The 51,091-nt window shown below is 39.0% G+C and overlaps 2 protein-coding genes and 2 long non-coding RNA genes across 9 annotated transcripts; 1 reads left to right on the top strand and 3 right to left on the bottom strand.

Annotated features, from left to right (window-relative positions):
- Window positions 1-512: 512 nt before the first annotated feature.
- Window positions 513-1,775, top strand: LOC117750073 (gap junction alpha-8 protein-like). Its single transcript, XM_034560960.1, has one exon. It carries the CDS (start codon window positions 513-515, stop codon window positions 1,773-1,775), a length of 1,263 nt encoding a protein of 420 aa, XP_034416851.1.
- Window positions 1,776-11,383: 9,608 nt separating this feature from the next.
- Window positions 11,384-20,885, bottom strand: LOC117750071 (nectin-4-like). 5 transcript variants are annotated; one of them, XM_034560956.1, is made up of 8 exons: window positions 20,723-20,885; window positions 19,475-19,804; window positions 19,072-19,374; window positions 16,888-16,981; window positions 15,658-15,809; window positions 13,823-13,925; window positions 13,599-13,704; window positions 11,384-13,430 (listed from the first exon to the last, which is right to left on the bottom strand). In XM_034560956.1, the coding sequence occupies exons 1-8, from the start codon at window positions 20,838-20,840 to the stop codon at window positions 13,419-13,421; spliced, it is 1,218 nt and encodes a 405-aa protein (XP_034416847.1). In that variant the 5' UTR covers window positions 20,841-20,885; the 3' UTR covers window positions 11,384-13,418. The 5 variants fall into 5 exon arrangements, 4 of the variants coding, with proteins under 4 accessions (XP_034416847.1, XP_034416848.1, XP_034416849.1 ...); XM_034560957.1 differs by having other exon boundaries at window positions 13,093-13,430; window positions 20,719-20,883; XM_034560958.1 differs by lacking the exon at window positions 13,823-13,925 and having other exon boundaries at window positions 13,093-13,430.
- Window positions 20,886-25,229: 4,344 nt separating this feature from the next.
- Window positions 25,230-29,283, bottom strand: LOC117750391. Of its 2 annotated transcripts, XR_004611805.1 has the most exons (6): window positions 29,226-29,283; window positions 28,818-29,132; window positions 28,691-28,739; window positions 27,567-27,860; window positions 26,459-26,537; window positions 25,230-26,349 (listed from the first exon to the last, which is right to left on the bottom strand). It is a non-coding gene; the product is annotated as an uncharacterized LOC117750391 (long non-coding RNA). The 2 variants fall into 2 exon arrangements; XR_004611804.1 differs by lacking the exon at window positions 27,567-27,860.
- An 8,853-nt stretch (window positions 29,284-38,136) lies between these two features.
- On the bottom strand, window positions 38,137-40,882 carry LOC117750392. The gene is made up of 3 exons (XR_004611806.1): window positions 40,824-40,882; window positions 38,593-38,671; window positions 38,137-38,483 (listed from the first exon to the last, which is right to left on the bottom strand). It is a non-coding gene; the product is annotated as an uncharacterized LOC117750392 (long non-coding RNA).
- Window positions 40,883-51,091: the final 10,209 nt, after the last annotated feature.

Genomic DNA, 51,091 nt, shown 5'->3' with positions numbered 1-51,091 from the left:
TTAACCTATATCATGCATTACAGAAGAAGGGGCTATTTGTTATTTATCGATCTCTTTTTCTAAATTTTTAATTGGACATTTTTTTATAATTTTTTTAAAAAAGTGCCAGAGCAAGATATTTTTGTTGGGGTTTGCTCGACATAGTTTATATTTCGTTGACATCTAGAGCAAGCAGCCATTTAACCGACTAAATTAATACCTTGCTAAAAATGTTTTATTTAATATATTGATCCGAACATGTTTTATCTAATTCAATTGGGAAAGAAATGGACTCCGTCACCACTCTTTAGAAGTTTCTGATTCTTCAGCTTTCTAATAGAAATGCGTGTGGCGGCATGAAATTATGGCTTCAATTAGATTTTTGACAAGTTTGATTTTCCTACATTTCTTACTTTTGGCCCTCTCTAATCTCCTCCCCCTGTCTGTCCTGCCTACCCCTCCCTCCCTGTCTATCTGCCCCCTCTGTGTCTCTTCCTACCCCACCCTTCATTCCACAGTGCTACGGACCGATCATGGGTGACTGGAGCTTTCTGGGTAATATTTTAGAGGAAGTTAACGAGCACTCTACGGTGATCGGCCGGGTGTGGCTCACGGTGCTCTTCATCTTCCGTATCCTCATTCTGGGCACGGCGGCGGAGTTTGTGTGGGGCGATGAGCAGTCCGACTATGTCTGCAACACACAGCAGCCGGGATGTGAAAACGTGTGCTACGATGAGGCCTTCCCCATCTCCCACATCCGCCTGTGGGTGCTGCAGATCATCTTCGTGTCCACACCGTCTCTGGTGTACGTGGGTCACGCTGTTCACCATGTCCACATGGAGGAGAAACGCAAGGAGCGCGAGGAGGCCGAGCTCAGCCGGCAGCAGGAGCTGAGTGAGGAGCGTCTCCCCCTGTCACCCGACCAGGGAAGTGTCCGCACCACTAAGGAGACCAGCACAAAGGGGAGCAAGAAGTTCAGGCTGGAGGGTACCCTGCTGAGGACCTACATCTGCCACATCATCTTCAAAACACTGTTTGAGGTGGGTTTCGTGGTGGGACAGTACTTCCTGTATGGCTTCCGCATCCTGCCGCTGTACAAATGCAGCCGCTGGCCCTGCCCCAACACGGTGGACTGTTTTGTGTCTCGCCCCACGGAGAAGACCGTCTTCATCATCTTTATGTTGGCTGTGGCCTGCGTCTCACTCTTCCTCAACTTTGTGGAGATCAGTCACCTGGGCCTGAAGAAGATTCGCTTTGTCTTTCGTAAGCCGGTCCCCGCCCCAGCACCAGGTGAGGGCTCGGCCCCCCTGCCGCCACAAGGAAAGAGCCTGCCCCCCCTGGCTTTGCCCTCCCTGCAAAGAGCGAAAGGTTACAGGCTGCTGGAGGAGGAGAAAGCTCCCATGACTCAGCTCTACCCGCTTGCTGAGGTGGGCATTGAGGCTGGCAGAGGGGCCCCACCCTTCCCGAGGCTGGAAGAGAAGGTGGAGGAGGTGTTGCCTATGGGGGACATCTCAAAGGTGTATGACGAGACTCTGCCCTCCTACGCCCAGACCACTGAGACAGCGGGGGTGACATTACACGAGGAGGCCGAGGAGGTGCAGCCGGCACAGGTGGAAGCGGAGAGGGCGGAGAAGGTTGTGGATGATGATCTGGAGGTAGAGGAGGCGGTGAACGGGGAGGGGGTAACTCCGGCAGAGGCGAGGATGGAGGCCACGGATACGATAGAAGACACCAGACCGCTGAGCCGACTGAGCAAAGCCAGCAGCAGGGCCAGGTCAGACGATCTCAACGTATGAACCTGTGAGAGAGAGAGAGAGAGAGAGAGAGAGAGAGAGAGAGAGAGAGAGAGAGAGAGAGAGAGAGCATATGTACACCTGCACACACCAAATGTTCAAATCAAGAGAGAGCACACACACACACCTAACTCAAGACAACGCACACTCTTGAACAGGCAGGTCAAAAACCAATGGATGAAAAACTAAATCAACAGGGATAGATTTAAACATTTAGGACACAGGCTACAATTCTACAAAGAGGCAACAATCTGCGTGTTTGTGATAAAATGAAATATAAAATAGAGGTTAAAGAGGGGAGGAGTAGGTTTTTTGTATTAAGCGTGTTCTTATATTTAAAAAAAAAAAGTGGAAAGGACACATGCAGGGGGGGGGGGGGGATGTTTTTACTTGATGAAAATCCATGTTCAATTTTTAAAAACATCTTTTTCTATTGAAAGAGTTTTAATCATATACAATGGAGGATTAGACATTTTTACATGGGGTTTGAGTAGATAGGGGAAAGAGTTACACTCGTGTGTCTTCAAATCAGTATTTCCGCTGTCGTTAGGCAGTGACTTTCATTCCCATTCACACAGCGACATACTGCAAATGCAGCATGTGGCTGCACACGGCATGGGTGAGTGTGCTCTCGCATACACAAATCACACGATAAAGTGCCGGTACATTTAGAGGTATACAGCTCTTTGAAGAACATACCTTTTCTTTATTCTTTATTTTTCTTCTTTTGCACATTCAGAGGTGTAGACTCTGTGCAAAGCCTTCAACCCTCATAACACCTCATCTACGCATCCATTTAAATAGGATTCTTTCAAGTGAAGAGAGATGTGCATACATTTCAGAGCACATCTCTCCTTTTCATGTTTATATATACCAGGCAGCACAGCCAGAACTGAGTTAGTGAGGAAAAAACAAAACAAAAAAAAGACCACATGTCGAATGTCTTTTTCAATGTGATTGTACATCTCTTCATTTTAGATGCGTGTTTTGTCGCCTTTAAGTAGAACTGTGTACTTTGGCAGAGAGCAGGGCTCATTTTGCCCCATCAGAGAATGAACTATAGTAGCGACCTCAGGCCAAATCCTCTCTTTTCGTGCGGTACAAACAGGCGTCCGGGCGATAAAGATCATGCACCATCAGCACAAAGTATTGTTGGAGGCCAGACAATAAAAGAAACCATGCTCATCAATGAAAACAAGCATCCTTGACCTGGCTGTGAAAAAAAAAACCCTGTTCTACTTGATTTCATGTGACCATAGCAGGTCTCTACCCCGCAAGAAAATAACAATATTCATGGAAAAGGCTTTTAAATTCAAACAGAAACAAACAACTAAGGGGGGACTCCCGCTGTACATAACGCCCCAACTCATATCTGATAATGTACATAATGTGCAGAGCAGCTGTTTTCAGTTATTTCACTGGCTAGAGGAATCACACAAGTTTTAATTGTGATTACAGAATTGATTTAATCTCACAAACTGAAAAGAAGACAAAATTCCCACGCTGCGGAATTGTGCATTTATCGGAGTAAAGATGAATTTCTTTGCGAATAATTAGCAAGAATTTGAATACGAAGCACGTTAAGCCTTAAGCCTTCGGTTTCTCACAAATCCCCCCTCTCGCATTCTCTGGCTTTGTTTATTGAAACAGCTGCCACTGTATGGTTTCCTGTGCTTTATCTGTCATTGTAAATTCTCGACTGTTGTAAGATTGTAGCAAGTACTCATATTGCTCTGGGACCGATGTGAATTTGATGTTCTATTTGATATTATTATTTTTTTGAGTTTCATTTTGTATGCGTACCCTCAGCACACTGACTATGCCCAAACACCTGACATAAAGGTCTCTATTATGCAGCGCAGATGGTTAAGTAATACATTTTTTTAAAGTATAAACCTGATAATTTCATGATGCTAAGGAGATATGAGGGTATAGAGTTGCCTGTTTGTGGACATGAACACTGCTCGTACATGTGCCTTTACGTGTGCACAGACACGCGTACACTCACCTCACAGTGTTGTTTTTTGGTGGTATGATCAAATGGCTCTAGGGAAACTCAGAGAGAAAGGCAGCTTCTGACCCCTTTGTGACCCCCAGCCATCCCATAATCCAATGCTGTGGAATCTGAATAAAAAAAGATCCTTCCCTAAATCACTAAATTGTTGAACACATTTTAAGCATTTAACAGTTTTCACAGTTTAAGTATGACGCTGGTCCTTGTGTGCATTGATATGACTGGTAATGTATGATTTTTGTATTTTAAGACTGTTGCATTGCCTGTATGTTTGTAAGAAGACATGATTAATCTTTGGAAAGAACAAAAAAAAAAACAGCAACATTTTTACTAACTTGTAGTCTTCTTTGCTGATAGATGTGTGGCGGTATCTTCTTTTGGAATGTGAACCAACGCAATAAAAAGTCGCACGTGGTCAAGAAGTGTTGTCTCAGTGTTTCTCTGCTCAGCACACGCACACAGGGATAGCACAACTGTAGCGCTCAACTTTACTATTGTTACTATTATTACAAAGTTAAAAAGTTAAATCCTTAAGGTTCACAATGCTGTATGTTTCAATAACTGACAGAAAGGTTAATACATCATTAAAAAGGGGTCTTGAACTGTGGATAAACTGAGAGTGGTGGGAATTTATTGTTGACATTTTCATTTACATACAACTCTGTTACATTTGATTTAACACAGACATCTCTGACACACACACACACAAACACACACACACACACACACAAAACACACACGCACACAAAACACACGCGCACACAATCCAAAAACAGGTGTTGCTGCTATTTTCTCCTCCTGATCTACTTGAGTATACTTTACTTTACTGATTTGTTATGCTACTTTACAGATGCAGCTATATCTTTTAGTTAATAATTACAATATTACATATTAGAAATAATCTGTTACAGGGAAAAGCACAAAAATAAAAAATAAATACTCAAGTAAAAGTACAACAGTTATCTCCAAGATGTACGTACAGTATCAAAAGTAAAAGTAAAATGGCCCATTTCTAAATAAGGTATATTATATTACAGGATCATAAGAATGATGCATTAATGTGTAACCATCACTAATGTTGCAGGTAAACTAGGGCAAATTACTTTTTATACTTTTGAGAAAATTGTGAATTTCACCCCAAGAACCAATAAAGGGTTTAATCACCATTTTTATAAAGGGTTTAATAAAGGGTTTAATCACCATTTTTATAAAGGGTTTAATAAAGGGTTTAATCACCATTTTTTAATCTGCAAAACAACAAGTAACTAGAGCCTTCAGATAAATGTAGTGGAGTGTAAAACACAATATGTTATTCTGACAAACAGAATGTACAGGAAATAAGACATTTTGATTTGACTTAAGAACAGTACTTGAGTAGTTGTACTGATTTTATTCCTATAAATACATTGCTATAAACATATTTTGCCATCATATTCACGTCTAAGGGCAATAGATTTACATTTGACCTAATCTGCATGTTTTTGGACAATGGGAGTAAACTAATGTTAACTCACTTTGGAAGTATTACAGTTATGCATGCTCCATCGGGACTGAACATCTTACTTATTTGACAAGCCGAGATATAGAAAACAGGAAATATTTGAGTTAAGATTGATCCTTGAGGACTGATGAAAGGGGGAGAGGATTATACATAAATCACCACTAAGGGGCAGTATTGTACAAGGTATTTTGTTTTATTCCTGGACCCCTTTGTTCTCTCTTCTATCAAATGTTGGTTTGAACGAGGTTAAAAAAGTGCAGATCACAGGGACAAAATGAGAAACTGAGTTTATATTAATTTGCGAAGCTGGATGAGTTTATTATTTTCAATTTGGTCACGTGGAAAAAGTTAGTGATCCTGCCTCCATGCCAACAGTCAAGCCAAACCAAGAACTGGCAGCAGCAAGCCATCTACTTTTACACATAAACGGGACACTAAAGTATGTCTGAACACATTTGATAAGAGAACGAGGCAAAGCTGTAACAAAGCTGTTGCTTTTCTTTGGGCGTGGTGCACACGTGGTGCGTGCGCACTAAACCCGCCTCAAATAGCAAGTGGTAGACACACGTGGCAGAAATTATTCATCCGCACACATGTTCGTAATCAAGAATAATATAAACCTCTGTATTATTGTTAATGCACTAATCATACTTAAGATACGTCTCATTTAGACTTTATACCTGATAATAATCTTGTTTGTGTGTGTTTCAAGGAGCTCTGAGTTTAAGTGCTTCCTCCTCAGCATATACAGCTGCTCCAAGCTGCTTGCTGTGGGCGTGACGTCACAACTGAAGGCAACTTTCTTCTCAATTCCCATATTATCTCAGCAGGATTTTTGTTTGCAGCTAGACAGGATTTTAAAAAGTGAGGGACATATATATATATATTTTTAATGGCTCTAAAGTACATTTCATGTGAGTCGAATGCCATCGGACACAGTAAGACTGTCATCAGTGACTCATTTGAAAGACATGCTTTAAGTTTTAAGGATTTGTGGTAAACAAGGATTGCCATCAGGCCCACTGAGTGCAGCTGTTGCAATATACTTATGGAAGTGGGTTTGTCTGCTATTTATTCCATCTGCCTTTTGCCCCCGCCCCCATCCCACCACATCCGTGGGGGGATTTCTATTTTTCTGACGCCCCTCGATTGCAAATCTGAGTCCGACAGTTTCTTCTTAAATGAAGATGCAAAGGCTATTTTACATGACATTTCAGAATTATACTTGGAATCAGTTGTCAGTGTTTTTTTTGGTGCACTTTAAAACCTGAAAAATAAAAATATACTGTGCAATTTAATCCTAGGCCTCTCACAATCAGGGGGTCATGCAGAGCAGTGCAATACATGGTGAGTTACATTTCTGCAATATACTGTATTCAACAAAGATATTGATCAAAAGCTCACGACACGCTCTGCATCCTCATTGACACATTTAAAAATTGCACAATACTCATATGGCCACAGAGCATCATCGCATGAATCACTTCCTGTATGGAAACAATTGTTGAGACTGTGTGGGAGAGCTGGCCAGGTTTAATCTTCACACTTCACATACGTGCCATCTACACTAGTGTCATGTGCATACTTGCATATTTGCTTTTACAGCTTTTTGGTACCTTAGTAACATTAAATGAAAGCTGTAGTTTAGACTTAAGGAACTTAGAGTGCAACAAAACAACAGATGCAGGTACTCACTACCAGTAAGTAAGTGTAGTTACTATATTTATCAAACTGTATCTGGGTTTGGAAAGGATCTGGTTAAACAATATACAAAATGTAATATTAGGCAAAATACCAATTATCAATACCATGTTTACATTAAAATAATCTTTTCTGAATGTACCACATTGTATACCCATGCAGATAAACATGACGTTAACAATATAATTATCTTTGTGTCTAGGTGGGATGGATGCTTTTCGTAATTATTTGGGCATCAACTGGATGTTTCTTGTGATATGTTGCATGTTCTGGATTGTTTCACCAGCAGGTAAAATTATTCTTCCTCTGACAATAAATATGAGGTTATAGTTCGATAATTTAGGGAATAAGTTTATTTTTCTTTCTTGCAGAGAGTTAGATGAGAAGATTTGACAGTAAACGTGAAGCTTCCTTTTTTATTTATTTATTTCTTAAAACAATCAGGATGTGAGTTTAAGGAGTGCTTTGATTCAGTCACCTTCAGACAGAGTTATGCTAGCAGTTAACCCCGTTTCCTGTCCTAACGCTAAGCTAAGCTAAGCGCGTGCTGGCTGTAGCTTCATATTTAACACATAATATGAGAGTGAGGCATCGATCTTCTCATCTAAATCTCAGCGGGAAAACAAAGAAACATTTTTCCTAAAAACTATTGCGTCAACTGTAGTAAGAAGTGAAATGGTGTCAACGTGGTTACAGTGAACACTTCATTTAAAATGTATGTTTACAACACAGAAGGAAACACCATCTCAGAGCTGCTCAGCAGTAGAGTGATCCTGCACTGTAAGAACGAGTCAAACGGCACGCTCGTTCAGCTGACATGGAAAATGAACGAGGTCTCCCTGTTCAGCTTCAGGCCAGGTGTGCCCTTATACAACAGTGGCGAAGCTCACCGCCTGCACATACACGTGGCGGAAAGCCAACCGGACACACTGGTCATTGAGAGTGTCCAGAAGTCTCATACAGGAAATTACACCTGTGAGATCAACACGGACCAAAGTACTCAGGAACTGAAGTGGGAGCTCACAATTAAAGGTGAGCTAATTAGTCCTGAAATAAATTGGATGAAACACAAGTAATCCCTGTGCCAAGGAAAAAGGAACAGAGATGAATGTGAGGTTATGAAAGAGAACTGAGCCATCTGTTACCGTGATACTGTTTATGATACCTGCATGAACAACACACACGCTGGATAATCTACAGAGTAAAGACAGATGGCCACACCATTATTACTTCCTTCCCTGAAACCTCACAGTTGTGTTTAGCTCATGCATAATGTTGGTGGAACAAATACCTTCTCAAAGTCTCGAGCTTGGACACTGTTGTATAACTACATCATGGCACACACAGTTTGGAGAATTTTGAGAGGCGTGCATTACCTCAACTTCCTTTATGAAACAATGATCTCACATATGCAACATCTTTAGATGACGTTGAGGTTAATTTAACTGCATATTACACTTATGGTGAGTTTATTTCTGTTTTTGTTGTTGTTGTTTTTTGCCCCAGAGAGCAAGAAAGCTGGAAACATGCTCGTGATCGTCGTGGCATCTGTTGTTCCTTGTGCGTGTTTCCTGGTCTTTATATTAACGTTGATCATTCTGCATAGAGTCCGCAAACAACCTGCAGAGTAAGTTGTATCCAGTCATACTTTAACCCGTGATTCTATGCTCATGAAGACGCATGGCTGGTGGCATCATACTGCTTGAGTATAACAAAAATGTCACTCTCTTTCAGGGATCACTCTCCCACTGCAGAAATGGTAAATATAATAATCATCAGCTTGTCATTTGAGAGGTTCACAGTGAAATCTTACAACAATATGTTCTGCAGAGATACTGAGATCAACCTGAGCTACAGTTATACTGAAAGCCAAAGTGGACATTTTTTTATTTGGGTTCTTTCCTTTTTTTTCTTTCTTAACAGCAAGAGAAAGAAGAAGATGTGTATGAAAACTATCTGTAAATTGATGTTCGTCAACAACTTGGCAACAATCAGCCTCACCATTAAAAACACGGGACTCGCTGATCAAGCATATCCAAAATGGAAAGGGACAACAAAAGGGAAGGGAGCATTGGAAGTACATGTGTAAAAAGTCAGATTTCTTATTAATCATCTTTTCTGGACTAGCAACAAATCTAAAACTAGGATTTTTCACATCCTGTGTCCAAGTTACTTTCAATCTCTTTCATTACTTTAGTCTTTTTTTGTTTTACGGTTGTACGTCTGTCTGTCTGTAACATCTATCTCACAATATCTCTGAATGTCAAGAGGGAATTTCAAGGATGCACTGATTATAGTTTAGAGGGCACAGTAACCCTACAAAGAGTATGATTATGGTCTGTCATCAGTGACTCATTAGAAATACATGCGTTGAGTTTCCACAACAAAGACACAAGCCAGACTTTTAAGGGGGTTGTGGGTGAGTTGAGTAAATGTGCATCCATAGCAATTATGTGCATATTGCACACTTTGGTGTGTCTGCTTGTGCATGTTGTGATCCGGCTGTGCAGCTGTTTGGACTCGGGATGACTAGTCGGCCACACCTGCTTAAGATAAGCCAGTCAGAACCGGTGCATTTCAGCTGTTATGAAATGTTCTCGGCTCGTGATGAATGACAGACACAAAACAACCTTGAGAGCAAGCTGCCACTGTCTAAAAGAAAATCTAAACTGTCATGTCATTTTCATTTATTATGAGCTGACATGATGATATCTCAAATTCAAATGCTCACGTTGCATTTTTCAAGGTGTACAGTTTCTGCCAAGATAAAGTTGCAAAGTCCATTACACATTACATTTTAGGATTGTACTTGAAATAATTTCCCGTTGGATTTAAAAAAAAAAATATTTAAATATGAAAAAGAAAAAAAATGTGATACAAGGCCTCTCACACTCAGGAGGTCTATAGAACAGTACACTTCATGGTGAGCTACATGTAAGCAATACATTGGTTTATTTTGTTTTCAGTTTTATTTTATTTAGCTATCTGCCTCTTGTGTCCTGTGTTGACTTTCTTTTTGTTTTGTGTTACTTACCACTCCTCTCATTTCAGGTCACTTCACTTCCTGCCTTTGTGTGATATGTATATTATCTTTACATACAAGTTAACTGTATGTGACGAAGGGGGCAACAGAACAATCTGAAATGTTATAACCTCGTAAAGTTATTTGTTTCACAGAAATCCATATTTCTTTTTTGATGACAATCACCTGCAGAGCTGAGGGGAACTAGAGTAGCGTGAGACTTATCTGTATGGATTTGAGTAATAGAGAAGTAACCGCTGGACAACTAAACCCTGGCAGCTTCTTCCACAACAATACTGAATGGTGCATTGAAATATAGCACTTTATGGTGTATATTGTCACAGATTATGGACTAAAAATAACCATATGAATTCCATTTAGTGTGGGATATGGCCCTTTGATTAAAGTGACGCAACAATGATGGGGGGGGGGGGGGGGGGGGGGGGGGGGTAAATGTAAGTAGTTATAAGATTATAGGATTACTGGTTTAGGATATAACCAAAAGGGAAAAGGGCTATGTTTGTGTTCAAAGTCAGTCATTCAAATTTGAAATGCTGAACTCATTCAGTCCATCTGTGAATACAAACAACGGAAACTATACTGACAAGATTACTGATAAAGATGCAACAAAGATGGAGAGAACTTGGGACCAGCTAACATCCAGTCAAGTGGTATTGCACTCACAAGAGACAGATGATTTAAAATTCCATGACTCAGGGTGTATTTATAAGTATGGGCGCAGCTCCAAAATGGATCCACCCACGAAGACACACTTTTCCGATGTTCAGCTGTTTGACAGGTGCTGGTTGCAATGTGCCAAGAAAAAAAAGAAAAGAGGAAGACTGCTAGCAAGTAAACGTGGTAGAAATTATGGTGTAGACAATAAAGGAATTAAAATCAAGATAGAAGTGTTCAAAGTGTAGTGACTACAGTTAAGTCTTTCAATGTATGCATGGGTATGGGAGTATTGTATTAAGACAAACTTGAAAAAACCTGCATCTATCTTTTAATAGGTTGTGTAATTAATGTATTTTTTTTAAATCACTGTGCACGTTGCATCGCTCTGCTCACAAGCCTTAACAAAAATAAATCAAAACTCAACTGTGTATAAATTATATTTTTCAATAAGTCAGATTCACAAGACTCACACAGAGTAAGAGCTAAGTAAAGTCATTATTTCCTGTCACCACATGGCATGTTTTCGTTTCCATGGGACTGGCCTTGTGACGTCCATCCACACGGTCGTAACACTGTCGTCTGTTCTACTGCTTTGTTTTTACTGCGACATCCTGATAACGGTGTGTGTACTGTGCTGGAACTGTTTAACTTAACAACATTGTATGTATGTGTACACACTGCAACTATAGAAATAGTCAAGGCTTCTTTAATGTTTATTTAGCGTTTATTACAGCGCAAAGCAAAGAATGAACAAGCTGCACCTCACTAGTAAAAAAGCAAACTGAGAAAACAAAGCATTTTACATTAGTGTGGGAAACAATGCACCAACTACAACAGTAAAAAAAAAGAGATTCGCAACTGTTTATGGGGATGTCCAATCAGCGTTGATGGTAAATGTCGATTGAACTAATAAGTTCCTCAGTACAACATATTGAGATAGCCGACTTCCCGTGCTCCAAAATATGTTCTACTTCCTAGATGCTAGTGGCAAAGCGTGAGGAATTAATAACTACAAACTTCCGCGTGTACTTCTGTGTAGCCACCATGGGGCGCTATCCTCTAAACCTGCTGTGAAAAAAACAATCAATAGAACGTCCTTCTCTTTAGGTTTATATCGCTAGTTATATTTCCGACAGTTGAACAGGCATCCCAAAGTACAGAGGATGCTAAGGATACATTTCCAGATATTCAACCTTCTTTATTCTAGCCGTTTATCGTCGGAGAAATGCTGCAGGGCCATCCAAAAAGGCACATATGGGAAGGAGTGTCACTGTTGACAATATGGACAATATGAAAAGAGTTGGGTGGTTCACGCTGGTTCGGACTAAGCAGCATCCATGTTTTTATTACCTGCAAAAATATAGGCACAACTCGGCTCTTCAATCTTGTGCGCAATGCATTTTCTGGTACAGGTAGCTTCCTTGGTTAATATAGCACGCACCGAGGAATGTATTGCTTCAAGGGACTACATTTAAAATTAACACAAATTGGATATCCACAAAAAAAAAAAGTTGCAGAATTTTCCCTTTAAAGAAAGAAATGTTCGCCATAAACTAACGAAAATGGCAACATGTTGCCCAAAAGCTACTACTACGCACACACACACACACACAACAAAATAATCCCCCCTAATATTTCTTCTAGTAAAATAAATAGGGTAAAGTTCCACAACAGCAGCATATTAACATTGTAACATGTAGCATTAGCATACTTTCATTAGCATTAAGTACAGAGTAACAGAGTAGTAACTATCCGTAAAGGATTCAAGGAAAGATTTATCTGCCAGCAGTAACATTTTAGCTGCCTAACAAAGTCTTCCTCAGTGACGGACTGATGGACTGTACCAAAACAAGATGTCGACAGACAAAATGCAGAAGTAGAGGTTTCAAAACCGCAGCGCTCAAACCAATGGGTGATGTCAGGGTGACTACATCCACTTGTCCCATACTGCCAATAATGGCAAGAGGTTCAGGAAATTATTCATGAGAAAATGTAATGGGAAGCTGATAATGGAATGACTTGATGAATGATGATTATGGACTTAAATCTTAAAGTATCATGTGGAAACACGACATTTAGACCGACACCATAGCTCGTCTCAGATATGTAAGCTCACCTCACACACGGCTACGATGCACGTGAATATGAGTCAAAGACAAATCTCTAACAATATCTAATAAAACAACCAAAAGCAGCAGGCTCCTCCAGGAGACAGTAATATAAGCGAAAAGGTTATTTCTCCCAATTGTTTAACAAGGTGGGTCATTTCTCACCATTTCGAGATAACTTACAGACCCATCATGACGTTTACATTCAAAGACAACATCATTATACAAACTGTACTTTCAATTTTATACTATATTATATGGTGGCAGAGAGATCTTCGCCATTTAAAAAAAAAAAAAAAAAAAAAAAAAAAAAAACACTTCAGTACCGAAATAAAATAAATATAAATAAATCATAAAAAAAGAGTGCTTAGTTGATCGGTGTTTTGTCTATTTTGCGCATGTTCTTTGTCCAATACTCTCAGGTTTTCTCATGAATCATTTCTTGGTCAGTCAGCTAGTTTCTTGTGTGCATGAAAACATGCTTCGTAGTCCCCTTGTTATCATCATAAATTAATGTTGTTGGTGGGAAAACATGAACCGTGCCAGTTAATGGCAACGCAGCGACAAACAGTTAAAGCCACTCCCTGCAAACCGTCTTCGAGTTTTTTTGCTTCCACGCATATCAAAGAGGTACCTATGGCAGACAATTTGAGACACAGGATTAAAATAATGCACTTAATTCCAAAATGAGTCCGCAAAGAGTTTTTACACATTTAAGGCACGAAACGGAAAGAATTCCCAGCTGTAATACAGTGAACAAAAAACACTTTAACAAATTGAATATTAGAAATGTTTCTTCTACCTCAGCCTGAAGTTGCTCCTTTGCTTCTTTTACTCTTTGACAACGTTCAGGCATGCTGGAAGTTGTTGAGACAATCGACCTCTCTCCACGTGGGTCCTCTCCTGTCCTGTACCCAATCAACAGGCAAGAAAAGATGTCCTTAATATATCAAATGTATGTTTATATACTCAGCAGTTGTACTGTATATTATACTTAAGTGTGTGAAGTACTACTGTACTCTGTACCATAGACATCTCTTGGTTTTATACAAGTACAACAATGCAACGACTCCAAAGGTAACCGTGAGAAGGAGAAGCCAAAATAAGATGCAATATGTTTGGCAGCATTCTGCAGGGAGACACAAACAAGAAGAATACAGTAACAAGAAAAAAATGGTTATACATTGACATTGAATCAGGTATATCGCAATATTGACTAATACAGACTAGGGCGACTGTGGGTCAGTGGTTATTAGGTCCTTCTATCAATCAGGAGGTTGGCAGTTCAATCCCCACCCTAGTCGATGTGTCCTTCAAGACACTTAACCCTGCATTGCTCCCCGTAGCTGTGTCTACGGTGTATGAATGTAACAAGTAAAGTTTCTTTGAGTACCTTAAAAAGCGCTATATAAATTAAATGAATTATTATTAAATCTAGCTTATCCTATCAAGATTTTGACAAACCAGTGGAGTCTCAGCTCCTTTACAAATACCTGGTTACTGCAAGTTTCGGGCTGCTTTAATGAGGAACAGCCGGTCGCTGTGATTCGTGAGTTACTCATCAATGATTGATCCAATGTCCAGCTTTAAATTTCTATAGTGGACGTAAGAAGATGATAGTATGTATACTGTTAGGTTGTAGTGGATTTTATATATATTTGCACATGTAGATAAGAGAAGTTTATGTTTTAAATTAATACATAAAGAAAGATATGATAATTAATTTGGGATATTATGAGGAATATTCTGGAGGAATGTATTATGAAACATAAGAGAGGATCACTGTTTTATTATTCTGTTTTAATGACAAATGTAATGATTAACTGTATGATGCATGGGAATGAATGAATGTTTTATTGTTTAGACAATAGTTAAAATGGATGCCGATTGAAACCTAATGTGTTGCTTTTATTCGGAAGGCAGGATAATAGGGTTTTATTGTGAAGGGGAACTTCCTGTCCTTGACCGGAAGTGAGAGCTTTGACCTCGCCTGTTTACTAATTGGCGTAGCGAGTAGAACTGCGGCATCCTTTGAACTGACCAATGGAACTAACCTTTAGGTGTGAATTCATTTGCATGACCATACTAACGACCGAGCATTTGTTCTGGGGACATGGTTCTACTGGTCTGGAGACTCGAGACAGCCCCGGTCTGTGGCTCCCTGGGAGCTGCACTCCGTCTGTGGAGAGTTCCTCCTTTCTGGCCCCACGATCGTGAACGCTACATGAGTATTATCTTTGCCATTAAATATTGTTAAACTTTAACTCGAATCCTGAATTTCCTGCGGCCACGGGACCCGGAGCTTTGAACACGAATCTTACAATACCTACACATTGTAATGCATTCTTTTAAATGCTTCGACATTTTACCAAACATTAACAAAAAGTGTAATTATCATGTACATATGTATCGATTTAGTACGTTTTATTCTCTTAACTAATTTGGGAGGACACATCAGGACACGCTTTAACCTTAATGTAGTTTTATTCGTAGATATGAATCATTTCCTGTGGTGCTTTGGGTGGAGAGTGGGCAGCGTTTCCTTCAAATTGTCTGGGTCAGCGGGCTCAAGCTGCTTTTTTCTTTTTTTCCGCTTCTGGACGGCTCCAAAGACATTAGCCAAATGCGAAACATTAAATTCTGTCCTGGTTGGGATTCAACTCCAGGCGTTGGGTGTCTGAGCTTCTCCAAAGGAGCCGATAGGTTTACCTACCTTCATCAATTAAATTGGGAGTAACAAAAAAATAACAGACTCAAAACAACATCCACAACAGACTCGAACACAGAACAGGAAAAAACAAATGCAAAGAAGACACTCACACATTTGACTAAAACGCACATCAAATCAAACCTGACCTCACCAGTCACATGCACATAGACGTAGTTGTGTTTTCTTCCATATAGGTTAGATGCTTCACACTGGTAGAGGCCATTCAGGTCAGAGGTCATGCTCGGAAACTGTAGCGTTGCACCGTCTACTTTAACAGCAGACTGAGGCTTCGACTGGTTGAGTCTGAAAAAGACAAACGAGGCTCAGCAGACAGCTAAATAAAGACTTACAACCAGAAGTCAGAAGAATGTTGAGATGTGCTAAAAGTTGAATTAATTTGAATTATTACCTCTAAATGTTTTTTTTTTTTTCTGACTGAGACCTTGATGTGGTTTCCCTGCAGCCTACCAGCCCCTCAAAAGCTCGCCACTTAACACGTCATATCTTGTTTGTTTAATCTGAAAATAGTGTACACATGTAGTTGTGCTGTATAACAGGGGGTTTTGTGCTGGACTATTAAGCAGACCTGTTTCCTGTTTTTCAGATGGCTGTAGTTTCATGTTTAACAGATAGCTACTGTATGAGAGGAATATGTTTCAAAAATGTTGAACCATTTTCTTCAATTGATGATTGTATTTTCCAACCTCACAGGCTGCATTGGTAGGAGGAGATGGTGCAAATGTGAAGAGCAGACTAATAATGAACAATAAAGTGTGGCTAATTGTCATTTCGTATTCTCACCACATGGTCTTCATTGGCAGATGGAGTTCGCCCATTAAGAACTTCTTGTACATTTTTGTCCCAAAAGCAGAGGTTCCAAGTTCACTCTTGACATTAAAAACTAAATATAATGTATATGTCCTGTTATTGTTTTGCTTGGATCTTACTGTATGTCTTCTTCGAGGTGCAGCCCACGGATGACTGAATGGACCCGTGTGAAGACTCCGGCGTCATGGAGAATTCTCAAGACATCTAACATCTAATATTCTATTAAAGTCGGGTTGCAGTCCATGCTTCCCGTTGTAGTTTTATGCACATTGTTTCTATAGCAACGCCTCCAGTCGAAGTAAATAAAAGCTCATAAAAAAGGCAACCCAGCCTGTGCTGAAGGGCACTAAACTGAAAATGTAAATGTATTTAAACCGTTTTTTTTTTTGGTTCTGCGTCTCTAGAATTTCAAGTAATTCATCAGCCATAATTATAAAAACAACGGAGCAACCCTGTCACCTCTGGAGGAAAAACAAACCAAACAATGTTTGAAAAAGATAAATATTGTTTGTTTAGGGTTTCCACTGAAACCGGTTCATTCAAGCTACTGTACCTGGTCCAGGTAATGCTTGCATTTGGGTTGGCTTCAGTCACACATTCAAATGAACCCTCCGAACCTTTGCTGATGGTCACTTCAACGGGTGGGACTGCGAGAGAAAAGGGAGAGAGAATGAGGCGTTTTATTGCTGTAAGTGAGAAAACCCTCAATATTAAAGCTGGTAAGAGCTCCTCAATTAGCTGCATTATACATATTACTGGTGTCTGACTTTAAGAGGCATCTGTTTCTCAACACTATGACAGAGTGGGTAAATGTAGGTCAAGGTGATACATCACATAGCAACCCTTCAATGACTCTCAATAGACTATTGTAACAGAATACAGGATTCTTTCATGGCGAAGCCTGCAGATAAGGTTGGCTCAGCTTTCCATGATCTCATTCAAACGTTGGGTGGAAAAATTTGTTTGTTGTGGGTGATGGAGGGGGACTTCCACCAGTAACAGGAGTTCAGACGGCCCCGGAAGGCAGGTGGAGCAAAACGCCAAAACTAAGGCTCCATTGTGCTGAACAAGAAGGCAGCTGTGTACATTTGCAATGGAAATGTTTTTGCGTGTACTATTTATCTATGGGCTGGACCAGGGCAAACGAGCCAGCCCCAACTATAAGCGCTATTAAAGAGGAAAGTCTTAAGTCTATTCTTAAATGAGGTGACTGTCTGCCCCCCGGACTGAAAGTGGAAGCTGGTTCCATAGAAGAGGAGCTTGATAACTGCTAGTAGTTTTTTGTTATTCCTTTAATACAATACTGTCTTTATGCTTGTTTGGTCAGTGTTAACTGTTTTCATAGAGATTGTATGCAACAAAATAATCTAAACTCAAAACCACTTATTAGCTTTCAGAATAAAGTGTGGAGCTTTGGTTATGTGAAGAAGAGATGGGGTTAACTCAAATATCCATGAACTATTACTATTATTAAATATAATGGACAAATGGATGTCCAAGACGCAACCAGTCACATGTGACGATGTGACTCGAGTTACGCACTTAAGTCAGCTGAGGGAAGCTCATGTGATGCAGTTGGAAAACTAGTTTATGGACTTCCGAGTATAACTTCGGCCTTCTATTGTGTAAAATGCTCTTTAGGAGACTGACGACTGCATCCTAACCCACAAGCCAAACATTCCAGGACTGAAGCCCAACCCCGTGGAACGTCCTGCTCGCCAGTAAGAGAACTAGCGACTACTTCTCTGGATCAATCACCTGTCACTTCCTGGCATGACAGTGCCCTCTGTCTCCATTATGTCCTCATCTTTGTCTTCACCCTTGTCTTTCTGACCTTGCTTAGAAACATGAAGAAACAGTATTGCAGAGTCACTCCCCCATGAGACTATGGGAGAGGTCATAACAGCAGGGGTGTCACAAGGAAGCTCAAACTGTTGATTAACCCTAAGAGTTTACAGATGTGTTGTACACACTATATATTACAGCCACAAAGCCTTCCAAGTCCTTAACTTTAATTGAACTAGTGCTTTTCATTTTTCTACTGCTATTACTGCCTTAGCGATATTGCCTTTTACCTGAATAATGACAGTACATATGTGTCTATTATATTCTTGTTCAAGACGTATTGGTGAATGAACCTGCCCTAGTCTCTACCCATCCCGAGCATGGCTTTGAGCACCTTCAGCCACAGCGGAGGACCAGTCAGTCTAAACTACTGAGAACACGTGTGGATAAAGACACGCAAACATTGTCTTTATCCACTGTTTTCAAACAATTAATTCAAGCAATTTAATAACTGAAACTATTCTTAAAATCGACTGATGAAATGAACGAGAACGATCAACTACATGAGTAAGTGATACAGTTTTTGAATACTCACTGTAGTGACCCCGTTGCCCATCAACATAAGTCCACTATGGTTGCTTCCAGGTAAGTTGGACGAGTGTAATAACTAGATGCAATGTCCAGGGTTTGAATTCGAAAGGTTATTTATTTACACTATTGTACAACTTTTCCACTTGAACCAAAAAATTAAAGTAATCAAACCACTCTTATGCCGGACACTGTTTAGACTCATATGGTCAAAAACTGTGTGCTCCTGCCAGTCAAGCAACACCTGGCCTTAGTGTTCCTCCTGATTATATTGGTCTGTCGTAATTGACAGACGCCGTCCTACGCCCCCTAGTTGTGGGAGGTCCAACAAAACACAAACAAACAAAATGGCTTTTACACTCACAGTAGATCTGTATGGTGAAGGGCAGGCTTTCTTCTTTCGACATGGCTGCGTTGGTGACGACACACTTGACCAAGCGGCGGTCGATTTCTCTGGTCGGTACTCCAAACAGCGAGCTGACTGTGGTCGTCGTACCGTCGGCATGCTCGGTGACGTTGATTGTTTGACTCACGGTTTCTCCCAAAGTGCCAGTCAGCCATTGTACCTTTGCGCGGGGCTTGGAACCAGCAGCCATGCAAGTGACGAGGGAAACCACTTCATCGCCCACAGTGGGACGATCATCTTTCAGGCTTGTGACCGGAGGCACTAGAAGAGTAACAGTAAAAAAGAGAAGTCAACATGCACGCATTAAGATTAAGGTTCTCTCTCTCTCTCTCTCTCATATTTGTAATACAACACATTATACCGAGCACGTTCAGAAGGGTCGCCATCTTGAGATTTCCGCTGGGGAACAACGTGATGATGCACGTGTAGGTGCCTTCATCTTTCAACATGATGTTGGATAACTGTAGAGATCCATTGTTGTCACTAAAGTTCCCAACAAATTTAAATCGTTTATCTTGTTCGTTGATGAATTTTGGTCCAGTCTTCTCCAAGATTGTGAAAAAATTTACGCTCTGAGGTTCCTTCCTCCATGATATCTGGCTGACGTACTCCTTAGTGTCAATGAGTTTGCACGGTAAGACAGCCGTCCCTCCTTGCACCAGGGTCATGTTTTTTCCAATCCCCGGGGGAACTGCAAGAAGCATAAAACTCATCAGACAATCGGATCCCAAGTTAAGATGCACAAACACATGGATGGTAGCATTCACACCGGTCCTGAGCAGAGTGGGCCAGTTTAACAAGCTTAACCAGGCAAAAACACAAGCTGTGCAGCTGTTGCAATACAAAGCGGGAAGAGAGCAAATATAAATAGTATGATATAACTATATATTACACTGTAGTTCAGAGTGTAGGCTACAATAAACACAAGTAGTTTGGGCTGTTTTTCACCGTTTTATTCTTATTATTCCCACAGGTTTTGTGAATAGTCCGGCATTACTGTGATGGACATTGTTGATATATTATATATCTTATATATTATCTATTTAAGATTCAAGGTGTTCAGAGCTCTGTGGCTGGAGCCATGGGGAACCTGCAGGCAGTCAAGCATCACAGGTGTGTGTGTGTGTGTCTGTGTGTGTGTATTGGGGTATGTTTTGAATTGCGTGAACAGTAAATATATAATTGGTCATGAACACGGTTAAACAATAAGAGTTAAGAGGCAATGTCTTATTTGTTAAACACCGGTTAATGCCTCAACATAGGTCACGTGACGTGAACACTATGTTTTAAGCTCACCCTAATGTTGATCTTTTGCATTTTCCACAACACAAATGAAACGTTCACAACGCCTATTTTTAAAACTAATACCTTTTGATCTGATAAAAAAAAAAAAAAAAAAAAAAAAAAAAAAAAAAAAAGCCCGTTATTCTGATCGCTTTGAGCACATTTCATAAAAAACATCTGTCTTCATCTCTGGGATTTGTATGTGTCCATTGTATTTGTTGGCGTGTCTATTCGTGTGCTTCGTGTGTGTCATTAAATAAACTATTTGTAGCGATGACTCAGTTGTTTAAAAAAAAAATTAAAGCATTTCGCCTCGCCCACCTACCTTCTCCATCGGTGCTCAGGAAGGCAGCCACCAATAAAGTCAGCGCGGCGCTCCTGAAGAAATACATTATCCATGGTTTAAAGATAAGGTAGACGCAGAATTTACCGGATCCATCCATAGACTTTTCTTTTTCAAGCACCCTTATTCTTCTTCTTGTTTTTTTGCACCCTATATTTGGTGCATTACCGCCACCTTCTGCTCCGGAGTATGGATCAGACAGTAAGCCCCAGAAACAAAACCACCCCTATACATACATATATATACATATATATACATATATATATTTAAAAAAAAAAAAGTGATGAAAAAATGTGATCGAAACTCGTATAGCTAGAAAATATTAGTGTCTAAAACTTGTCATTTCATTTTTTTTTAGTTGCTGTTTCAATGACAATTTCGAATGTTTTTTTCTTGGAAATGTGTTCAGGATGATTATTTTTGGAAAGATTAGTTTAGTTAAAGCAACAGTCTCTAGCATAACAAAAAACAGAAAGTGGGACTTTATTGGAATATTTTTAACGACAAGTGAGAGTGGGTGAAAGCGACGTTTCTTTGCAGAATAATTAAGCTCAAGGCCTTCTGATCATCCTGGAAAGAAGATTGAAGTCGATCGGATAATTTTTGTGGGAGATAACGGTAAATGTATAACGGCGAAAAGTGCCAAAAACGAGTGAAAAACGGCCAACTTCGGCAAATTATTGGAGCGCCCCCTAGTTTTCCAAATTGCACAATATTTCATTTGCAAATTAAGGCATGCCATGCGCACTTAGGAAAAATGTTTCAAAGTGATTAGTCCCAATAGTGTTGACACTAGGAGCATTGAAAAACAAGACACGCCCCTAAGATGTTCATTTGGCCACAGATCCTTACCACAAACTTGAAACAAAGTCAAACTTTGCAGAGAGACTGGTTACATATTGTGCTATGATCTCTGATGTGCTCTGCTGTTTCTGTGCATCCTTCCAAGAGATAATCATCCTGAAAGTGTTTTTTTCTAGGCAAACCTGGAAATTTAACTTTTGCTGTCTTTACAGAAACCTAGAAAATAGCTTGGGGTTTAAAAGGTTAAACTCCCTCGCAATGCCATTACCTACCCAATCCAAAGTTATCTTTCTGGCTCCTCCCATTCTCCCCGACCACCTGCAACATTCCTTTTGCAGGGTGAGAATCATTGTGTCCCTGCAAATTAGCCCAGTAGGTTGCCATTAGTTGTATTCTCCTTAGATCTATCGGCATTTCTCCCATTTCTAGGGATTGGGATTTCAGGGATTGGTGATGTTTTAGGTTTGGTGCATTACCGCCAACTTGTCTTGTCTGGTACTTCCATTATTTAAAATTAAGAAATAAAAATTAAACAAAACAAACAACATACAGTATATATATATATATATATAATCCTGATATTGTAACCTCTTCTCTCCTGTTTCCTCCTGTATACCTACTGTATATGTGCCGGTATGCACATACATATAACTCCAGTGCCTTGATCTTGATTGAATTTACATTATTTTAAATAACATATCTTGTTGAGTATTGAACACCAGCCTTCAGACTAGCAAGTGCAGACATGCACATAAAGATGTTGCCTGGTCTGTGTTGGTGAACTCACTGTAGGGCCAAAACAAGTGCATGAAATGCAACTGTACACACGGCAAAGAAATTCAAAGTGCGTTTACACATTTCAATTTGTGACTATGGAACTGCAACCGCAGAGCCTGTGCTGTCTGTAGATGGGTCATGTGATCCATCGGTAAAACCGTGCTCATGCTCTGAGTATTTTTGGATCCGTATCCTCATAGAACTCACCCACTAAATCAATATTTTTATATCTTACCTTAATTTGCAGCAACTCCCTGTCCACCTCTCGTTCCTTAAGCAACCACACAGGAGTTACCGGCCAAATGACAGTTGTGCAAAGCTCGAGGTGAGAAACTCCTGAGCTTCTTGCTGTTGCTTCTCCTATCCAGGATTTAATTACAGCAATGCAAATGTCTGCTCTACAGTCTACCAGACGGCTCATTACATTTGGAACTTATTTACACTCATAACTAACATTATGAATGTAGTCTTTCCATGTAATCTTTTGTTTACCATTTGTTCCATACATTTGCATGTATGTGATGTTAGGGCAATTGGCCTATAATTTGATGGGTTACTTGCATCTTTCCCTGGCTTCCTTATAGGGACTATAACGGCCTCCTGCACCTTGCTGGAATGCTACCTTCCTCCCACATTTATTTATACAATGTTAGAAACTTATTCAGCCCATCTCCACTAAAATGCTTTACCATAATATAATCCTTTCCTGGGGCAGTCATTCCAGCTTTAGCAACTGCAATTTTTTTAACTATTTCAATTCATCTTCAGTATTCTCCTTCTTCCTCAAGGCCTCCCTATGTTTGAACATTGTTTCCTCTCTAGTTCGTATTCCTTCTTCAGTGCCGTGTATGATTTTCAAAAGTAATAACCAATGCCTCAGCTGTCTCTTCATAAGTCACCTCTTTTCCAGTTGTTAGCACAATAGAACTCCACTTTCTTCTGTCCCCTCCCATCTTTCTAATCATCCCCCACACTAGTCCTACTGGGCTTGCATTTCTTCTTCTTTTTGTTCTTTTTTCTTGCTATTATATTTCTCACTATGAGCCTTTTTGAACTGTATCATGTGCTGAAGGTCACGAGTTCTTTTCAGTAACTGAAACATCCTGTTTCTATAATCTGATTGCCTCTTTGTAAGTATTGTTCCACCATGGTACTGCTTTTCTGCTTGTTTTTACTTTCTGTTATCATATAAATAAAAGTTTCTATCATCATACATTGTCATATTCATGTAATGTGTTTATGTAACTTTGTAAATGCTGTTCATTCTGAACACATGACATCTATTGCATCTGTCCATCCGGGGAGAGGGATCCTCCTCTGTTGCTCTCCTGAAGGTTTCTTCCCTTTTTTCCCTGTGAAAGGTTATTTTTGGGGAGTTTTTCCTGATCCGATGTGAGGTCAAAGGTCAGGGATGTCGTATGTGTACAGATTGTAAAGCCCTCTGAGGCAAATTTGTGATATTGGGCTATACAAAATAAACTGAATTGAATCGAAATCATTATTCTTACTCAGATGACCATCACTCTCTTCCTTAAATCTCTTTCAGTTGGCTTTCCCAAAACACATTTTCCACCCCTCTCTCTGTCTGTTACTGATGTATGAATATCTAAGTGACAGAATATTGGGTAGTGATCTCGGACTTCTATCATTTAGGAAGACTAAATTCCTCTCATCGAATAGTTATTCTGTGGCTTGTGGCTATCTTGCCCTTCTATTTCCTCCGATTTGCTTAATTCTATTCTCAAACACGGTTTATAATAATTCACCACCACAGACACTTGTGCAGACAATTTAAAAGGTGGGGAAATATATAAAGGCAGGAAGTGAAGTGAACACGGGACACAAGAGGCAGGAAAATTCAAAATAAAATAGGAAACAAACTAATTCAAAACCAAAATCGTGACCGCGTGACTATGAAAAGATCAGCATATCGTTAGTGCTGTAAGTTGTTTTTTGGAAGTTATTTTGGACGCAGTGAGTTAGAATAACAATGACAATCGATTAAAGACAGTGAATAACAGCTGTTGGCTGTGTCATGGCTGTCACCTTACAGCAAGAGGGCACAACATGAGACGAGTAGCAAACAATCGAGTGTTAAGTATTACAAAAACACAGAAAATAGGATTTTCTACAAAACCTGGTGTTTTTTGATCAAAGAACCAATCAGCTCTTTGATCTGGAGACGACCGGGCTTTTCCCATCATGCCCCTGGGCCATGCAGTCGGTGGAGAAGGAGCAGGACTGGCTTTTAAAAAATGTAATGTATTTTTTATTTGGAAATATTGACAGGTACATAACACAGTAAACATGTACTTTAACTGATATTTCCATTGATTTTCATCTTTTTGTCAACATATACAAACAGACAACAAACCCACCCCTCCCACTGGTACACCCACCTAGAGGAACAGGAACAAAATACATAAACATAGATAAAAGAGGTCACCTCATCCAGAAATTAATTGACAATAGGATTAGGCAGAAGTGCCCAAATTGTTGTTTATCCAACAGAGTCAAATTAATAGATGAATACAAAAAACAATTATGTCTATTGTGCAGCTCATGATTTAGAGACCAAGAAATACTAATTTCTAGAACATTTTCTGCAAATAATAAATTTGTTCCTTGACCCCCTCACTGAGGACTGGCTTTTTTTTAATGGAAAACATGACTCAATATGTTTTGGCATTAATTCGAAAGGTTTGACATAACACCTTCACCAATTCAGATTCTTACTTTTTTTAATTAGTCAGTCGTTTTTTGATATATTATTACACCGATGATATTTCACATTGTCATACTGATAAAGTTAATAATGTATGTAATGTGTATCATTTGAAGTGAAACATTAGCTTGGGTTAATAACATATATTGTATTGCTATAGTCAATGAACGCAGAGAAAAAGCATGTGACGGACAATTTATGCAATCAAATGACACATTTCTTAATAAATCATAGGCAAAAGGCTTTTGTCCATTATTAATAAAAGTCAAAAAGTGACGCATCCCTCTAGCTATAGTGAAGAGTCAACTTCCTTAGATTGTGCTCTCGATTTATTCACATACCGCAACTTCCCTGACGCCAGTGACATGGCTAGACCATAGAAACAGGGAAGTAGATGAGAAAGGGCTCGGTTGACACATCAAATTACCTTAAATAATGAAAATAATGTGTTCACTGATAAGATTCAGGCGTCTGCTAACGGATTCATCGAGATCTTTGGAGCCCAAACCCAAAAGTAAAAGGCACAATTTAGTTCGATGTACAACAAGTGCATTTATCCATAGTTCTGCCCCTCCGGGTACAGTTGTGACACCATGTTCTGGGTACAAAAAGATCATTTTAATTGAAAATGTCGCCGTCTAAATTTGAACACCTTGTATTTACAATGTCACCAGTTCACAGATTTCTTTGAGAAAAAAATAAAACAGAGCCAAACATGTAAAAGCCCACTGCAGATGTCCAAACAGGCCCTGACCCAACTGCCCTCCATACCGACCCGCTCTCCCCTTACAAGGAAATATTGCTGCCTAACAACAAGGAGCAACAGTTCTTTATTGTTCAGATTATGTGAAACGACACATTGTCTAAGAGAGGAAGGCGTGTTCTTGAGGGGCAGCTCGTCTCTGCCTTCCATTGCTTGATGGATGTATCCTTTTTTTTTTTGCTTCATTTCTAGTTTTGCATTTCTTCTTTTTTTCACAAGGTTTAATCATTTGTGGCAGTTAGCCATTAAAAGGCCTTTTCCTCATGTTCTTTTTATTTGACATAAACATTACTCATCAAATGACCAGGTTAGTGAAAAGCTTCTCATGGGATGGACTGAAGGAATTTCGACTAATAACCTCAGTATAACACTTTAGTAATTTTCTTTTTTATGCAGTTGACGTTTTGTCTTGTTTCCTATTCGGCGTTGCACTGAACTTCATGCTCATGAGGCCACATATTGAACTGAGCCTCTGGAAGTACCCACGTGCTTGTGATTCGTCCTTTATTCTGCACAACTGTGGGGTTGGAGGGGAGCCACCTGCAGGGACAGGACGTGGAAATAAAACACGTTATAGCGGATGGGCAGATACGCAGAAATGCTTTTTGAGACATCAGAATGTTATAGTTTGAGTAAAAGTTATTCTGACCTCTTTTCCCGACTGAACATGAAACTGGGCATAACTCAGGGTCTCGCTTTCCTGGTGCTGGTTTGGGATCGTAGTCGAGCTTTTTGATGCCGAAATAAAAATGAGACCAGTGATCAGATCACAGAGCAGCTTCAAGTTGTTTCAGATACATTATTATACGAGACAGAGTTGATACTAAGATTGGTACTTTTAAGTAAAGGATATCCATAAAGCTACCAATACCACAATATACTCCATGTCATGCATTTAAAACCCTACCAAAATAAAAGCTGAGTATGACAAGTAAAATAAAAACTTGTTCATCTCACTTCTGTGAGATGTGTGATTGTGTGTGTATCATGCATGTAACAATATTAGTAGTAGTAGTTATTATTTTCATAATTGATATTTGGACATTATGTTCTTGAACATGTGTAAACTATCATAAAATATGAAAAAACACCCATTGCAATGTGGTTTTGTCCGACCAACAGTCTAATAAGACAAAGATACTTGAAAAAACGTAATGGATGAAAACAATTAATGGATTATCAACTTCTTGTGATCAAATTACCATTTGAGCCCTGTTTCATATTGATGCATCAATGTACATTTTAATGTTGTATGTTGTAGGTGCAGCTAATTTGGACTACTTTAAATTCATAGTTTGGTCCAGGGGTTCCCAACGTCCTTCAGACCTTTCCCAAATCTGAGCGTCCGTGAGATGATTATTGAAGTATAGCACAAAATAAAATAAAAAAAACTTTCCAATGCAAAAAGTTGTGTTTAAATCATCTTTTGTACTTTTTACATGTGACAACGTGGCCCAAGTAGACACTAGAGACTTAGGAGTTGCTAACCTGAGAGGTTGGGATCCGTTAGTTACATTTTTAACATTGCATTGTATTTTAAAAACGTATGCATGTTTTCTCTGTGAAATCTTAATCTGAAAGTAAAACTGTCAGATAAAAAAAACGCAATAAAACATACAACATTTCTCTTTGAAATGTAGTATACAGTCTACATTCTACCTGTGGCATGTTAATGATGACTTGTTATTTAACTGAGTAACTGTACTGCAGTTGATTTGAACAGAGACAAACAGATGGCAGTTTCTTTTCAGTCCCACCTCTTTCCATCATGTTTCGTTTTCTGTTCCACTCTCTGATTTCGTCTCATCTCTCTCCCTCTACTCCTCATCCCTCACATGTAGCTCTGCTCCCTCTCGTCCTTTTCTTTCTCTAATTTCCTGATCTCTTTTCCTCTGTGAGTTTGTCGCCCCCTGTCTTCATGCTTCGGCCTCTTTCCGTCTCCTTCTCTTCTGCAGCACGTGGTGCTAAGAAGCCACAGCTGTCTGCCCTCTTGCCCTTTCTTGTCGTCAATCCACCGCACCGACCGACAGTTGTTGAGATGTAATCCGTAGCTAAAATATGGCTAAAATATGAGAAAGTATGATATAAATATGGATCTCATTCAGACAGTCAAGGTTCCAGCCTGTTTGCGTGCAGACTCATGTGCTGAGATTAACACAAAGAGGAAGGCCGCTCTTTAATGTGCTAATCAATATATTATGCATTCTCTAAACGCTCCTGATTCAAACCAGTGCTCTCCGTTTGTTTAACGCTAATATTGTAAAGGGTTTTTTTAATGAAATGAAAAACCTTTCAAGTTATAACTACAAACTGAGCAAATCTTTTTTGGTCATGGTGACAAGAATAGACTCTTTTCACAGCAGCCATTTTGACTTAAAAGCATGGAAAACAGGTGGAAACCTAATTGATGGCTGCATTCCATTTAGGTTAGCCAGCTCCAGGGCTCTGGTATATTGCGCGTGTTCACTCACTAACTTGGCTTACTTGAGTGAATCGAGCTCTCCTTAATGTTATTTACACCGTGTCCTTTTCCTGCTGTGGCGAGTCAAAATGGCTGCTGTGAAAAGGGTTTCTGCAATAATCCATTGACTTCATTTCAAATCCCCCATGATGCAAAATAAACTTTTCATTATTTTACTAGAAAAACGTTTTACAGTATCATAGAGTGTAAAATCAATTCAGTGAATGTAGAAGGCAGAAAAATGATGTAACGGGCACACTACGTTCACATAAAGACCACAGGGGGCGGCAGAGAGCCATTGTCCACAGAGAATAAGAACAGGCACATATTACAGTCTATAAATAAAGTACATACACAATGTAAGAATGAAATTAATGGTTCTTACTTGTAACTCTGAAAGCTAAAACGGGTATTACTCACCTACAGAGGCAGACAGCTGTGACTACACATAGAAGAAATCCAATTATGGCTGTGAGTATGTAGAGAGGGTAAGTTCAGTTTCAGCTTTGAAATGTAGAGATAAATATCTGTGTTGTGCTCTACCTACCTTCAGGTTCTCCAGACACCTTTAAATCCCACTCAATGGTCCTTGTAATGCGCTCGGCAATTAAACAACATCTGTAGGTTCCTGCATCGTCATGCTGAACGTTAGAAATAATCATCCTTAAAGGTAAGTTGTTGTCTATTCTCAGTCTGCGAGATGTGAAATTTGAAATAGACATATTCTTTGGGAACGAAAACGCAGAAAGAAATCTGTCTTTGGTCCATGTGAGTTGCGTTCCATTTGTCTCAGATATGTTGCAGGTGAAGACGACGGAGTCTCCTCTGGACACCAGTTCATTCCTGTCTTCAATCTCTGACACTGGAGGAAACAACCAATCAATATATATATAATATAATCTATAATTCAATTCACAGAATTAGCATGCAGAACAAACACAAATGTCCACTGTACCTGCAAAGACTTGGCACACAGTTAGCAGTTGAATGGAGAGAAGAGCAGCGTGTCTCGGTTGAACATGATGACCATCAGACAGAGAAAGACTGAGTGAAACTTCAACATGGCCCCTGGCGAGCATGAGCAGGCTCGGAGGAAAGGAAGTGGTTAGTTCCTGGTAGTTAGTTGCTTTGGCTTCTCAGAACTTTGCTATGTGTTTTAAGTAAAGAGCAAAGAAACATTAAGTCACACGGGAATCACACAGTTGGATTATTGAGAATTGAAACTCACTCCTTCCTGAAAATAAACTCTGATAAAAATTGCATTAGTAATAACAGTTCATGGCATAAACAGAATATACGAAGCACACATGCAATGCTCAACCATTTGTGATATAAAACAACACATATTGTAGTATAGGTGTGAAAACTTCAGCTCTAATAAATAAATCACAGAAGACATTTTTGCATTCAGTAAATGATCATAAATAAATGATCAAGTGATCAAAAGTAAATGATAAAATTAATTTTGGCTGTTTGAGTTTCAGGTTGTTAATGTGTGTGGATATAAACCACTACAGGTGATTCTCATATTGCATAATATGGCGATAATTCAGCTTAATGGTGAGTTGTATTTTTGATGTACTTTATATTTGTATTTTACAGGGCTGTTTTAAAAAGGTTTTGTCCAGTGTCAAAATCCAGATCAGATTCTCCCTCTGAATCTTCCATAAATATTACACTGTACTTCCAGACCAGTGGACAAAATAACAGGAACAACTGATCTTTAGATATAAATAGTTTTTTCTCTGACGTCAGGAGAAATCTCTTTTAATCTGTGAGAGACTCAACACCTGGAGGGGATGCGTGGTACATTTTTACATCAGGAATACGTTTCCTATTTGAATGAAAACATAATTGAGGAAGATTTAGAGAAAGAAAAAAAAATCTAAATATTATATATATATATATATATATACATACATACATTCAGTATATACATATATATATATATATATATATATATGTGTGTATATATATATATATATATATACACACATATATATATATTGCGGTATATATATATATATATATATATATATACTGTATGTATGTATGTATATATACTATATATATATATATATATATATGTATATATATATACAAAAAGAAAAGGAAAATAAATAAAACAAAATAAAAATAAAAATAGCCGGTCGTGCGTTTTTACCGTTTGTCGTGTAACCCCAATATTCTTTCGCCAGTAGGCAGCGCTGTCGACAGCAAGTGAAAATAAGCTTGTCGATATCCTCAGGCCGCGACTTGTAACAAGCACGACGAGTTTGGGGCAGATTAGAGCAAGTCTAGTTGAGCCAGCAGGTGGCGCTCTGACTATGACTGAAATTAAGCTTTGTCGATTTCCTCAGGCCTGTGACATGTAACAAGCACAACACGTTTGGGGCAGATTAGAGCAAAAGTCCAGTTGAGCCAGTAGGGGGCGCTTTGAGAATGTGAACATATTCATGCACCACGTGTCTCTACGTGAAGTCTAGACCACGTCAGGTAAAAAAAAAGGTTTAAAAAAAAATGATGGAAAAATTTTCGCTGGCCTGGATTTGAACTCCGACACTCAAGACGTCTGTTTTATCTCACTGAGCCACCAGTTTCTGTAAAATTTGATCAGAACTCGTATAGCTAGAAAATATCAGTGTCTACAACTTGTCATTTCATTTTTTTAGTTGCTGTTTCAATCACAATTTCGAATGTTTTTTCTTGGAAATGTGTTCAGGATGATTATTTTTGGAAAGATTAGTTTAGTTAAAGCAACAGTCTCTAGCATAACAAAAAACAGAAAGTGGGACTTTATTGGAATATTTTTAACGACAAGTGAGAGTGGGTGAAAGCGACGTTTCTTTGCAGAATAATTAAGCTCAAGGCCTTCTGATCATCCTGGAAAGAAGATTGAAGTCAATCGGATAATTTTTTGTGGGAGATAACGGTAAATGTATAACGGCGAAAAGTGACAAAAACAAGTGAAAAACGGCCAACTTCGGCGAATTATTGTAGCGCCCCCTAGTGTTCAAATTGCACAATATTTCATTTGCAAATTAAGGCATGCCATGCGCACTTAGGAAAAATGTTTCAAAGTGAATAGTCCCAATAGTGTTGACACTATGAGCATTGAAAAACAAGACACGCCCCTAAGATGTTCATTTGGCCACAGATCCTTACCACAATGAGATATAAAAAAACGGTTGACATATTCTAGGTCGTCTGGCTTCAATGATTTGATTGATATCAGGTTTTGTTGATTTGGACTAAGTGTGTAGTTAAGAAAGTCAATTATGTGTTTTTCACAAAATTCAAAATGGCGGAAAATCTAAGGCGGACCCTAGGGGTCTGAGAGGCTTTTTTGTAGAGCAGGTGTAAGTGAACATGTGTGAAAAATGTCAAGTCAATCGGACATTCTGGGTGATTGGGCCTCGCCGGTCAAAATGTTAGGGGGGCGCTAGAGAGCAACTATGAATTGCAAAAATTTGACTCCTTGATCATACATCTATTTTCACCATGCCTGACAAGCGTGCCAAATTTGAGCGTTTTTCGTTGCTCGCAAATACCCCAAAATGCGCTCAATTTTCACCCTAAAAAACTCAATAGGGTCCTCTCGGACTGACTTCGTCAGTCGCTCGGACCCTAATTAACCCTCATCCCTACATTTCAACTATACCCTATAAAAAAAACCTGTGTTCTTTAACCCTGTGTACTCTAACCTGTGCTCTCCCACCCATGCTCAGTATTGCCTTCAATGTACAATCAAATTCTTCCTCTCTCTGAGTCTCATGCGCCCTATAATTCACCACATGCTCCACTGACTTCCTCTTCTCCACCATCCTTCACACATCCCTGTCTGGTGTTTCCCTATCATTTTCAGTGTCTTATTGAGTGCACTATGGCCCAACCGTAGCCTTGTCAGCACTGTTTCCTCTCTCCTGTTCCAACTTTCTACCCTGGTTGCCTTAACGCTCCTTTGAATACCATACAAATGTCTCCCTTTCTTCTCTTTGTCCCACCTATTTTGACACATCTGGTTGACGTTTTCCCAGTTAATGCTCTTGACCTCCGCCTTACTGATGCTAATCCTCATTTCTATGTCTCCTTTCTTTAAAGCCCTCTTTGCCAACTTGTCCGCCCTCTCATTCCCACTCACTCCTATATGTGCTGGAACCCATGAATTTAACCTGACCTCCCTGGTTGGTTATTCGTGTGACTGACTGAAGGACTTCATACAGTATGTCTTGATGACTGCATGAACGAAAAGATCTTAGGCTTGCTAGGACTGAAGCTGCATCGGAGCATATTAGTACCTTTTCCTGTTTTGCCTTTTCCACCCATCGTAATGCCACCAGCACTGCCACCATCTCCACTGTGTAGACCCCTAGACTATCAGATGTTCTCCTGTTGATCCTTATTCCTTTGTCTGGTATTGCCACCCCAAATCCTGTCACTCCTGTCTCAGGTTTCTTAGCACCGTCGGTATAAATCTTAATATATTCACTGTATAGTTTCATTACTCGATATTCAAATGCTCTTTAAAAAATCCCCTATTCCTTTCTTTTTTCTTTTTACCACAGAGGGGCTTATACTCAGAACAAACACATTAAACTTTTAAGCCCCATGGCGCCCAATTGGGGGCCGATTTACACATTATGGTTAGACTGTGTAAAACCTTACAATGAACATGAGCAAATATATTGATGTTATACATCAAATTAAACTTGGGCTACAAGAATCAGTAAGCCATTTCCACACAACTCAAACACCAACTGAAAGAATTATGAAAATATCATAATGATAATTTTGTCAGGAGTCAGCCTATTCAGCACGTTTCCGGAAGTAGCAACCCGTAGCTCGGTGCTATCAGAAAAAGCCAGATGGCAAGAGGACTCCACACAGATTCTAAATATCTTTTCAAAATCATTCTGCGCCAAAGCATCACCGAGATATGAGCCAAAGAACACAGCAACATGAATCGCTTTAGCGCTTACAAATGTTGCATATTTACACTCATCACTAACATTATGAATATAGTCTTTCCATGTTAATCAAAGTGCACTCCTAAAAACCCAAATGACTCGACTATTTTTAACTTGTTTTCATACAGATTCAGCTGTAAAGAACACTACCTTAGTGTTTTCAGAAGAACATTTAAATGCCCATTACTTCCCCCACATTTCAACTAGTTGTATCCCTTCTTGCAGTGTTTGAACTACTTCCTTTCCTTTTGGTCTATTAGGCCCCATCCTCTACAAATAACGACCTTCCCATATCTTGTGACAAAGTTCCAAAGATGTACTTTATTGCAATTAGGAATAGAATATGGACTCACCACACTCCCGTGTGGAGTCCCCTTTTCTACATCATTTGTCCTTGTAGCCCTGGATAGTTCTCTTATTTTAAAAGTCCATTATCCAATAAAACAGTTTTTTCCTGATTCCCATTGAATGCATTTGTATCAAAGGTCCTTCCCTCCATAACATAACATAAGTCCTTTCTCCAAAAAAAAAGCTAACATGTGCCTTTCTTTCCTCATCTTCTAGACATAAAATTAATCCAAGCTTCCAATACCTTTCCTAAATCCACTCTGACACCCTGATATATGTTTCTCTAAACAATACAATAATCTTTTGTTTACCATTTGTTCCATACATTTGCATGTATGTGATGTTAGGGCAATTGGCCTATAATTTGATGGGTTACTTGCATCTTTCCCTGGCTTCCTTATAGGGACTATAACGGCCTCCTGCACCTTGCTGGAATGCTACCTTCCTCCCACATTTATTTATACAATGTTAGAAACTTATTCAGCCCATCTCCACTAAAAATGCTTTACCATAATATAATCCTTTCCTGGGGCAGTCATTCCAGCTTTAGCAACTGCAATTTTTTAACTATTTCAATTCATCTTCAGTATTCTCCTTCTTCCTCAAGGCTTCCCTATGTTTGAACATTGTTTCCTCTCTAGTTCGTATTCCCTCTTCAGTGCCGTGTATGATTTTCAAAAGTAATAACCAATGCCTCAGCTTTCTCTTCATAAGTCACCACTTTTCCAGTTGTTAGCACAATATAACTCCACTTTCTTCTGTCCCCTCCCATCTTTCTAATCATCCCCCACACTAGTCCTACTGGGCTTGCATTTGAGTATTGAACACCAGCCTTCAAACTAGCAAGTGCAGACATGCACATAAAGATGTTGCCTGGTCTGTGTTGGTGAACTCACTGTAGGGCCAAAACAAGTGCATGAAATGCAACTGTACACACGGCAAAGAAATTCAAAGTGCGTTTACACATTTCAATTTGTGACTATGGAACTGCAACCGCAGAGCCTGTGCTGTCTGTAGATGGGTCATGTGATCCATCGGTAAAACCGTGCTCATGCTCTGAGTATTTTTGGATCCGTATCCTCATAGAACTCACCCACTAAATCAATATTTTTATATCTTACCTTAATTTGCAGCAACTCCCTGTCCACCTCTCGTTCCTTAAGCAACCACACAGGAGTTACCGGCCAAATGACAGTTGTGCAAAGCTCGAGGTGAGAAACTCCTGAGCTTCTTGCTGTTGCTTCTCCTATCCAGGATTTAATTACAGCAATGCAAATGTCTGCTCTACAGTCTACCAGACGGCTCATTACATTTGGAACTTATTTACACTCATAACTAACATTATGAATGTAGTCTTTCCATGTAATCTTTTGTTTACCATTTGTTCCATACATTTGCATGTATGTGATGTTAGGGCAATTGGCCTATAATTTGATGGGTTACTTGCATCTTTCCCTGGCTTCCTTATAGGGACTATAACGGCCTCCTGCACCTTGCTGGAATGCTACCTTCCTCCCACATTTATTTATACAATGTTAGAAACTTATTCAGCCCATCTCCACTAAAATGCTTTACCATAATATAATCCTTTCCTGGGGCAGTCATTCCAGCTTTAGCAACTGCAATTTTTTAACTATTTCAATTCATCTTCAGTATTCTCCTTCTTCCTCAAGGCCTCCCTATGTTTGAACATTGTTTCCTCTCTAGTTCGTATTCCTTCTTCAGTGCCGTGTATGATTTTCAAAAGTAATAACCAATGCCTCAGCTTTCTCTTCATAAGTCACCTCTTTTCCAGTTGTTAGCACAATATAACTCCACTTTCTTCTGTCCCCTCCCATCTTTCTAATCATCCCCCACACTAGTCCTACTGGGCTTGCATTTCTTCTTCTTTTTGTTCTTTTTTCTTGCTATTATATTTCTCACTATGAGCCTTTTTGAACTGTATCATGTGCTGAAGGTCACGAGTTCTTTTCAGTAACTGAAACATCCTGTTTCTATAATCTGATTGCCTCTTTGTAAGTATTGTTCCACCATGGTACTGCTTTTCTGCTTGTTTTACTTTCTGTTATCATATAATTAAAAGTTTCTATCATCATACATTGTCATATTCATGTAATGTGTTTATGTAACTTTGTAAATGCTGTTCATTCTGAACACATGACATCTATTGCATCTGTCCATCCGAGGAGAGGGATCCTCCTCTGTTGCTCTCCTGAAGGTTTCTTCCCTTTTTTCCCTGTGAAAGGTTATTTTTGGGGAGTTTTTCCTGATCCGATGTGAGGTCAAAGGTCAGGGATGTCGTATGTGTACAGATTGTAAAGCCCTCTGAGGCAAATTTGTGATATTGGGCTATACAAAATAAACTGAATTGAATCGAAATCATTATTCTTACTCAGATGACCATCACTCTCTTCCTTAAATCTCTTTCAGTTGGCTTTCCCAAAACACATTTTCCACCCCTCTCTCTGTCTGTTACTGATGTATGAATATTTAAGTGACAGAATATTGGGTAGTGATCTCGGACTTCTATCATTTAGGAAGACTAAATTCCTCTCATCGAATAGTTATTCTGTGGCTTGTGGCTATCTTGCCCTTCTATTTCCTCCGATTTGCTTAATTCTATTCTCAAACACGGTTTATAATAATTCACCACCACAGACACTTGTGCAGACAATTTAAAAGGTGGGGAAATATATAAAGGCAGGAAGTGAAGTGAACACGGGACACAAGAGGCAGGAAAATTCAAAATAAAATAGGAAACAAACTAATTCAAAACCAAAATCGTGACCGCGTGACTGTATGAAAAGATCAGCATATCGTTAGTGCTGTAAGTTGTTTTTTGGAAGTTATTTTGGACGCAGTGAGTTAGAATAACAATGACAATCGATTAAAGACAGTGAATAACAGCTGTTGGCTGTGTCATGGCTGTCACCTTACAGCAAGAGGGCACAACATGAGACGAGTAGCAAACAATCGAGTGTTAAGTATTACAAAAACACAGAGAAAATAGGATTTTCTACAAAACCTGGTGTTTTTTGATCAAAGAACCAATCAGCTCTTTGATCTGGAGACGACCGGGCTTTTCCCATCATGCCCTGGGCCATGCAGTCGGTGGAGAAGGAGCAGGACTGGCTTTTAAAAAATGTAATGTATTTTTTATTTGGAAATATTGACAGGTACATAACACAGTAAACATGTACTTTAACTGATATTTCCATTGATTTTCATCTTTTTGTCAACATATACAAACAGACAACAAACCCACCCCTCCCACTGGTACACCCACCTAGAGGAACAGGAACAAAAATACATAAACATAGATAAAAAGAGGTCACCTCATCAGAAATTAATTGACAATAGGATTAGGCAGAAGTGCCCAAATTGTTGTTTATCCAACAGAGTCAAATTAATAGATGAATACAAAAAACAATTATGTCTATTGTGCAGCTCATGATTTAGAGACCAAGAAATACTAATTTCTAGAACATTTTCTGCAAATAATAAATTTGTTCCTTGACCCCCTCACTGAGGACTGGCTTTTTTTTAATGGAAAACATGACTCAATATGTTTTGGCATTAATTCAAAAGGTTTGACATAACACCTTTACTTTTTTTAATTAGTCAGTCGTTTTTTGAAATATTATTACACCGATGATATTTCACATTGTCATACTGATAAAGTTAATAATGTATGTAATGTGTATCATTTGAAGTGAAACATTAGCTTGGGTTAATAACATATATTGTATTGCTATAGTCAATGAACGCAGAGAAAAAGCATGTGACGGACAATTTATGCAATCAAATGACACATTTCTTAATAAATCATAGGCAAAAGGCTTTTGTCCATTATTAATAAAAGTCAAAAAGTGACGCATCCCTCTAGCTATAGTGAAGAGTCAACTTCCTTAGATTGTACTCTCGATTTATTCACATACCGCAACTTCCCTGACGCCAGTGACATGGCTAGACCATAGAAACAGGGAAGTAGATGAGAAAGGGCTCGGTTGACACATCAAATTACCTTAAATAATGAAAATAATGTGTTCACTGATAAGATTCAGGCGTCTGCTAACGGATTCATCGAGATCTTTGGAGCCCAAACCCAAAAGTAAAAGGCACAATTTAGTTCGATGTACAACAAGTGCATTTATCCATAGTTCTGCCCCTCCGGGTACAGTTGTGACACCATGTTCTGGGTACAAAAAGATCATTTTAATTGAAAATGTCGCCGTCTAAATTTGAACACCTTGTATTTACAATGTCACCAGTTCACAGATTTCTTTGAGAAAAAAAATAAAACAGAGCCAAACATGTAAAAGCCCACTGCAGATGTCCAAACAGGCCCTGACCCAACTGCCCTCCATACCGACCCGCTCTCCCCTTACAAGGAAATATTGCTGCCTAACAACAAGGAGCAACAGTTCTTTATTGTTCAGATTATGTGAAACGACACATTGTCTAAGAGAGGAAGGCGTGTTCTTGAGGGGCAGCTCGTCTCTGCCTTCCATTGCTTGATGGATGTATCCTTTTTTTTTTGCTTCATTCTAGTTTTGCATTTCTTCTTTTTTCACAAGGTTTAATCATTTGTGGCAGTTAGCCATTAAAAGGCCTTTTCCTCATGTTCTTTTTATTTGACATAAACATTACTCATCAAATGACCAGGTTAGTGAAAAGCTTCTCATGGGATGGACTGAAGGAATTTCGACTAATAACCTCAGTATAACACTGTAGTAATTTTCTTTTTTATGCAGTTGACGTTTTGTCTTGTTTCCTATTCGGCGTTGCACTGAACTTCATGCTCATGAGGCCACATATTGAACTGAGCCTCTGGAAGTACCCACGTGCTTGTGATTCGTCCTGTATTCTGCACAACTGTGGGGTTGGAGGGGAGCCACCTGCAGGGACAGGACGTGGAAATAAACACGTTATAGCGGATGGGCAGATACGCAGAAATGCTTTTTGAGACATCAGAATGTTATAGTTTGAGTAAAAAGTTATTCTGACCTCTTTTCCCGACTGAACATGAAACTGGGCATAACTCAGGGTCTCGCTTTCCTGGTGCTGGTTTGGGATCGTAGTCGAGCTTTTTGATGCCGAAATAAAAATGAGACCAGTGATCAGATCACAGAGCAGCTTCAAGTTGTTTCAGATACATTATTATACGAGACAGAGTTGATACTAAGATTGGTACTTTTAAGTAAAGGATATCCATAAAGCTACCAATACCACAATAGATATACTCCATGTCATGCATTTAAAACCCTATCAAAATAAAAGCTGAGTATGACAAGTAAAATAAAAACTTGTTTCTCACTTCTGTGAGATGTGTGATTGTGTGTGTATCATGCATGTAACAATATTAGTAGTAGTTAGTTATTATTTTCATAATTGATATTTGGACATTATGTTCTTGAACATGTGTAAACTATCATAAAATATGAAAAAAACACCCATTGCAATGTGGTTTTGTCCGACCAACAGTCTAATAAGACAAAGATACTTGAAAAAAACGTAATGGATGAAAACAATTAATGGATTATCAACTTCTTGTGATCAAATTACCATTTGAGCCCTGTTTCATATGATGCATCAATGTACATTTTAATGTTGTATGTTGTAGGTGCAGCTAATTTGGACTACTTTAAATTCATAGTTTAGTCCAGGGGTTCCCAACGTCCTTCAGACCTTTCCCAAATCTGAGCGTCCGTGAGATGATTATTGAAGTATAGCACAAAATAAAATAAAAAAAACTTTCCAATGCAAAAAGTTGTGTTTAAATCATCTTTTGTACTTTTTACATGTGACAACGTGGCCCAAGTAGACACTAGAGACTTAGGAGTTGCTAACCTGAGAGGTTGGGATCCGTTAGTTACATTTTTAACATTGCATTGTATTTTAAAAACGTATGCATGTTTTCTCTGTGAAATCTTAATCTGAAAGTAAAACTGTCAGATAAAAAAAACGCAATAAAACATACAACATTTCTCTTTGAAATGTAGTATACAGTCTACATTCTACCTGTGCATGTTAATGATGACTTGTTATTTAACTGAGTAACTGTACTGCAGTTGATTTGAACAGAGACAACAGATGGCAGTTTCTTTTCAGTCCCACCTCTTTCCATCATGTTTCGTTTTCTGTTCCACTCTCTGATTTCGTCTCATCTCTCTCCCTCTACTCCTCATCCCTCACATGTAGCTCTGCTCCCTCTCGTCCTTTTCTTTCTCTAATTTCCTGATCTCTTTTCCTCTGTGAGTTTGTCGCCCCCTGTCTTCATGCTTCGGCCTCTTTCCGTCTCCTTCTCTTCTGCAGCACGTGGTGCTAAGAAGCCACAGCTGTCTGCCCTCTTGCCCTTTCTTGTCGTCAATCCACCGCACCGACCGACAGTTGTTGAGATGTAATCTGTAGCTAAAATATGGCTAAAATATGAGAAAGTATGATATAAAATATGGATCTCATTCAGACAGTCAAGGTTCCAGCCTGTTTGCGTGCAGACTCATGTGCTGAGATTAACACAAAGAGGAAGGCCGCTCTTTAATGTGCTAATAATATATTATGCATTCTCTAAACGCTCCTGATTCAAACCAGTGCTCTCCGTTTGTTTAACGCTAATATTGTGAAGGTTTTTTTAATGAAATGAAAAACCTTTCAAGTTATAACTACAAACTGAGCAAATCTTTTTGGTCATGGTGACAAGAATAGACTCTTTTCACAGCAGCCATTTTGACTTAAAAGCATGGAAAACAGGTGGAAACCTAATTGATGGCTGCATTCCATTTAGGTTAGCCAGCTCCAGGGCTCTGGTATATTGCGCGTGTTCACTCACTAACTTGGCTTACTTGAGTGAATCGAGCTCTTCTTAATGTTATTTACACCGTGTCCTTTTCCTGCAGTGGCGAGTCAAAATGGCTGCTGTGAAAAGGGTTTCTGCAATAATCCATTGACTTCATTTCAAATCCCCCATGATGCAAAATAAACTTTTCATTATTTTACTAGAAAAACGTTTTACAGTATCATAGAGTGTGAAATCAATTCAGTGAATGTAGAAGGCAGAAAAATGATGTAACGGGCACACTACGTTCACATAAAGACCACAGGGGGCGGCAGAGAGCCATTGTCCACAGAGAATAAGAACAGGCACATATACAGTCTATAAATAAAGTACATACACAATGTAAGAATGAAATTAATTGGTTCTTACTTGTAACTCTGAAAGCTAAAAGGGTATTACTCACCTACAGAGGCAGACAGCTGTGACTACACATAGAAGAAATCCAATTACGGCTGTGAGTATAGAGAGGGTACCTCAATGACTGGCTTCTGCACAACATCAGATGGAATTAATTTAAGTTCAGTTTCAGCTTTGAAATGTAGAGATAAATATCTGTGTTGTGCTCTACCTACCTTCAGGTTCTCCAGACACCTTTAAATCCCACTCAATTCCTTGTATGTTCACGGCAATTAAACAACATCTGTAGGTTCCTGCATCGTCATGCTGAACGTTAGAAATAATCATCCTTGAAGGTAAGTTGTTGTCTATTCTCAGTCTGCGAGATGTGAAATTTGAAATAGACAATTCTTTGGGAACGAAAACGCATAAAGAAATCTGTCTTTGGTCCATGTGAGTTGCGTTCATTTGTCTCAGATATGTTGCAGGTGAAGACGACGGAGTCTCCTCTGGACACCAGTTCATTCCTGTCTTCAATCTCTGACACTGGAGGAAACAACCAATCAATATATATATAATATAATCTATAATTCAATTCACAGAATTAGCATGCAGAACAAACACAAATGTCCACTGTACCTGCAAAGACTTGGCACACAGTTAGCAGTTGAATGGAGAGAAGAGCAGCGTGGTCTCGGTTGAACATGATGACCATCAGACAGAGAAAGACTGAGTGAAACTTCAACATGGCCCCTGGCGAGCATGAGAGGCTCGGAGGAAAGGAAGTGGTTAGTTCCTGGTTAGTTAGTTGCTTTGGCTTCTCAGAACTTTGCTATGTGTTTTAAGTAAAGAGCAAAGAAACATTAAGTCACACGGGAATCACACAGTTGGATTATTGAGAATTGAAACTCACTCCTTCCTGAAAATAAACTCTGATAAAAATTGCATTAGTAATAACAGTTCATGGCATAAACAGAATATAAGAAGCACACATGCAATGCTCAACCATTGTGATATAAAACAACACATATTGTAGTATAGGTGTGAAAACTTCAGCTCTTAATAAATAAATCACAGAAGACATTTTTGCATTCAGTAAATGATCATAAATAAATGATCAAGTGATCAAAAGTAAATGATAAAATTAATTTTGGCTGTTTGAGTTTCAGGTTGTTAATGTGTGTGGATATAAACCACTACAGGTGATTCTCATATTGCATAATATGGCGATAATTCAGCTTAATGGTGAGTTGTATTTTTGATGTACTTTATATTTGTTTTTACAGGGCTGTTTTAAAAAGGTTTTGTCCAGTGTCAAAAATCCAGATCAGATTCTCCCTCTGAATCTTCCATAAATATTACACTGTACTTCCAGACCAGTGGACAAAATAACAGGAACAACTGATCTTTAGATAAAATAGTTTTTTCTCTGACGTCAGGAGAAATCTCTTTTAATCTGTGAGAGACTCAACACCTGGAGGGGATGCGTGGTACATTTTTACATCAGGAATACGTTTCCTATTTGAATGAAAACATAATTGAGGAAGATTTAGAGAAAGAAAAAAAAATCTAATTATATTATATATATATATATATATATATACATACATACATTCAGTATATACTATATATATATATATATATATATATATATATATATATGTGTGTATATATATATATATATATATACACACATATATATATATTGCGGTATATATATATATATATATATATATATATATATACTGTATGTATGTATGTATATATATATATATATATATATATATATATATGTATATATATATACAAAAAGAAAAGGAAAATAAATAAAACAAAATAAAAATAAAAATAGCCGGTCGTGCGTTTTACCGTTTGTCGTGTAACCCCAATATTCTTTCGCCAGTAGGCAGCGCGTCGACAGCAAGTGAAAATAAGCTTGTCGATATCCTCAGGCCGCGACTTGTAACAAGCACGACGAGTTTGGGGCAGATTAGAGCAAGTCTAGTTGAGCCAGCAGGTGGCGCTCTGACTATGACTGAAATTAAGCTTGTCGATTTCCTCAGGCCGTGACATGTAACAAGCACAACACGTTTGGGGCAGATTCGAGCAAGTCCAGTTGAGCCATTAGGTGGCACTTTGAGAATGTGAACAAATACATGCATCACGTGTCTCTACGTGAAGTCTAGACCACGTCATGTAAATTAAAGGTAAAAAAAAAAAAGTGATGAAAAAATTTGCCCTGGCCTGGATTGGCACACAACCCCCACACTCAAGACAGGTCTTTATCTCACTGCGCCACCGGTTTGCTGAAAAAATGTGATCGAAACTCGTATAGCTAGAAAATATTAGTGTCTAAAACTTGTCATTTCATTTTTTTAGTTGCTGTTTCAATCACAATTTCGAATGTTTTTTCTTGGAAATGTGTTCAGGATGATTATTTTTGGAAAGATTAGTTTAGTTAAAGCAACAGTCTCTAGCATAACAAAAAACAGAAAGTGGGACTTTATTGGAATATTTTTAACGACAAGTGAGAGTGGGTGAAAGCGACGTTTCTTTGCAGAATAATTAAGCTCAAGGCCTTCTGATCATCCTGGAAAGAAGATTGAAGTCAATCGGATAATTTTTGTGGGAGATAACGGTAAATGTATAACGGCGAAAAGTGACAAAAACAAGTGAAAAACGGCCAACTTCGGCGAATTATTGTAGCGCCCCCTAGTGTTCAAATTGCACAATATTTCATTTGCAAATTAAGGCATGCCATGCGCACTTAGGAAAAATGTTTCAAAGTGAATAGTCCCAATAGTGTTGACACTATGAGCATTGAAAAACAAGACACGCCCCTAAGATGTTCATTTGGCCACAGATCCTTACCACAATGAGATATAAAAAAACGGTTGACATATTCTAGGTCGTCTGGCTTCAATGATTTGATTGATATCAGGTTTTGTTGATTTGGACTAAGTGTGTAGTTAAGAAAGTCAATTATGGTGTTTTTCACAAAATTCAAAATGGCGGAAAATCTAAGGCGGACCCTAGGGGTCTGAGAGGCTTTTTTGTAGAGCAGGTGTAAGTGAACATGTGTGAAAAATGTCAAGTCAATCGGACATTCTGGGTGATTGGCCTCGCCGGTCAAAATGTTAGGGGGGCGCTAGAGAGCAACTATGAATTGCAAAAATTTGACTCCTTGATCATACGTCTATTTTCACCATGCCTGACAAGCGTGCCAAATTTGAGCGTTTTTCGTTGCTCGCAAATACCCCAAAATGCGCTCAATTTTCACCCTAAAAAACTCAATAGGGTCCTCTCGGACTGACTTCGTCAGTCGCTCGGACCCTAATTAACCCTCATCCCTACATTTCAACTATACCCTATAAAAAAAACCTGTGTTCTTTAACCCTGTGTACTCTAACCTGTGCTCTCCCACCCATGCTCAGTATTGCCTTCAATGTACAATCAAATTCTTCCTCTCTCTGAGTCTCATGCGCCCTATAATTCACCACATGCTCCACTGACTTCCTCTTCTCCACATCCTTCACACATCCCTGTCTGGTGTTTCCCTATCATTTTCAGTGTCTTATTGAGTGCACTATGGCCCAACCGTAGCCTTGTCAGCACTGTTTCCTCTCTCCTGTTCCAACTTTCTACCCTGGTTGCCTTAACGCTCCTTTGAATACCATACAAATGTCTCCCTTTTTCTCTTTGTCCCACCTATTTTGACACATCTGGTTGACGTTTTCCCAGTTAATGCTCTTGACCTCCGCCTTACTGATGCTAATCCTCATTTCTATGTCTCCTTTCTTTAAAGCCCTCTTTGCCAACTTGTCCGCCCTCTCATTCCCACTCACTCCTATATGTGCTGGAACCCATGAATTTAACCTGACCTCCCTGGTTGGTTATTCGTGTGACTGACTGAAGGACTTCATACAGTATGTCTTGATGACTGCATGAACGAAAAGATCTTAGGCTTGCTAGGACTGAAGCTGCATCGGAGCATATTAGTACCTTTTCCTGTTTTGCCTTTTCCACCCATCGTAATGCCACCAGCACTGCCACCATCTCCACTGTGTAGACCCCTAGACTATCAGATGTTCTCCTGTTGATCCTTATTCCTTTGTCTGGTATTGCCACCCCAAATCCTGTCACTCCTGTCTCAGGTTTCTTAGCACCGTCGGTATAAATCTTAATATATTCACTGTATAGTTTCATTACTCGATATTCAAATGCTCTTTAAAAAATCCCCTATTCCTTTCTTTCTTTTTCTTTTTTACCACAGAGGGGCTTATACTCAGAACAAACACATTAAACTTTTAAGCCCCATGGCGCCCAATTGGGGGCCGATTTACACATTATGGTTAGACTGTGTAAAACCTTACAATGAACATGAGCAAATATATTGATGTTATACATCAAATTAAACTTGGGCTACAAGAATCAGTAAGCCATTTCCACACAACTCAAACACCAACTGAAAGAATTATGAAAATATCATAATGATAATTTTGTCAGGAGTCAGCCTATTCAGCACGTTTCCGGAAGTAGCAACCCGTAGCTCGGTGCTATCAGAAAAAGCCAGATGGCAAGAGGACTCCACACAGATTCTAAATATCTTTTCAAAATCATTCTGCGCCAAAGCATCACCGAGATATGAGCCAAAGAACACAGCAACATGAATCGCTTTAGCGCTTACAAATGTTGCATATTTACACTCATCACTAACATTATGAATATAGTCTTTCCATGTTAATCAAAGTGCACTCCTAAAAACCCAAATGACTCGACTATTTTTAACTTGTTTTCATACAGATTCAGCTGTAAAGAACACTACCTTAGTGTTTTCAGAAGAACATTTAAATGCCCATTACTTCCCCCACATTTCAACTAGTTGTATCCCTTCTTGCAGTGTTTGAACTACTTCCTTTCCTTTTGGTCTATTAGGCCCCATCCTCTACAAATAACGACCTTCCCATATCTTGTGACAAAGTTCCAAAGATGTACTTTATTGCAATTAGGAATAGAATATGGACTCACCACACTCCCGTGTGGAGTCCCCTTTTCTACATCATTTGTCCTTGTAGCCCTGGATAGTTCTCTTATTTTAAAAGTCCATTATCCAATAAAACAGTTTTTTCCTGATTCCCATTGAATGCATTTGTATCAAAGGTCCTTCCCTCCATAACATAACATAAGTCCTTTCTCCAAAAAAAAAGCTAACATGTGCCTTTCTTTCCTCATCTTCTAGACATAAAATTAATCCAAGCTTCCAATACCTTTCCTAAATCCACTCTGACACCCTGATATATGTTTCTCTAAACAATACAATAATCTTTTGTTTACCATTTGTTCCATACATTTGCATGTATGTGATGTTAGGGCAATTGGCCTATAATTTGATGGGTTACTTGCATCTTTCCCTGGCTTCCTTATAGGGACTATAACGGCCTCCTGCACCTTGCTGGAATGCTACCTTCCTCCCACATTTATTTATACAATGTTAGAAACTTATTCAGCCCATCTCCACTAAAATGCTTTACCATAATATAATCCTTTCCTGGGGCAGTCATTCCAGCTTTAGCAACTGCAATTTTTAACTATTTCAATTCATCTTCAGTATTCTCCTTCTTCCTCAAGGCCTCCCTATGTTTGAACATTGTTTCCTCTCTAGTTCGTATTCCTTCTTCAGTGCCGTGTATGATTTTCAAAAGTAATAACCAATGCCTCAGCTTTCTCTTCATAAGTCACCTCTTTTCCAGTTGTTAGCACAATAACTCCACTTTCTTCTGTCCCCTCCCATCTTTCTAATCATCCCCCCACACTAGTCCTACTGGGCTTGCATTTCTTCTTCTTTTTGTTCTTTTTTCTTGCTATTATATTTCTCACTATGAGCCTTTTTGAACTGTATCATGTGCTGAAGGTCACGAGTTCTTTTCAGTAACTGAAACATCCTGTTTCTATAATCTGATTGCCTCTTTGTAAGTATTGTTCCACCATGGTACTGCTTTTCTGCTTGTTTTTACTTTCTGTTATCATATAATTAAAAGTTTCTATCATCATACATTGTCATATTCATGTAATGTGTTTATGTAACTTTGTAAATGCTGTTCATTCTGAACACATGACATCTATTGCATCTGTCCATCCGAGGAGAGGGATCCTCCTCTGTTGCTCTCCTGAAGGTTTCTTCCTTTTTTCCCTGTGAAAGGTTATTTTTGGGGAGTTTTTCCTGATCCGATGTGAGGTCAAAGGTCAGGGATGTCGTATGTGTACAGATTGTAAAGCCCTCTGAGGCAAATTTGTGATATTGGGCTATACAAAATAAACTGAATCGAAATCATTATTCTTACTCAGATGACCATCACTCTCTTCCTTAAATCTCTTTCAGTTGGCTTTCCCAAAACACATTTTCCACCCCTCTCTCTGTCTGTTACTGATGTATGAATATCTAAGTGACAGAATATTGGGTAGTGATCTCGGACTTCTATCATTTAGGAAGACTAAATTCCTCTCATCGAATAGTTATTCTGTGGCTTGTGGCTATCTTGCCCTTCTATTTCCTCCGATTTGCTTAATTCTATTCTCAAACACGGTTTATAATAATTCACCACCACAGACACTTGTGCAGACAATTTAAAAGGTGGGGAATATAAAGGCAGGAAGTGAAGTGAACACGGGACACAAGAGGCAGGAAAATTCAAAATAAAATAGGAAACAAACTAATTCAAAACCAAAATCGTGACCGCTGACTATGAAAAGATCAGCATATCGTTAGTGCTGTAAGTTGTTTTTTGGAAGTTATTTTGGACGCAGTGAGTTAGAATAACAATGACAATCGATTAAAGACAGTGAATAACAGCTGTTGGCTGTGTCATGGCTGTCACCTTACAGCAAGAGGGCACAACATGAGACGAGTAGCAAACAATCGAGTGTTAAGTATTACAAAAACACAGAAAATAGGATTTTCTACAAAACCTGGTGTTTTTTGATCAAAGAACCAATCAGCTCTTTGATCTGGAGACGACCGGGCTTTTCCCATCATGCCCTGGGCCATGCAGTCGGTGGAGAAGGAGCAGGACTGGCTTTTAAAAAATGTAATGTATTTTTTATTTGGAAATATTGACAGGTACATAACACAGTAAACATGTACTTTAACTGATATTTCCATTGATTTTCATCTTTTTGTCAACATATACAAACAGACAACAAACCCACCCCTCCCACTGGTACACCCACCTAGAGGAACAGGAACAAAAATACATAAACATAGATAAAAAGAGGTCACCTCATCCAGAAATTAATTGACAATAGGATTAGGCAGAAGTGCCCAAATTGTTGTTTATCCAACAGAGTCAAATTAATAGATGAATACAAAAAACAATTATGTCTATTGTGCAGCTCATGATTTAGAGACCAAGAAATACTAATTTCTAGAACATTTTCTGCAAATAATAAATTTGTTCCTTGACCCCCTCACTGAGGACTGGCTTTTTTTTAATGGAAAACATGACTCAATATGTTTTGGCATTAATTCAAAAGGTTTGACATAACACACCTTTACTTTTTTTAATTAGTCAGTCGTTTTTTGAAATATTATTACACCGATGATATTTCACATTGTCATACTGATAAAGTTAATAATGTATGTAATGTGTATCATTTGAAGTGAAACATTAGCTTGGGTTAATAACATATATTGTATTGCTATAGTCAATGAACGCAGAGAAAAAGCATGTGACGGACAATTTATGCAATCAAATGACACATTTCTTAATAAATCATAGGCAAAAGGCTTTTGTCCATTATTAATAAAAGTCAAAAAGTGACGCATCCCTCTAGCTATAGTGAAGAGTCAACTTCCTTAGATTGTGCTCTCGATTTATTCACATACCGCAACTTCCCTGACGCCAGTGACATGGCTAGACCATAGAAACAGGGAAGTAGATGAGAAAGGGCTCGGTTGACACATCAAATTACCTTAAATAATGAAAATAATGTGTTCACTGATAAGATTCAGGCGTCTGCTAACGGATTCATCGAGATCTTTGGAGCCCAAACCCAAAAGTAAAAGGCACAATTTAGTTCGATGTACAACAAGTGCATTATCCATAGTTCTGCCCCTCCGGGTACAGTTGTGACACCATGTTCTGGGTACAAAAAGATCATTTTAATTGAAAATGTCGCCGTCTAAATTTGAACACCTTGTATTTACAATGTCACCAGTTCACAGATTTCTTTGAAAAAAAATAAAACAGAGCCAAACATGTAAAAGCCCACTGCAGATGTCCAAACAGGCCCTGACCCAACTGCCCTCCATACCGACCCGCTCTCCCCTTACAAGGAAATATTGCTGCCTAACAACAAGGAGCAACAGTTCTTTATTGTTCAGATTATGTGAAACGACACATTGTCTAAGAGAGGAAGGCGTGTTCTTGAGGGCAGCTCGTCTCTGCCTTCCATTGCTTGATGGATGTATCCTTTTTTTTTTGCTTCATTTCTAGTTTTGCATTTCTTCTTTTTTCACAAGGTTTAATCATTTGTGGCAGTTAGCCATTAAAAGGCCTTTTCCTCATGTTCTTTTTATTTGACATAAACATTACTCATCAAATGACCAGGTTAGTGAAAAGCTTCTCATGGGATGGACTGAAGGAATTTCGACTAATAACCTCAGTATAACACTTTAGTAATTTTCTTTTTTATGCAGTTGACGTTTTGTCTTGTTTCCTATTCGGCGTTGCACTGAACTTCATGCTCATGAGGCCACATATTGAACTGAGCCTCTGGAAGTACCCACGTGCTTGTGATTCGTCCTTATTCTGCACAACTGTGGGGTTGGAGGGGAGCCACCTGCAGGGACAGGACGTGGAAATAAACACGTTATAGCGGATGGGCAGATACGCAGAAATGCTTTTTGAGACATCAGAATGTTATAGTTTGAGTAAAAAGTTATTCTGACCTCTTTTCCCGACTGAACATGAAACTGGGCATAACTCAGGGTCTCGCTTTCCTGGTGCTGGTTTGGGATCGTAGTCGAGCTTTTTGATGCCGAAATAAAAATGAGACCAGTGATCAGATCACAGAGCAGCTTCAAGTTGTTTCAGATACATTATTATACGAGACAGAGTTGATACTAAGATTGGTACTTTTAAGTAAAGGATATCCATAAAGCTACCAATACCACAATATACTCCATGTCATGCATTTAAAACCCTACCAAAATAAAAGCTGAGTATGACAAGTAAAATAAAAACTTGTTCATCTCACTTCTGTGAGATGTGTGATTGTGTGTGTATCATGCATGTAACAATATTAGTAGTAGTAGTTATTATTTTCATAATTGATATTTGGACATTATGTTCTTGAACATGTGTAAACTATCATAAAATATGAAAAAACACCCATTGCAATGTGGTTTTGTCCGACCAACAGTCTAATAAGACAAAGATACTTGAAAAAAACGTAATGGATGAAAACAATTAATGGATTATCAACTTCTTGTGATCAAATTACCATTTGAGCCCTGTTTCATATTGATGCATCAATGTACATTTTAATGTTGTATGTTGTAGGTGCAGCTAATTTGGACTACTTTAAATTCATAGTTTGGTCCAGGGGTTCCCAACGTCCTTCAGACCTTTCCCAAATCTGAGCGTCCGTGAGATGATTATTGAAGTATAGCACAAAATAAAATAAAAAAAACTTTCCAATGCAAAAAGTTGTGTTTAAATCATCTTTTGTACTTTTTACATGTGACAACGTGGCCCAAGTAGACACTAGAGACTTAGGAGTTGCTAACCTGAGAGGTTGGGATCCGTTAGTTACATTTTTAACATTGCATTGTATTTTAAAAACGTATGCATGTTTTCTCTGTGAAATCTTAATCTGAAAGTAAAACTGTCAGATAAAAAAAACGCAATAAAACATACAACATTTCTCTTTGAAATGTAGTATACAGTCTACATTCTACCTGTGCATGTTAATGATGACTTGTTATTTAACTGAGTAACTGTACTGCAGTTGATTTGAACAGAGACAACAGATGGCAGTTTCTTTTCAGTCCCACCTCTTTCCATCATGTTTCGTTTTCTGTTCCACTCTCTGATTTCGTCTCATCTCTCTCCCTCTACTCCTCATCCCTCACATGTAGCTCTGCTCCCTCTCGTCCTTTTCTTTCTCTAATTTCCTGATCTCTTTTCCTCTGTGAGTTTGTCGCCCCCTGTCTTCATGCTTCGGCCTCTTTCCGTCTCCTTCTCTTCTGCAGCACGTGGTGCTAAGAAGCCACAGCTGTCTGCCCTCTTGCCCTTTCTTGTCGTCAATCCACCGCACCGACCGACAGTTGTTGAG

The sequence above is a fragment of the Cyclopterus lumpus genome, chromosome 21, assembly GCF_009769545.1.
Source record: "Cyclopterus lumpus isolate fCycLum1 chromosome 21, fCycLum1.pri, whole genome shotgun sequence".
NCBI lineage: Eukaryota > Metazoa > Chordata > Actinopteri > Perciformes > Cyclopteridae > Cyclopterus > Cyclopterus lumpus.
The sequence above is the reverse complement of the archived record's forward strand: the minus strand, read 5'-3'. Positions and strand labels throughout refer to the sequence as shown.

Coding starts and splice junctions, on each gene's coding strand:
- LOC117750073 (XM_034560960.1), top strand. CDS start 513: ATGGGTGACTGGAGCTTTCTGGGTAATATTTTAGAGGAAGTTAACGAG.
- LOC117750071 (XM_034560956.1), bottom strand. CDS start 20,840: ATGGATGGATCCGGTAAATTCTGCGTCTACCTTATCTTTAAACCATGG. Junction 19,375..19,474: donor GACCCTTCTGAACGTGCTCG/GTATAATGTGTT, acceptor TTACTCTTCTAG/TGCCTCCGGTCACAAGCCTG. Junction 16,982..19,071: donor CTTCACCATACAGATCTACT/GTGAGTGTAAAA, acceptor TTTCTCTCGCAG/TCCCACCCGTTGAAGTGACC.